This window comes from Elephas maximus, chromosome 2 (genome assembly GCF_024166365.1).
Source record: "Elephas maximus indicus isolate mEleMax1 chromosome 2, mEleMax1 primary haplotype, whole genome shotgun sequence".
Taxonomy (NCBI): Eukaryota; Metazoa; Chordata; class Mammalia; order Proboscidea; family Elephantidae; genus Elephas; species Elephas maximus.
In genome coordinates this window covers 178774808-178846896 of record NC_064820.1, presented here as the reverse complement: position 1 = coordinate 178846896, position 72089 = coordinate 178774808, and the positions used below count along the sequence as shown (strand labels likewise).

General features: G+C 37.2%; 1 protein-coding gene and 1 long non-coding RNA gene across 2 annotated transcripts; one reads left to right on the top strand and one right to left on the bottom strand.

Annotated features, from left to right (window-relative positions):
• Window positions 1-22074: 22074 nt before the first annotated feature.
• On the bottom strand, window positions 22075-38364 carry GABRA6 (gamma-aminobutyric acid type A receptor subunit alpha6). The gene is made up of 9 exons (XM_049874269.1): window positions 38327-38364; window positions 38037-38155; window positions 37010-37077; window positions 34834-35054; window positions 34667-34749; window positions 34211-34354; window positions 33649-33801; window positions 31904-32163; window positions 22075-22350 (listed from the first exon to the last, which is right to left on the bottom strand). The coding sequence occupies exons 1-9, from the start codon at window positions 38362-38364 to the stop codon at window positions 22075-22077; spliced, it is 1362 nt and encodes a 453-aa protein (XP_049730226.1).
• Window positions 38365-45665: 7301 nt separating this feature from the next.
• On the top strand, window positions 45666-55502 carry LOC126070249 (uncharacterized). Its single transcript, XR_007516177.1, has 3 exons — window positions 45666-45735; window positions 49185-49292; window positions 55360-55502. It is a non-coding gene; the product is annotated as an uncharacterized LOC126070249 (long non-coding RNA).
• Window positions 55503-72089: the final 16587 nt, after the last annotated feature.

Sequence of the window (72089 nt, the reverse complement as noted above, 5' to 3'; positions counted from 1 at the left end):
TGTAAAACATTTCAGCATTTCCTTCAGTACTTGTTGTAATTTTAGGATTTTCTCCAATCTCACAGTACATAATCTCAAAACTATATAAAAAATCCAAAAGTAGGAAAAACCTTTTTAGAAGTTTTTTTCCCTCCCCAATTTTCCACAGTTGCTCAAGAAAAGATTTGAACAACAGCTTTAGATCTGCATCATGGTGCTATATATGGAGTTTGATAAAAAATTATTATCTTTCTTAAAGTTTATAGAAGGCACAGAGAAATTAGCAACCTTATAAATTTAGCCGTGGAGAAATAGTCATAGAAGTTTTTTAAAATACAGAGAACCAAAGGAATAATCCACCACCACGACTGCTGTCGAGTCGATTCTGACTCATAGCAACCCTATAGGACAGAATAGAACTGCCCCATAAAGTTTCCAAGGAGTGCCTGGTGGATTGGAACTGCCGACCTCTTGATTAGCAGCCATAGTGCTTAACCACTACGCCACCAGGGTTTCCAAAGGAATAATATGTGCTCCCTTTTCCTTCTTCAAAGAGATTTTGAAAAATTTTGCATTATTTGTGAGCTCAGAAAAATACTTTCTCTCTTAGGTTGGGTTTTCTAAAGGAGCAAAACCAGTGAAGCGTATATACATAAATACATACAGGGAAAAAATTATTTCAAGGAAATGGCTCACACAGTTATGGTGGCTGTCAAGTCCCAAATCTGTGGGTCAGGTGCCAGACTGGAGGCTTCTCCTTACATGTTTGCAGGGGCTCACGAACCCAAATCAGCAGGTGACAGCAGGCTACTAACTCACGGGGCTGCAAGAGCTGGTGAATCCCAAAATCTGCAGGTCAGATGGCAGGCTGCTGGCTCAGGTCCCAAGAACTGGAGGTCATAGGATGATGAGTCAGATGCAAGATCGAGAAAGAAAGAGAGAGAGAGAGAGAGAGCTCTTTGCCAGAATATTCATATATACTGGATTCAGGCCACACCCCCAAGGAAACTCCCCTTTCAACTGATTGTCTGCTCACATCAGATAATGAAATAGAGCATGTTTACACAATACCTGCCAAACCACTGAGAATCTTAGCATAGCCAGTTTGACACATAATCTTACCTATCACACTTGTATAAAGAGAAAACTTCATAGTCATTGCTTTTGCAGAACATTTCATTTTGTTGTCAGTAAAATGAAGATTTTTCTCCTATTCAGACAAAACCAATTTTCTGAATAGATCTTCAACCTAGACTATATTACCAACTGAATTAAAAAAAAAAAAAAAGAGTTTTGAAATACTGGTTTAAGCTAAAACCTATTTTGTCTGAACCATAGCATCTTATTTTATATATTTGCTTTTTTGTGAGTGTTGCCCAGGTTCTACATTAATTATAATATCATGAGGTAAAATGCTGTAAAACCAAAGCAAAAAATCAAACCCATTGCCATTGAGTCAATTCTGACTCATAGTGATGCTATAGGACAGAGTAAAACTGCCCAATAGGGTTTCCAAGGAGTGGCTGCCTAACTTTTGGTTAGCATTTAAGCTCTTAACCAATGCACCATGAGGACTCCCAAAAGAAAACTAGAATATATAAATACATATACACACATAAAGAAATGATTATTTTTGCCATTATAAATAATTGCAGGCAGGATAATGTATTCATTTTGCTTGTTCCATGTTCGATATATTTGGTATACACAGATGTGCATACATATATAGTGTATAGGTTTTGTGGTTATATATATATATATATAGCATGTATGTGTATGTATATGTATATGTTGTAATTTAGTGATATACATATATGTATGTTATAGTTTAGTTTCTTTGTGATATATGCACTCATACACAGAGTTCAAACTAAATAATTTAACCCATTTCCAAATATTTACAAATATGATAAAAATGATCATTTAGTAATTACTAAAAATTATCCCAGTGAGAGGCAGAGCCAACAAGGCACTATAGACAGAAGAACCACACCATCCCTCCACAGCAAAGACTCAAAAAGCTAAGTAAAACAGAGACAAACATGAATCCTGGAACCCTAAGCATCAAATGGAGAGATAAAGAACTGAACCAAGCACCAGGCACCAAATGGAATAAGAAACTGACAGAGAACAGAGAGCAAGGAGAGATACAGAATGAAGGTCCATTATCAGCTAACCTGGCATGGATTTGCCATCCTGGATTCCTCAGCCACTGAGACTGGTGGACAGGGAGTACAGGAAGGCAGCTTCACAGAGCTCCTACAGGAGACAGGACACCTGGTAACCGGCAAGACACAGTTTCCTGCCCTGCCACCTTTCTTCCCCTGCTCAGCCTCTGCGGCTTTCCAGCAGGCCGCAATCGTTTGGCTGGGGAGGTACCATCTCTGTGCCCCTTGGATTCCTCCCACCTATACCAGCTGGCTCCTTCAGTTACTTTTTTTTTTTTTTTTTTTTTTTTTGCTGCTCTTGCTTTTTTTCAACTTCTTTTGGTTTCTTCTCTCTCTCTCATCTCCTTCACTTTCTTTCTTTAGAACACCTGGCTCCATGTGCCATCTCTGCTCCTTCTTGACAGGCTGTGAATGCTGCTCACATGGGAATCACTTCCCTGGTCCTTTGCCAACACACCAGTGGGATCCCTGGGGGCATTTTTTTTTCTTTTTTCCTTTTACTTTTTGTTCATTTCTTAGTTTCTCATCTCTCTCTAGTTGCCTTCTTTCCCATCTCCTGAATACCTGGCACTGTGTGCCATCTCTGCCCCTTCTAGACGAACTGTGCAGTGTCACAAGGCTTAGGATCCACTTCCCTAGTCCCTGTCTCCAAGCAAGTAAGCTCTCTTGGGGATTCTTTTTTCTTTTTTTGATTTCTTCTCTCTCTCTCTCTACCACCCTTCCCTTCTTTTCTCCTGAACACCTGGTGACATGTGCCATCTCTGCTCCTTCTTGGAGGGCTGTGCAGCACTGCTCAGCTGGAAACTCCCTTCTGGTGGGCTCCTTGGGGAAATTTTTTTTTCTTGGCTACTTGTCTCTCTCTACCTCCCTTCCTTTTCTTCTTCCCAACCACCTGGAAGGCTTTTTTTTTTTTTTTTTTTTTTTGATGTCTTGTCTCTGTCTACATTTTTTCCACTTCTTTCTCCTGACTAGCTAGCTGCATGTGCATTTCTCTCCCCCTTTTTTTAATCCAGTTCCTTATATCTCTTTCCCTTCCTTCTTTTACTTTCACCTGCCCACTTAGTGCCACACATCACAATTTCTCCCCTACCTTCTGCTTATCTTCACTGTGCACTGAGCATCACACCCCTGAACAGCACAGAAAAGTCTACCAGAACCTGCCCTGCACTGACACCTAGCACCATCCTATAAACCCTAATCTACAAGTGACCCAATCCGGCCACTCCCCTTCTGCTGGACCTGCCCTGCTGCTCCATAGCTGAGTGGCTAGCTCTGCCCATTGAACAAGATGATGAGAGGTATTGTCCTACAGACAAACAAACAACAAAGAACTCCCAGTTCGCCTGCTCAAATATAACCAAATAAAACAAAAAAGCAGGATGAAACAAATCTACAATCCATAAATGAAGAAAATAACTATTAAGTGTTCTGAAGACAGCAGAAAATATCAAGACATATAAAGAAACAGGGGACAGAAGAGTTCCAGTAGGTGTCAAAATAAAACACCAGATGGCCTTCCAGTACAAGAAAAGTCACTGGAACTAACTAATATGGAATTCAATCTCAAATATTTGGAGACATCCAAGAGTTGAAGGAAAAAGCAGACAAAAATGAGGGAAAAAAATAGAAAAATCATGGAAAAGACCAACAAAACAATGGAACAATTTAGGAAAGTAATACCTGAACAAAATGTCAAAATAAATTCACAACTAGAATTCACACAAAAACAGCAATTAGAAATCCAAAAGATAAACAACAAGATTTCAGAAATGGAGAGTGTCATAGAAGGTCTGAGGAGCAAGTCTGAAACAATGGAAGACAGGATCAGTGAAACTGAAGACAAATCCTTGGATATCACTTTTAGGAAAATCAGAGAAAAGAATGAAGAAACCTTGAGAATTAGGTATGCTACACTCAAAAGCAAAATTTGCCAGTGCTCAGAGTTCCAGAACAGGAGAAGAAAATGAAAAATACAGAGAAGATCATTGAAGAATTATTGACAGAAAACTTCCTTAATACCATAAAATATGAAAAGCTGACCATCCAAGAAGCTCACTGAATCACATATAAGATAGACCCCAAAAGAAAATCACGAACGCATATCATAATCACACTTGCTAAAACCAAAGACACAGAAAGAATCCTGAGAGCAACACGAGAAAAATAAAAAGTTACATACAGAGGGGAAACAAAAACACTAAGCTGTGATTACTCAGCAAAAGCCATGCAGGCAACAAGGCAGTGGGATGACATATATACAAAACCTTGAAAGGAAAAAATTGCCAACTAAGAATAATATATCCTACAAAGCCCTCACTCAAATACAATGGTGAAATTAGGACATTTCCAGATAAACAGAAATTAAGAGAATATGTAAAAACTAAAGCAGACTTACAAGAATTATTATAGGGGGTCCTTTGGTTAGAGAACAGAAAACACCAGACCACAGCCTGAATATAGGACGCAAGACTGCATCAGCCAGCTACCAACCTAGGTAATGAACTCTCAAGGAATAATAAAAACTAAAAGATTTACAAACAGGACTGGAGAGGTTAATCTGTAAATGACAACAATATCAGAACAATAAAAGAGAGAATAAATGGTGTACGTATAGAACTTTCAAATGGAGAGGAAGGCAAGGTGATACCAAGTAAAAAGACTGGTTCAACCTCAGGAAGATAAGGGTAAATTTCAAGATAACCACAAAGAAAGCTAACAAATGTACTCATCAAAAAAGAGAAGAAAAACAAAAAGTCTCAGTAAACACAAAATCTACAAAAACAGAGGAAATAAAAAAAAAAACCCACAAACAAAAGGAATTCAGCACAGGAGAGTAAGAGGAGCAAAGAAAACGTCAGCACCACAAAGAAAAAAAAAGCACTGCAAATTGACAGCAATAAACTTACACTATCAATAAGTACACTGAATGTAAATGGCCTAAATGCACTCATAAAGTGACAGAATGGATTAAAAGAAAAAAAAAAAAGAATCCATTAAAATGCTGCCTACGAGAGCCACTTCTTAGAAACAAAGACAAAAATTTGTTAAAAATCAAAGGATGGAAAAAAACTACATCGAGAAACAACTACCAAAAAAAGAGCAGGAATGTCAATATTAATCTCATATAAAATAGACTTTAAAACAAAATCTACCATAAAAGACAAAGAAAGACATTATATAATGATTAAAGAACAATCCATCATGAAGACATAACCATAATAAATATCTACACACTCAATGACAGGGCTCCAACATACATAAAACAAACTAACAACACTGAAAATAGAAATTGACAGTTCCACAATAATAGTAGGAGACTTCAACACATCTCTCTTAGTAAAGGATAGAACATCCAGAAAGAAACTCAGCAAAGATACAGAAGAGCTAAAAGGCACAATCAGCCAATTTGGACTCACAGACATATATAGAACCAACAGCTGCAAATTACACATTCTTTTCCAATATACATGGACCTTTCTCCAGAATAGACCACATCTTAGGGCACAAAGCAACCCTCAACAAAATCCAAAACAAATAATACAAAATATCTTCTCTGATCACAACATCATCAAAGTAAGCATTAACAACAGGAAGAACAAGGAAAGAAAAATGAAATACATGGAAACTGAATAACACCCTGCTTAAAAAACACTGAGTAATAGAAGAAATCAAAGATGGAATCAGAAAAATTCCTAGAATGAAATGAAAGTGAAAACACATTATACCAAAACCTTTGGGATTGAGCAAAGGCAGTGCTCAGAGGCTGATTTATAGCAATAAATGCACACATCAAAAAAGATGAAAGAGATTAAATCAAAACACTAGCTACACAACTCGAACGAACAGAAAGAGAACAGCAAAAGAACCCCACAGCCACCAGAAGAAAAGGAAATAATAAAAATCAGAGCAGAAATAAATGAAATAGAGAAGAGAAAAACAACAGAAATAACCAACAAAGCCAAAAGCTGATTCTTTGAAAGGATCAACCAAATCGACAAGCCATTTGTCAAACTGGCAAAAGAATAACTGGAAAGGACACAAATAACCTAAATAACAAATGAAATGGGGGACATTACAACTGAAATAAAAAGGATCATGACAGAGTATTATGAAAAACTATACTCCAACAAATTTGAAAGCCTAGAGGAAATGGGCAAATTTCTAGAAACACACTATCTACCCAAAACCCACATATCTACCCAAACTAACACAAAATGGTATTGAAAATCTGAACAGACTTATAAAAAGAGAAGAGATTGAAAAGGTAATAAAAAAAAAACTCCCAACAAAAAAATCCCTGGCCCAGAGGACTTTACTGGAGAATTCTACCAAATATTGAGAACAGCTTACTCCAGTACTAGTGAAACTCTTTCAGAACACAGAAAAGGAAGGAATACTTGCAAATTATTCTATGAAGTCAGCATTACCCTGTCAGCAAAATCAGGCAAAGACACCACAAAAAGAAAATTACAGACCAACACCTGTCATGAATATAGATTCCAAAATTCTCAACAAAATTCTAGCCAGTGGTATTCAGCATCATAAACAACAACAACAAAAAAATACGGCACTACCAAGTAGGATCCATACAGATATGCAAGGATGGTTCAGCATTAGAAATCAACCAACTTAATCTACCACATAAAAAAAAAAAAAAGAGTGATCATCTCAATGCATGAAGAAAAGGCTTTTGACAAAGCCCAACACCCATTCCTGATAAAAACTCTCAATAAAATAGGTATAGAACAAAAATTCCTCAACATAGTAAAGGGCATCTATAGAAAACCAACAGCCAACATCATTCTTAATGGAGAAAGGCTGAAATCATTCGGCTTGAGAATAAGAACAAGACAAGGATGTTCTTTATCCCCACTTCTATTTAACATTGTGCTGGAAGTCCTTGCTAGAGCCATAAGGAAAGAAAAAGAAATAAAGGGTGTCCAAATTTGTAGTGAAGAAGTAAAGTTGTCCCTATTTCAGATGATATGATACTGTACATAGAAAACTGAAAAGACTCCATGAGAAAACAACTGAAACTAAAAGATTCAGCAAAGTAGCAGGATACAAGGTAAACATAGAAAAATTAGTTGGATTTTTATACACCAGTAAAGAAAATGATGACAAGGAAATCAAGAAAACAATACCATTTAAAATAACCCTTAAGAAAAATAAAATATTTAGGAATAAATCTAACCACGGATATAAAAGACCTATACAAAGAAAGGAAACCCTGGTGGCATAGTGGTTAAGAGCTACAGCTGCTAACCAAAAGGTTGGCAGTTCAAATCCATCAGGTGCTCCTCGGAGATCCTATTGGCCAGATCTACTCTGTCTTCTACAGTCACTATGAGTCAGAATCGACTTGACGGCAATGGCTTCAATGGGGTTTATACAAAGAAAACTAAAAAAAAAAAAAAGCTAGTACAAGAAACCAAAAGAGATATATATAAATGGAAAAACATGTAATGCTCCTGGATAGGTGGACTCAACATTGTGAAAATTCTACCCAAAAAAGCAGTCTATAAATACAATGCAAGCCTGATCCAAATACCAACAACATTCTTTGAAGAGATGGAAAAACATATCATTAACTTTATATGGAAAGGAAAGAGGCCCTGGATAAGTAAAGCATTATTGACGAAGAATAAATTAGGACTCCACTACCTGGCCTCAGAACCTACTATACAGCTATGTTAGTCAGAACAGCCTGGTACCGGTACAATAACAGATACATTGACCAATGGAATAGAATTAAGGACCCAGATGTAAATCCATCCACCTACAGTCACCTGATCTTTGACAAGGGCCCAAAGTCCATCAAATTGGGAATAGACAGTCTTTTTAACTTTTCAACAAATGATACTGACAAAACTGGATGTTCATCTGCAAAAAAAATGAAGCAGAACCCATAGCTCACACCATACACAAAAACTAATTCAAAATGGGTCAAAGATCTATATAAAACCCAAAACTATAAAGATCACAGAAGAAAATCAAAGACATAAGGGAAAAATTAGTTCAAAGGACTAATGGACCACAGCTACCACAGCCTCCACCAGACTGAGTCCAGCACAACTAGATGATTCCAGGCTACCATCACTGACTGCTCTAACAGGGATCACAATAAAAGGTCCCAGACAGAGCTGGAGAAAAATGCAGAAAATTCTAACTCACAAAAAAAGACCAGACTTACTGGCCTGACAGATACTGGAGAAACTCTGGAGTATGGACCTTGGACACTCTTTTAGCTCAATAATGAAGTCACTCCTGAGGTTCACCCTTAAGCCAAGGATTAGACCGGTCCATAAAACAAAATGAGACTAAATGGGCACACCAGCCCAGGGGCAAGGACGAGAAGGCAGGAGGGGACAGGAAAGCTGATAATAGACAACCAAGGTTGAGAAAGGAGAGTGTTGGTGTGTTGTGGGGTTGTTAACCAATGTCACAAAACAATATGTGTACTAATTGTTTAACGAGAAGCTTGCGTGTTCTGTAAACCTTCATTTAAAGTACAATAATAAGTAAAAAAGAAAACAAAAACAAAATTATCCCAATGACTGCATCTGCTGCAGCATGAAAAAAATAAATAAATTGTCCACTATTAAAAATTATTGGCAATGCATTCCAAAACTCTTTCCCAATAATCCAAAAATTGCATTGATTAAAAAAAAAAAAGGGGGGAGGGGAGAAAATAAAGAAATTAACAAGAAACTTTTAACAAACCTTTTTGGAAAAGTTGAACTATATAATTCATTTTCTTTCCCATGGTGACAAATAAATTGAATTAGGTAAATATCAGTTTATCACATGATTGCTTGAAAGAAATGTGCTGTACAGCATTATATAGATTTGCTTTCTGTATTTATTAGTTACAAATGTTTGTCCTTAAAAGTAATTTCTTTAAAATTATTTGGACTTTGTGGGAGATATTTATCTTCTGAATAACTGATTTCATAGATAAATAATTGACTTATTTAAAAAGGAAGTTGGATAGGCACAATTATTTTTTCACAAGAGCCTAGAATTTATGCTAAAATAAATTATGCCAATGAGTGGAAATCTATTTTATCCCAGGGTTCTGAGGGCCAAAGTGGGACATGTTACACAGTGTTCCACCTTGATTCTTGTTGCATATTAGGTATTCACTATACTTGTATTTTTTGTCTTTCCCATAGATGTCAAAAGAGCGTTCACGACTGAACTCAAGGATTTTCTGTTTTCCTCAAAGGACCAATAGATGCTATTAAAATTTAAGCCAAGAAAGGATACGAACTGGAGATAAATATGGTGAATTCAAGATAGTAATTTAGAGTCCTCAGGTGTTTTTCTTTTCCATAAAACTGCTCTCTGGTTGATTTTTTAGGTGCCGTTGAGTTGATTCCCCCTCAAAGCAACCCTATGCACAACAGAACAAAACACTGCCCAGTCCTGCACCATCCTCACAATTGTTGCTATGCTTGTGCCCATTGTGGTAGCCACTGTGTCAATATATCTCATTGAGGGTCTTTCTCTTTTTTGCTGACCTTCTACTTTATAAAGCATTATGTCCTTCTCCAGTGACTGATCCCTCCTGATAACATGTCCAAACATGTGAGACGTAGTCTCACCATCCTTGCTCTTAAGGAACATTCTGGTTGTAATTCTTCCGAAACAGATTTGTTCCTTCTTCTGGCAGTCCATGGTACATTGAATATTCTTTGCCAACACCACAATTTAGAGGGGTCAATTCTTTGGTCTTCCTTATGCTTTGCTCAGCTTTCGCATGCATGAGGCAATTGAAAACACCATGGCTTGAGGCAGGTGCACCTTAGTCCTCAAGGTGACATCTTTGTTTTCAATACTTTAAAGAGGTCTTCTGCAGTTGATTTGCCCAGTGCAATGCATCTTTTGATTTCTTGACTGCAGCTTCCATGAGTGTTGATTGCAGATTCAAGTAAAATGAAATCCTTGACAAACCCAATCTTGTTTTGCGTTCATCATGGTGTTTCTTATTGGTCCAGTTGTGAGGATTTTTGCTTTCTTAATGTTGAGGTGTAATCCATACTGAAGGCTGTAGTCTTTGATTTTCATCAGTAAGTGCTTCAAGTCCTCTTCACTTTCAGCAAGCAAGGTTGTGTCGTCTGCATAACAGGCTGTTAATGAGTTTTCCTCCAATCTCGATGGCCTGTTCTTCTTCATAGAGTCTAGATTCCTCATGAGCACAACTAAGTGTTCCAGAATTCCAATTCTCTGCAATGTAACCCATAATTTGTTACAGTGCAAGCAGTCGAATGCCTTAGCACTGTCAAAATGCAGGTGAACATCTTTCTGACATCAGCATCCATCCGACATCAGCAATGATGTTAGGGTCTCTCTGGTTAGGATCTAATTAATCATCATAATAACACCTCGAGGGAGTTAAGTAGCAGGTATTACTAGATGAATAAAGATATTCATTTTTGCTTTAAGATGTTCCTTCTACAGCTTGATTTTTAACACTAATTATCTCTTTACCTAGAGTATAATGATGTGTTCCAATAACACCACATGTTATTTTCACGTGATTGAAAATAGATTATCTTTTAGGTTAATTTCTTTAATTTGATGAAATTTCAATAGATTTCATTCTGTAACACAGTTGAGTGAATTCTAAGTTCTTCCTGATTTAGAATTTAATATATAAACCAAAGTCACCAGCCTTCATGAGCTTATCAGCTCTTCCATTAATTTACTATGTGTCTGTGCCCAAGTTCTTTCCTTTTAGTCGTCCTCTTTCTCATTGAATCTTCGGCAATAGGTTGATTTTTTTTTCTCATCTATTGAACACTAAAAACTGAAATCTTGTTAATATTTTAATTTCTTAAATGCATTGTATAAATTTAAAATAAGATTATTGTCATTATTGCAGGCATCAATCTTTATCTGTTGGAATGGAAAATGCCAGTGGAAATAACATCTAGTCATCTTAAACCTCAAAGCTTTTAAAATCTCTCCAATAAACATATGTGTTTTAGCAACGCATGTATCTCAATATTTCTTACTCACTGACTTTTTTTCATTGAACAGGTGAATCATAGATAAGGAGGAAATAAAGAATTAGGTACATTCTTTAGAAATATTTAGTATTTATAGAATTATGGAATGCTAGAATTGAAAACAACCTTAGTAATGATGTGGTCCTGCTCTCTCATTTTTGAGAGAATTGGGTTATGGGTTGAATTGTGCCCCCCAAAATTATATGATCAAGTCCTAACCTGTAAATGTAACTTCGTTTGAAAATAGGGTTCTTGCAGAGTTAATTAGTTAAGATGTAGTCATTAGGGTAGGCCCTAATCTCTTTATGACTGGTGTCCTTAAAAGAGAAGAGACAGATATAGAGAGAAGATGGAGGCAGAGATTGGAATTATGTTGCCACAAGGAATACTTGGGCTATCAGAAGCTGGAAAAAACAAGGAAAGATCTTCTCCTAGAGCCTTCAGAGAGAACATGGCCCTGTGGACACTCTGTTTTTGAACTTCTAGCTTCCAGAAAGGTCAGAGAATAAATTTTTGTTGTTTTAAGCCAACCACTGTGGTAATTTGTTACAGCAACTGTAAGAAACTAATACAAATACACCGAAGCTATGTAGGTGAGCAATTAACAGAAAGTATTTTGAGACAGACAGACCTGAGTATGACTACTAACTCTGCCAATCAAGAGCTCTATAGAGTTAGTCAAGTAACACAGATACTATTTATTTTTTTGATCTTATAACCAGGTTATTAATTTCTAATTCATAAAACTATTAGTCTTAAATAAGGAAATGTATTCAAAGTACTTTTTATATTGAAAAGAAAAGGAGAAGAAGAAGATAAAAAGAGTGAGACAGAGAGAGATGGAATGATGTGCTATTTCATCCTAAAATCGTCTGGGTGAATTATTGTTTCTGGACTATTAGAAAAAATCTTCTTTGATTCAGTTTTCTAATACGCTTCTCTTCCTCCTCTCATGGTCTAGGCTGTGAATAAGGCATGCATAAACATCAACCTATGGATATTTCTATTTTGCTTCCATATCTCTTAGCTTCCGTTGCAGGAGTTTCCATTTGAGAAACAAAGTGAACAAATGTGGGGATGAGCCAATTTGGCAATAATTACTCTTCTCTTCCCGTGTTATTTAAGGCCCCTAGCAGAGTATGGCACTCAGTGACTCACATCTTCTTCATTACTGCTGTATTGTGTTGTAAATATCTCTATTGGCACTTCTTCCCTGGGTTCTAATTATGTTTATGTTTTTTTCTCTTTTCACTAGACTGTGTTCCTCGAGGGCATCGGGTATATATTAGTTTTTGGTCTGTTTTGTTTTTGTTCTAGCACAGCTCCAGCACATGATAAATACTTAATATGAACGAACTAAGTTCATATTTCAGATTAATAATGTGAAACAGGTTCACATGCAATTTGTATTAAAGTAGAAGTCAATTGGTATAGAAGAGGAAGCTTAACATATATAACTTATGCTCATCCTACTTTATGAACCTGTTCATGTTCTGCATAGCAATGACTACATTGCCTCTTTCTTAAACCTAATGGACCACACTTGATATGAATATAAGTGTTTGGACAATATGTGAAGAATGAGCCACATTTTATTTGAGATTTATTATTCTACAGAAATTTTTGGTTAAATAAAATGTGATCTTCATCATTATTGCTATTCACAAAATTCAATAATTTGTTAATCACCTTACATGTACCAGGAGCTGCAGAGGGATTTCTGTATTTAAATTCTTACAATTATAGTGAAGGAGTTTTGGTATTCTTATTTTATAAATGAGTATGCTGAAGAATGGAGGTGAAATAGGATGATACTAAATTCATAGCTCTTTGTAAGCATGTATTGGTGTTTCTCTCTTTCCCTAAGTGACTATTAGATGACCTGTGAATGAATTTCAAAATGACCTGACTGTGTAGGTCTGCTTTTGCTATTGCCAGTGAGAAAAGAGCCAGCAATTGTAAAATAACTAGAAAGATGCAGTGGTATGGGTTATGCACAGCTGGTAATTGACCTACTTGGATGATCTGTGTGGTAATGGCAAGAGCACTCCATTCTCACCTATTCCATTCTACACATTGCTTCTCAATGTCTATGATAGACTTTGCAGGAAAAGAAAGCGCACGGTTCATGGAGGAGAAACTGGTTGTCAAGAGACCACCTCCACAACATGCTAACATATATAAATGCTTTCTATTGGCGTAATGCTTCTCAGTGTTCTAAGCCTTTTCTCCTAAACTGGTTCATAACATGTAAGCTTACAGATGGAAGCCACGGCACATTATGCTTCAGGGAAAAGACAGACTCAGATTCAAATTCTGCCACTGCCATTCTTTGCTGACTGTGAGCAAGCTATATGACCTTTCTCCTTGTCTGCAGAAGGGGTGGGGGTGGGGTGGAAAGGGAATATAATAATGTCTTTCTCTATAATAGATTTTATTAAAAAATAACCTGGAAATGCATCCAAACTGCTTAGTATATTGTATGACCCATAATAACCCTTTTAGATAGGCACAGCTGGTATTTTAGGTCCACTAGAGATGGCGCAGTGGTTAAGCATTTGGCCGATAACCAATACGTCAGCAGTTCGAGTTCACCAGCTGTTCCTTGGAAGCCCTATGGGGCAGTTCTACTCTGCCCTATAAGGTCACCGCGAGTTGGAATCACTGGATGGAACAAGGTAGAGATGAAAAGAATAGAACCTTGGAGTAGGAAACTCCGGTGGCATAGTAAGGTTGGTAGTTCAAATCCACCAGATGCTCCTTAAAAACTCTACAGAGTAGTTCTACTCTCTCCTATAGGATCGCTGTGAGTTGGAATTAACTTGATGGCAATTGGTTTTTTTTTTTTTTTTTTTTGGAGTAGTAAGTGGCAGTCATTCAACAAAAATTTATGGAGCATCTACAAATTATCAGGCACTTCATTTTGCACTAGGGATAAAAAGAGAAATAAATTCCAATTCATGGATTTAAAATGTCTCCAATTATCACGCAGCTAGTAAGTGATAGTTCTGAGGTAACTAGTAATAGCTAACATTTTTTTCAACACTTAAGCTGTATATCAGGTGGAGCAATGGTTAAATTCTCAGCTGCTAACCATAAGGTCAGTGATTCAAACCCACCAGCAGCTCTGCAGGAGAATAGACCTGACAATCTGCTCCCATAAAGATTACAGCCTGGAAAACCTTGTGGCACAGTTGTACTCTTTCCTACAGTGTCACTATATATCAGAATCAACTGGATGGCACACAACAATGTTCTACATACATATGCATTCTAAATATCTATTTAGTCGTTAATAGTCACAATAATCCTGTCAGCTAAATGTTGTTATTAAAACCAGTTTATAGGTGAACAAAACAAAGTTATGAGAGTTTAAGTGACTCTCCTAAGATGATATATTAAAAAAGTGTTAAATATACCAGATCACCTTCACAGCTCACGCTCTTTGCTACTATGATACATTGCCTCTTATGTGTTATTTCCACCTTAAATAATTTTAGATAAAAGAGATAACAATTTCTGGTCAAGATGTCTGGGGAATACCTATGCATACCTCTTTGTTCCGAATATTTTGAAATGGCAGGTTAAAAAAAAAAGGTAAATAGATAAGCAGCCAATTGAAAAATAAAAGATAGACCCTGATGTATCAGTAAGGGCTTAGTGATAAGTAGCTATTAAAGTCACGCTGTGGCAAGGAAATGGGACTCACAATTACTTGAATGTGTCCTTGCAGGAATTGGACCCCCTAGTACAACGGCAGAATCTATTGCACATACAATACAGCCAGAGGCAGAAGCCTGGCTCCTAACCAATGATCTGTAATTGAACTCGTTCCTCCTAAGCGTCTAATTTAGCAAACCAAACTTGCTGCTTGACTACAACCCAGCAATGAAGCAAGGTGCTCATACAAATACATGGAATTTATCTATTCAAATAGCATGAAGTTTTGCAGAAAACAAAATGGGTTCTGGATCCTGTCTCCCCATGATACTGTGCAATTTATATCACCTGCCTGAGCCTCAGTTTCCTAACCTGTACAATGTACATAAGTAAAATCCACTTCATAGAATTGTTTTAAAGAATAAATCAAATAATATAGGTAAATACTTAGAAAAAAATGCCTGATTTATGCTACATAACTAGTGTTTATTTTTATTAAGACCAAATATTTTTTATTTAACTACTTTTGGTATAAGTGTTTTAAAAGGGGCCACATACTCCTCTGACATTTTAAATAGTTTCATTTAAAACCCCTTCATAGAGTTATTATACATAATAGAAGTTTAGATTGTTACACTATTTTATAAATCATCTAATCATGCAGCCCAATTATAAAGAAGTAGAAATCGAGGCTCAAAGATGTAAGTGGCTTCCCATGAGTTTTCTGACCTACTCTAGGAATCTGTTAAAAGGCACTAATGACATCAGGTCATGAGGGCTGCCACACTTTACCTGTGTCATGGAGGCTTATGTGCCCCGATGTGCAATGAGTCTATAATTCTAAAGCTGACTTTTTTTATCAGAAGAATATATTCTCTATCACTATTTTCTGTCAGCTGTCACTTCTTTCTACTTCTGGGCTATCTAGTTCTAAGCCCCCTTATATCTTTCCACCATTTACCCACTTTGGGCTAAGAAAAAAAATTAATTTGAACTAGATTTAAAATATGAGCAAGAAGACTTTGAGTGAGAGTAGTCTTCTGGGAATAAAATACTAACCATTAAGTTCCTTTCTTTTTTAATTTATTATGAGGATCTCACAGATAAGGAGGAAAGCCTAGTGGTGTAGTGGTTAAGTCCTATGACTGCTAACCAAAAGGCCCACAGTTCGGATCCACCAGGCACTCCTTGGAAACTCTATGGGACAGTTCTACTCTGTCCTATAGGGTCGCTATGAGTTGAAATTGACTCGACAGCAACAGGTTTGTTTTTGTTTTGCAGATAAGGATAAGGGTGGGAGCTGGGGGGCATTCTGGGCTAAGTAAATAACAGGTTATTGGTTTTCTAAAAAATTACAATATCTAGAATTGCTGGTGGGACTTTAAAATGGTACAGCTGCTATGGAAAACAGTTTGGAGGTTCCTCAAAAAGTCAAACATAGAATTACCCTAAGATCTAGCAATTCTACCTATAGACATAGACCCAAAAGAATTGAAAGCAGGAATGCAAACAGACACATGTACACCAATGTTTACTCCAGCACTAGTCACAATAGCAAAAAGTTGAAATCAACCTAAACGATCATCAATATGTGGTACGTACATACCATGGAGTGTTACTCTGCCTTAAAGACAAATGAAATCCTGATAACACGCTACAACACAAACGCACCTTGAAAACATTATGCTGAGTGAAATGAGTCAGTCACCAAAGGACAAATATTGTATGACCCACTTAGATGAAATATCTAGAATAGGCAAATGTATAGAAACCAAAGATACTAGTGGTTACCAGTTTTGGGAGGGAGGGGGAAAGAGGAAGTCATTACTTAGGGAATACTGAGCTTCTGTTAAGGGTGATAGAAAACTTGGAAATAAATAGGATGATGATGGTACAACATGATGAACATATTTAATGTCACCAAATAGTACATGTAAGAAATGTTGAAAGAGCCTGACCCAAACCATGGTATTTTCGATCGCATCATATGCATATGAAAGCTGGACAATGAATAAGGAAGACTGAAGAAGAATTGGCACCTTTGAATTGTGGTGTTGGTGAAGAATATTGAATATACCATGAACTGCCAAAAGAAAGAACAAATCTGTCTTAGAAAAAGTACAACAAGAATGCTCCTTAGAGGCAAGGATGGTGAGACTGCATCTTACATACTTTGGACATGTTGTCAGGAAGGATCAGTCTCTGGAGAAGGACATCATGCTTGGCAGAGTACAGGGTCAGTGGAAAAGAGGAAGACCCTCAATGAGGTGGATTGCAACAGTGGCTGCAACAATGAGCTCAAGCATAACAACGATTGTAAGGTTGGTGCAGGACCGGGCAGTGTTTCATTCTGTCGTGCATAGGGTCGCTATGAGTCGGAACTGACTCGGCGGCACCTAACAACATAAAAAAAAAATACTTACCACCAAAAAAAAAAAACCTAGAAAAGTAAACTATACACACAAACAAGACATTTTTACATTAGCATATGGATAAATGTAAAATTTAGACATGGATAAACAATCTAATAAACCACTACCCAAAAACCAAACCCAATGCCATCGAGCCGATTCTGACTCATAGCAACCCTATAGGACAGAGTAGAACTGCCCCACAGAGTTTCCAAGGAGCGCCTGGAGGATTCGAACTGCCGACCCCTTGGTTAGTAGCTGTAGCACTTAACCACTACGCCACCAGGGTTTCCAATACCACTACCAACAATAAAAAACAATTCGAGAATAGTAACTAAATTATGAGATTTTAATGTGTTAAATTAGAACCAAAGCTAGAAGTTTACAGAGAAGGTAGTCTGTCAGCTCATTTTGCAATAATTGAGAAATAAGACAAATGATTTTAGAAAACAAAGGAATAGTCTATTTGCATATTGTCTTTCTAACTCTGTAAGGCATGTAGTCTGGAAGAATCTCCACTCAAGTGGGCATTATGTTATTGTAGTAATGCTTTCCGGTTTTTCTCCTAATATTTGCTCACATGCTCACTAAAACATACAGTCAGAAAGATGAATTTAGCCCAGGTTCCTCAGGATTTAAGACAATAGTTACAATTGATTTTTCTGGGACAGAAAGCGTTAGGCTACCAAAACCACAGGTTAAGGACATTATTAAACAATAACACATAATCAAACACCCAAGCTTTATGGGAAGTTTTTGAAAAGGTCCCCTATTCTATGGTCACTAGCACTGTGCATCACTCAAATTTTTCAACAGTGGTTAGTTGTGTGCAATAACACAATTTGTATTTCTGTGCCAACTAGGATTTGTTATATGCAAGCTCGTGATTACACATTTCATGGAATTCTTTTAGCAAAATTAATTTTATTAGTTTTATGTCAAAACCTTTTGTTGTTGTTAGTGGACATCAAGTTGATTTCAACTCATGGCATCCCCATGTGTTAAAAAGCAGGATTGCTCCATATGGTTTTCTTGGCTGTAATCTTAATGGAAGCAGATTGCCAGGACTTTTCTTCTGCTGTGCCTCTGGGTGAGTTCAAACAGCCAACATTTAGGTTAGCCATTAAAGATGCATTTAAAGGGCTTAAACTGGATGCCAGAATCTTTAGATTCCAGTCTGTTTTGTCTTTAAGTTATTGTCTCTTATTTTCAAATCTACCATTCCATACTTTACATATACCACTAGTGCTAAACTGCACAGTTTGCATTTCTCCTTTTGGGAGGGTTTCCTATTTAGTTCTGAGAATAGAAGCCGCTAGAGAAAGATGAGAAGGCAAGAGGAAAAGAGAAGAATGGGCTTTCTCATCCTCTCCTAATGTTATAAAATGAGGACTGTCACAGGAATGGCCCTCCCACCCTGACAGCAACAGTTGGTTCCAGCTTCTATATTCTTATCACATTCCCAAGACTGACTTCATCGTGCTCCCCAGGTATCTCTTTATTAAAATACCTACTGTGGTTTCTACTTTATTCAGTCTGAATTTGATTTCTCAAAGCTGTGAGAAGTGGGCTAAGTCATGTGCCCATTCAGGAAATCAGTTCCCTGTCTATTTGGGGGTAATAGATGAGATAATATAAATAATGTCTAAGGTGGTGTTTCCCAAATCGTTTGCTTGGGAATGCTAGCCCCCAAGATTTCCTCCTTGTAAAATAATACTTGAAGTCATATGAATTTGAGAACTGCTGTAATATTTATAGCAATCTTTTGGAGAGATTCATGGTGCACATAAGCATAATAACCAACCAAACCAAACTCACTATCATCAAATCGATTCCAACTCATAGCGACTCCTTGTGACAAAGTAGGACAGCCCCATAGGGTTTCCATGGCTGTGAATATTTATGGAAGCAGACTGCCACATTTTTCTCCTGTGGAGCTGCCGGTGGGTTCAAACTGCCAACCTTTTGGTTAGCAGTGGAGTGCTTTAACCACTGTTATACAAGGTCTCCTTAAGCATAATAAAGCCTCTGAGAAGTCCTATAGAAGAGACACCTGTTTCATTTTGACTCAATATCTCCCCAAATTATTTGATTCAGATAATGGTTTTATTTTCAGTTAACATTGGTTACAATCCTATAACATGTACAGATAAAAAAAATTTCTAGAAGCCTTAGCAATGCAAAATATTTGAAATTTTATGACTTTTCCCCCAAAGATCCCTTTATTGGGGTCAAATCTAGCACCTGTAAATATCTGGTGGCTTTAGTTGGTTTTATTTATCTGTTTCAGCTGTAAGCATAGACACTGACTGAGAATAATGTCTTTTGCAGGAAGATGTGGCTTGAAGGCTAAGAGGGGTAGGGAGGATGACAGGACACCAGGAAGATTATTGTTGTTAGGTGCTGTCAAGTCGATTTTGACTTATAGTGACCCATGTAACAGAGCAGAACTGCCCTATAGGGTTTTCTGGGCTGTAATCTTTGTGGGAGCAGATTGCCAGGTTATTTTCCCAAGGAACCATGGTGTAGGTTTCAACCGCCAACATTTTGGTTAGCATCCAATCACTTTACCGTTGCACCACCAGGGAAATGAAAGATGCAGTGGGAATTTTGGAGGGGATGGAAGAACAGAGAGTCACATTAGATAAGGACATGTAGACTTATGGCTAAGTGAACAAGTTATAGATTCAAACTGCCTAGGTAAGATTCTCAACTATGGGACTTAAGTGCTACTTGATCTTGAGCAAATTTATTCATCTTCTCTGTGCCTTGGTGTCCTAATCTTTAATTGGAGATGATAATACAACATACTTCATAGGCTTATGAGGAAGATTAAATATGACATAGCATGTAAGATAATTAGCACCTACTGGAATTTAGTTACTTAATATACTCCCCAAAACAGTAGCAGGCCCTGTATAGACTAACTTTAATTTAGATAGAAATGGATAGATAAGACACAAACATGCTGTTGTTGTTGTTAGCTGCCACTGAGTACGGCCCCTGGCTCATGTAACCCAATGCACAAAGGGACTAAACTCTGCCCAGTTCTGCACTCTCCCTGTGATTGGTTGGAGATCAGACCATTGTGATCCATACAGTTTTCAATGGCTGATTTTTGGAAGTACATTGCCAGGCCTTTCTTCTTCATTTATCCTAGTCTGGAAGCTCTGCTGAAACCTGTTCAGCATCATAGGAACATAAACATAAGCTGTTCAACCGGGAAAGGCCTTCAGATGGCATCTGATACAACACTCTCATTCTGTAGATAATAATAGCACCGAGCCTCGCAGAGACTAAGACATTTGGTTATGTAGCTAATTCACAGGGAAGTTGGACCAAGACCTTCGGCTCCTCACCATTAGTCTAGTGCCATTTCCATTAGTGCCAACTCTAAGTTGTTTAGCTGTAGCATTTTTGTATTTTCCTGGACAAAGGAAAGAATAGTAGTATGAAAGCATTCCTTTCAGGGTCCAGAGCTCAGGGTGATCTCCACAATATTTAGGACAATATTTAGCTCAGGGTGATCTCCACAATATGAGGGGTTTGTGTGCTTTCTCTTCTACTTGCTCTCTCCCTATAACGATTCTATGGGGAAGAAACACAGAGTAAGCATCAGGAAGAACTTCAATGGTGCACGGGAGAAGAGTTCTCACATTCATTTTTCATTGTTGACTGAGCAGGAGGAGGGTGCAGAATTGACTGTTTGAATATAAACTCAATTACTTTTTAGATAGCTGACTGAGCCTGTTTCTCCCATACCTTCAGAGTCTTCCATACACTAACAATATGATCATAGAAGTAACCACCTCATTTCTTCATAACTAAGAAAACTACCTAGAGTTATTAATAAATCCAGAGGTCCGCCTTTGCTGTAGATTTATTTAGCTTTATCCTTAGAAAGTTGGAAAATATGACAGCTATAATCCCAATCATAATACACAAATCTTCCTCTGAACCATTATATTTTTTCTACAACTTCTTGAAATTATGGTAAGCATATTATTTGAAAAGGCAATTTTAACAGAACAAAACAACACTGTATTGCAGCCAAGTAAAGCTATGTACATATGCATACATACTTCGGGATCTATGTGTATAATTCATATGTATACAAACACCATGCTTTATTGAGGTAAAAGGGACAGCAACGTTAAAAACAAATGGCTAAGCTCAATATAGGCTTTAAGTGCAATTGAAAGCCATGTGACTAGCATAAAGGCCCCCAGCACGCTGGCATTAACCTACTGATAAATATTTAGACTGTGTTTATAATTTTGATCTTTTGGAAACTAAAAAAACCCAGAAAACCAAATCCAGTGCCATCAAGTCTATTCCGGCTCTTAGCAACCCTATACAATGGAGTAGAACTGCCCCATAGAGTTTCCAAGGATCGCCTGGCAGATTCGAACTGCCAACCCTTTGGTTAGCAGCCGTAGCACTTAACCACTACGCTACCAGGGTTTAAGCCAAAATAGACATATTTTAAGGCAACCTTTGGAGGTCAGCATTTATTATTTAACTGCTGTGTGGCCAATGTTATTCACAGTGACAATTAAAAGCATTAAACAATGATGGACAAAGGTTAGTAAATTTATCTTGAATCCATCTGATCATCTTAAATTAAAAATTCTCTTTAATGAAGATTTTTGAGAAATCTTCAACTTTCAATATTGAGGGGCGTTACTGCTTTTTGATCCATATGTGCATACCCAAAGCTATTTGCTACAGACTTTCAATTTTGATTTCATGTTCAGAAAAGCATCTACATTAGTCTCAATGCTCTTTAAAAATACATATAGAGAGAGAATGAAAACTTATATAGGTTGTCCTGGGTGCAAACTATTCAACGCTGCCACTCACTTCCATAGTGTCTTTGGAAAGATAAACTATCCAGTATACAAGGTTGAATCCTGCAAATGCAACTGGGAAGAGAATTCGAGAATACTGGTCAATTTTACTGGTGCCCCCAAAGTCTGGAGAGAGTGGTGGGGGTGTAAGAGGTGTAGGTTGTAAGATGGGTACTCTAGTAAGGACTTTGCTGGACTCAGAAGACGGAACTATTGGCAAGGTAAGAGAAGTGATCCTTTTCTTCAGATGGTACTTGGAATCCGGATGCTGTGGAAGAGAGACACAAATAGTCAGCCTGGGCAAAAGGATTTTGTTGTTAGTTGCCATCAGTTGATTCTGACTCATTTCATCCCTATATGTACACAGTAGAACTTGCTCTATAGGGTTTTCAGACCTTTCAGAAACAGATCACCAGGGCTACTTTCTTAGGTACCTCCTGGTGGGTTTGAACTGCCGATCTTTTGGTTAGTAGTTGAGTACTTAATTGTTTGAGTTACCCAGAGACTGCTAGGTAAAAGGACAGTGACCACCTATCTAATCTTCCTTGTTTTGATCATTGACACATATTTGTTATTCACCTACAATGTAAGGAAAGACAATAAAAAACTCTTCATAGTATTTAGTGGTACTATTTTACCTAGGAATGGATAAAACCCAAACTCTTAAAAGAAAACAAAAATTCATTTGCTTCCATCCAACACTGTATTCTATAATTCAATAAATCAGCTATTGATGCCAAGCATGTTCCATGTCCCAGAAACTGTGCTGAACATTATACCGTTACATAGAGATGAACCAAATTGCAAAGGCATATCTGCTTCCTGGCTACACATTTTCCTGTGGAACAATGGGGGTGGACAATGGGGTGAGAGGTTCTAATTTGGCATAAGTGGGGAATTAGTTAATACAAGAAAATAACAACTCCATTAATAGATATTATTCTTCTATTCTCAACTTACATTTTCAAACACTCATTTTAGTTAGAAACAAATCAGATAAGAAATAAAATAAAAATGAGACCTTGTATGTTAAAGGCAAGTGGAAAAGCCTAACTGCCTTTAAATTGGTGAGAAGACTGCTCATCCCTTGAAATATGCCTGCCTTTTTTTTTTTTTTTTATCCCCAGAGGTTCTAGATTGCTTTCTCCTTCCCATTCAGAACTTCTCCAACGGTCACCTTAGATCTTAAGTCATTAAAATCCATTTACTAACCTCAGAGTTGTTATAGGTTATTTTCTATTGTTAGACTTTCTGTCCTACTAAAGACAACCAATTTTATTCTTGAATGGTGTGCTTAGTCCATTAATTGATAGGTGAGAAGGCTGGGAAGTGCCTTGGTCAAGGACAACAGCTAGGTAAAAAAACCCAATGACCAATTTCAGTGCTTATTTCATCCCACCATTTTCTCATTTCTATTCTAAAGTATCAGACCTAGCTCAGAGACTCTGATTAGGTTTGATTTACGTTCCTTCCAGTGTTATTGGAGTCTAGAGGTCTCCTTTTCTTGTATATATCTTGGAATAGGCCCTCTCCTTGTAGCCAGGTTGTCCTTGCTGAGTCCCTGCTTTTAACCCACTTGCTGTACATTATCCCTGAACCTGTAAAATGACCTTGTTTCCTCCCTGGCAGCAAAATCACCACTTTGCTGCCTGACAGGTATGTTACTCATATGGGCCAACTCCTGTGGCTTTAGCCACCAACCCAGCAGCAACAGGAAGAGGCAGTTGTCTCCCTGGTGCTAGTTCAGCCGCAGGACAAGAATGACCCACCCATGTAGTGGTATTGGGATTACAGGACACAACAATTCAAAGACCCTATTCTCTCTATTTTCTCATCTTGAATATTGCTGTTTTGTTTGCCATAGAAGTGACTGAGTAAATAACAATAGGCATCCTAGAGAGTTCAGGCCCGCTGTGCTTCTAGGAGACATGGAGAAATCTGTTTCTTCACCAAAAGCAACACTGAATCTGTGTCATCAAGTGAGACTTGACGTGACCATGGCAAATTTTATGCAAAGAATATATTTCTAGTTTATTTATTGGTCCAGTACTGTTGTAGGTTCTCTGGGAAATCATAGGTCTTAGAGGTAGAAAAAAGAAGAAAATAGTTACTTTTGAGTTGATTCCAACTCATGGCAATACTGTTCGTCCTAGTAGAACTGTGCTCCATAGGGTTTTAAATGGCTGTGACCTTTTGGAAGTAGACTGTCAGGTCTTTCTTCTAAGGTACCTCTGGATGGATTTGAACCACCAAACTTTTGGTTAGTGATCAAGAGCTTAAATATTTGTACCACCCAGGGACTCCTTGAAGGTAGAAGACAGTTTAAAATAACAGATAATCTAATCTGCTGATCCAGGAGAGGAAATTAATGACATGTTGTATTGAAAATATGTGATAGCTAAAGATTACCACACCCAGGTCACGAGATGGTATGTGTACAGGACCAGGACTCACAGTATATTTGTCTCAATGCATGCTGCCTCTCTGAAAGATGAAACACAGCACCATCTTCCAAGAGCTTTCTATCATGTTTCTCAGACTAATTTGAATGTCATTAAAATATTCTCCACCTGAAAGAGCAAAATGCGTCACTGTTCCATTCTTTTCAAATCCTCTCCACTGGTAAAATTTCTGAGGGTCATGATAGAATAGCCTTCAGAGCAGAAGACTTTCTTTCTAGACACAGCTTGATTTTTAATAACTTGCATTACCTGTCTGAAACACATATTTTTTTCTTTTTTAAAGAAAGGAAGACAGACATTCCTAGTTCACTAGAATTAAAAAAGTGATTGCAAAATATAATGTATTTCAAAAACGTAAGGCAGTGTTTTTGTTTTTTTTTTTTGGTTATTTGTTTGTTTTTTTTGTCTTTCTTAAATTGTCTTTCTTAGAGTTGTGGAAAAAGAAGTTCTTAGTGAATCTCTTGGCATTGTCGAATGGACTTATGATGTCCTAGAGTTAAAGGACGCCATTCAGAACCAATACCATGATGAATTTAAGCACAATGACATTAACCTGGGTGGGTTTACAATAAGATTCCACTTTCTCCATCTAGTTTCCCAAACTAGATCTATGGGAAGTTGGCCTAGGGATGAAGAGGAGAGGAGCATCAGAAAGCCCTAGACTCCATATCTACCAGTTACCTGTTAAATGACCTGGACATGTCATATATTCTCCCAAGGTTCAAGTTCCCACCTCTAAAACGATGGTGATTTTTATCTCCCTTGTAACTTTTTTTGTTTTTTTAAAGCACTTGAGAAAATGTATGTAACTATTTTTTTCCTCAACAAGTCTTAGCTATGACTTAAAAAAAAAATTGTTTTATGCACAACATACCTGTACTGCTCATCCTCCCTGCTCACATGCCTTTACTTTATATCTTCTTCACATGGAGTAACCTTCCTCTACCATTCAATCTTTAAATGCCCTTCATAACTTTTGATACTGAACTCAAGAGCCATCTGACATTACTGATTAGCCCACCCTTTGTACATGTTTCTGCCTACTTAGCCATTATAACTCTTCTAGCTGTTATCACATTTTCCCTTATAAGTATAATTAATCATTTCTGTAGTGCTTTATCTCCTTTCCTAGTATTTCTATAACCTTAATAATAGAGGACATATTATTTTCATATGTGAGTGCTCCGAAGTGGCTAGCCAGTGTTTAGAGAATAGTAGATGATCAATAAATATAGTCTGAATGAACAGATGAATAAAAATTTAAACATTTTTTCTGATTTTTCTCAAAAGTTGGAGGAGTAGGCAAAAAGAAAGGAACAAAATGTTTTATTACATTGTATTTTAACGTATTTTTATACTATGTGTACCATTTCTAAATGCTTACTTGTGATTAGCACTGCTAGGCACTTCATATGTATTATCTCATTTATTCCTTGCAAAAATCTATGAGGTAAATACCATTATTTTCATTTTAGAGATGGAGGATTGGAAGGTTAAGCAGGGAGCTTATACACGTAATAAGTGGCAAGGCCTGGATTCAACTCCTCTCAGACCCTAAAGATCATTCATTTAACAAGTTTCCACATCAGTTTTAGTGTTTGGAGCAGGGTTTCTCAACTTCAACACTATTGACATTTTGAACTGCGTAATTCTTTGTCATGTAGGCTGTTCAGTGCATTGTAGGATGTTTAACAGCATCCTTAGCCTCTACCCACTAAATGCCAGTAGCACCCTCCCCCAAGCCACGACAAACAAAAATATCTCCATATATTGCCATATGTACCTCGTAGGTGGTGATGGGGGAGAAGGACCCTGGTTGAGAGTCATTGGTTTAGAATCATAACTTGCTTACTGCCCAGTAGTAATTGGACAAATTTATAGCAAGAAGAAAATACAATATGCCGAACGAAATGCAAAAGGCCCGGCTAACCCACACTCTGGATAATCAGCTCTTGGATAATTGGGAATTGGCAGGATGAGAAAACTGGACACCAATTGAGAAGAAACACATTGAATTTCTCCAGTGAAAAGGAAGCCAATTTTGCAAGCCGTTTAAGCTACAGGTTTGTTTCAGACCCTGCTTGCTCTATTGTAAGCCCTGCAGCTTCAGCTGATGGGAAAATAGGCTTTTGTCAGAGTCCAGATGAGGGCTCAGCTTGGGGTTGTCACTGTTTTGAGTGGAACACCTGTGGTTTTGAATTTTTCCAGGGCTCCCTGCTGATGAGTGCCATCCTGCCTTGGGTATTTTTAGAGCACTACTTTGTTTTAAGTAATGCCACATTGCAAAGGTACTTTGAGTCAAACTGGACATTATGACAATCAGTTATGTGATGTAAGTATAAGACATTTGGGAAGTATTTAGGGCAATTTTGATATAGCATTTAAAAAAAAACACTGCCGTCAAGTTGATTCCAACTCATAGTGATTCTATAGGACACAGTAGAACTGCCCCATAGGGTTTCCTAGGCTGTAAATCTTTATGGAAGGAGATTGCCACAATCTTCCTCCTGCAGAGTAAGTAGTGGGTTTGAACCATCAACCTTTCAGTTTGCAGCTGAGTTCTTTAACCAATGTGCCACCGAGACTCCTCGACATAACCTTTAGTGGGTCTAATATACTAATGGGTAGGGTCACCTTTCAGTAGAATACTCTCACTCAGCCTGTATTACTCAAGGAACAAACAAAGAACCTGGTTTTAGAACCAGGGAAGCAGAAAAAAAACCAAACCCAGTGCCGTCGAGTCGATTCCCACTCATAGCGACCCTACAGGAGAGAGTAGAACTGCCCCATAGAGTTTCCAAGGAGTGCCTGGCAGATTCAAACTGCCGACCCTTTGGTTAGCAGCCATAGCACTTAACCACTATGCCACCAGGGTTTTCCAGTGAAGCAGGGGCACCAAAAATAAAGGAAAATATATATATTTTTAGAACACATGGTATTTGATATTTTTTAAAAGCATCACCTTAATCATTATGGAGGGAAATGAGAGTTCTGTTGGATTTACTTACATATACTTTTACAGTTCATAGAGCTGAGAGCAGAGATGACTCCAGAATTTCTACATAGTAGTGTATTGGCATCAATGTAGTATGATAGTAGTACTGGAAGACATGCCTAGGAATCATACTGCAATATTTGGAGGGGGTAGGATGGAAAAGTGTTCAGTGAGAATTTTACAGAAGGGATGGGGAAAGAGTTAGCCACCTACTCCCTCATCTAGTCTACCCCACTCTCCCCATAAGTCATGCAATGGCATAATCACTGAGAAGGGGCACCATTATCTTTCTGGTATCTAGAGTCTCAGAAGGTCTTAACCCTGTTTTAAACAGAAGATTTCTAGGGAGGACTCAACTCTGTTTTAAACAGAAGATTTCTAGGAAGTAATGATATAATCAAAGACATCTTGACAAAATTTGGAGCAGAGGTGTATCTTTCGGTAACCTATCCTTTCGAGCTCTCTACATAGGTGGAGGACAACATGGTAATGGCCCAGCAGACATCTTCACCTTGAAGAAGACAGAACATATGTCTTATTTCTTTCTTTATAACCATATTTCTAGCAATTGGTTTAGTGCTTCTAGCAGTGCCAAGCTCATCTTTCTGTTTTCAGCTTAGACATTACTTCCCCCAGAAGTGATGACCCCTCCAGGCTGAGTTAGATGTTCTTGCTCTGTTTTTCTACAGCCTACTATGCGTTCCCAACCACAAGCTTTATCACAACATACTGTTATGACTCACTGATTCTCCTCTATTACTACTAGACAAGAAGCTCCATGAGGGAACAGGCCCTCTTGATTTTACTCACCAATATAGCCTCACTATTTTTTTTTTTTTTTAATTTTACATAGGGCCTGGCACATAAAACCACTTAATGAGTACTTATGGTAGGAATGATTCAATGAATAAACATATGTACAATAAATGGCTACCAAATGAAGACAAGAAAGAAAAATAAAATGAATAAACAATATATAGTTATTGTCCTGAGTAATGAAATTTTGCTCCATTTTGTATGCAAGTAATTTACGAGTATCGTCACAATCCCCGTGGAGAAGAGATGCCACATTGGATGTGGGGGGAGCACATTCTTTCTTAGGAAACTAGTGTTGAGGGTGTTGACCTTTAAAATAACAAGGAAGATAGCAAACCCTCCAAAAGGAGGCTGAGGTCCAAATTTGGTCTTATGTGCAGTATAGGTAGACAACAGACACATATTGGGTTTTGAAACCATGAAGACAGGAATAACTCTCTAATGCCAAGATAGCATACCAGATTTAAAACATAAATAAAACCAAAAAACCAAACCAAACAAAAAACCAAGGAAAGACACCATATAAGCAGGAAAGGAGCTATGAACAATTTCTTAAAATCTAAAAATAAAATAAAATCTCCAATTCCAAATGCTTTAAAAACAGAGAGATAATGAGGCTATCAGTCACTTCTAAGAATATAGCTTTTAAGGAGTAATTTATTTGTTTTTTCTGGTTTGAGAACAAGGTTTTAAAAGTCCAAGTTTTCTTTGTCACCATTGCATTAAATTTCAAGGTCAAAATCAAATTGATAAAAGTATTAAACTTTTCCCCCACATCCATTCTAAGTATTTTCCTGTGGAAAGTAGTAGGCACATCAAAATATACAACTTGCAATCACATGAAATATCCAAGTACTTATTCACATTTTGACATCACCACATTAGTTTTCCATTTCAACGTTCAACTTATTCAAATAATGTTATTTCGATTACAACTGCATTTTTAAATGCCATGGTATTTTGAAAGAAAAAAAATGGCCATACAATCCTAGTAAACCATTGTGTTGTGTAAATTGCAAATATGCAGTTTACGTTTGTTCCTCTATGTTAAAAAAAAAAAAAAATGTTACCTACGGCAAATTACTAAGTTTTGGCATGAAAAAAATAAAATGTAAATGTTCCATGTAATAACCTATGCTTATTTTTGTTACCTTCAAGATTTACCTTGTTTTGGTTCTTTTTGTTTTTATTTGAGCTAGACTTTTAGAAACAAAACTCTCTTCTTCATTACCTTGAAATATTTTAAGCCAGGTTCAGAAAATAACTTTTCATAAAAATAAATAATAATAACATATAAGGAAAAAAAGAGCTTTGTGATGATTTAAATCTAATTTTTATCCAGCTTTCCCAAGGACCTGCTCATTATATGTTACTATTTTGGAGTTGTATGAGATGGTTTATATGAAGACTTGAGAATGAGAATCTTGAATTTCATCTTATTAATAAAGTATAACTTTAAAATAAAAGCCTGAGGGGATGATAACTCTATGTTATCTCTGAGGATTTGAAATCATATTTTTCTCAGCACTATATATTCCAAGAGAGTTGAAGTACAGAATTTTGTCTTTTTATTTCTGTATCTGATAAATAAGCATATTCAAAGTTATTGGAGCTACCTTTCTTCACAAATTCCTTTTGTTTTTACTGTAATTTTTCAAATGAGAAACTGGTAAACTGAATGCTGATAAATATTAATTCTTCTTTATAGGTGTATGTTAAGGAAAATAAATGGCCTTTGAACAATATGCAAATTATATATCTGTAAACATATAGATAGCTTATAATAGAAGCCATTTATTTTTATAAATGTAAAATATTTCTTAAAATATATCTCCTTAAGAGCATGGTATTCAAATAGTTTGGGCTGGGTCTTCAGGCTAGCATATTGTAGTTACAAAATGTATTATTTTGATGACCTTTTAAGCCACATATGCATTAAGAAAGCATCATTGAGTTAAGGGGAGAAGGTTAAGAGTGACCTTGCCCACATTCTAAAAATGTTTTGTCCAGGGGTGTGTTCCCTGCCATATTTCAGCTTTTGAAGAATTACTGGGGAAAGAAGGGGCTCAGCCTCCTTAATGTTCTGGATATCAAGAAATCTGTACTCAAGTCTTAATTTTGCTGTCAAGTAGTAGCTAACATTTTTATCTTGAGGCTCTATTTTTTTCATCTAAAATGATCTCATTAGCGTGGATCACTGGAGGGAAAATGTTTGTTTTTAATTAGGACTAATTCAAGAAAAGAAACCCTGGTTAAGAGCTACCCCTACTAACCGAAAGGTTGGCAATTTGAATCCACCACGCACTCTTTGGAAACCGTATGGCACAGTTCTACTCTGTCCCATAGGGTCGTTATGAGTTGGAATCTACTGGACGGCAATGGGTTTGGTTTTATTTATTTATTTATTTGGTTTAATTCAAGAAAAAAATTAAATTATGTATTTCATTTTTTTTATGGCAATAGCCTTATCACACTCCTTGGAGAAAATGTAAATTTTTAAAGTTTGTTAGTGTATCAAACAGAAAAATTCAATTAAAAAATTACCTTTTTAATTTAAACACTAAACTGCCTGGGTATTTGAAAGGTAAATCATGTATACCTTTATAATTTTTATCATAAAATTAAGCTAAGGGTTATATTCCAATGTAGGTGGGCTTCAAGTGGCTTTGAGATTTGGAAATGTTTACTAGAATCGATCATTATAAAGGAACTTCCAGTACAAAGTGTCTACATTATTCCATTTTGCAGAGCAAATTTTCCTTTTCTAAGAGCTACTGTTTGGCGTTTGTATTTAAATGGCAATTTATACTTATCAATGAGGTCTATACAGTAATCCAGTAAAAAAAAAAAAAAAAAAAAGCATGTGCAGCTTACCTGTCATGAAAATTTACTGATACATGAAATTGAAATTTGGGGTCACATTTATGGCCCTTCAATTATTAACACTAACTTTTTTTCTTAATTCAAAGACTTTTTGGTTCCAATGCTTACTATTGTAAATCTAAACTTATTTCTAACTGATTTTAAGCCTCTGAATAAAAGCTCATTAATCCACATGCATTTGATATAAGAATGTGAATATGAGACTTTTTTCCATGAATTGAATACTTCAGCTGAAGTTTATAGAAACTAATATTCATATCTTGCCCACATGAAATAGAGCAGCAAACAGATTTCTAACAAAAATTGCCCTCTTTTTTCTTTCTGACTCCAAAGCCTCATTAGAAACTTTTTTTCTTTCCCTAGTTTTTTTTTTTTTTTGGTTTTTTAGTTGGTATAAGTGAACCTGTTCAAAGGAAACATCTAAAAAGGCTAAGAAGAATTTTCTAGTCTCTTCTGGGTGCCTGGAATCTGCCAGTACTAAGGAGATTGCTAAAAGGAGCCTGCTAAACATTTACAGCAAAGATAAATGAAGCCCTCACTTTTGGGGCCAGAGTTTTGGAACTTGCGCTCAACTAAGACTACTTTTGGACTATTTAGCTGTTTGTGATTTTGGTTTGGGCTGCCTTTTCTTAAATGGTAGATAAATTAGAACAGTAAGCAATTACCAAAACAATCTTAGCTTCCAAGGGTTCCTTTGCTTTTGATATTGTCACTGGTGGTGGGGCTGCAATCTGTGCATTCCTCTTGGCCTCCTGGGTCTGAAGATTGGTGAAGTAGTTGACAGCGGCGAACTCAATCAGAGCAGAGAAGACAAAAGCAAAGCAAACAGCTATGAACCAATCCATGGCAGTTGCATACGACACTTTTGGCAAGGAGTGCCTGGCACTGATGCTCAGAGTGGTCATGGTTAAAACAGTGGTGATCCCTGAAATGAAAAAGAATAGGCAACTCAATATTATTATTTGTCATTTTATTAATAAGGTTAATAAGATTTATTAATAAGATAAAATAATTTTTGTCATCATTTTATTGTATTATAGTTTTTCACAGTTACTCTCACAGGTAGTATCATTTTTGTATCGTTCAATACCTAGTGCAGTGATTTGTACTTTGTTGTTCCTCAAAAAACATTTGTTGAATTGAATTAGTTTATTGTAATTTGAAGTTCTGAATAGTTCTTGTTTGCTGCTTGGGAAGACTAATAGCGAATTGTTGTCAATTAGGCAAAAGAAAAAAAAATGTAAATTTCTAATTAGTTTTGGTAGCTGATAATATCTTTGATCATATTTAAGTAGCCTATCTGGTCTGAACACTGACCATAAAATTAGGTGTCTCTTTTTTGTTGTTGTTGTTTGTTTATTTGTTTTAATTTCTAGGTGGCACAGTGTTTAAAGAGTTCGGCTGCTAATCGAAAGGTCGGCGGTCTGAACGCACCAGTGCAGAGAAGAATGTGGCAATCTGCTTCTGCGAAAGATTTACAGTCTTGGAAATCCTACTGGGCAATTCTATTCTGACCTGTAGAGTCACCATGAGTCAGAATTCACTTGATTGCAGTGGGTTTGTTTTTTTTTTTAGCCCGGTTTTAAGTTAAAAATTTACTCATGAGAAAATAACAATTTTATTACTCATGCACCAGTAGTTTTCCTTCTTGAATTATGACTTGGGAAATTTATGTAATTTGGACCTGTGTAATGTTGATGTTGATGGTCAATATATTTACACAGATATAGTTTACAAAAAAAAGAACTATTCTAAAAAATAAAAATTAAGGTTCAACTGAGATTTCAGTTTAATTCAGGTCTTCTCTATGAACTACTAAATTTATAATCACGAAAAACCAGAAAAAGTTGGAGTTTGTTACATTAATCAAACATTTAAAAGTTCACTGATGATATTTTGTAACAGCTCTCTTTCTTATTATTTTGTTCTGCTCCATCACAACTAGTAGTGATCCTAAACATCGTAAGTGGAACTATATGCTTAGGTTGAGCTATAGGTGATATGTAAATATTTTAGATGTACAAAACTGGCAATTTTGTATGGTTCAACCAAATAAGAGTGAGATATAGTTTATATCTTATTAACCTTTTGGTTTAGTGGATATATAAGTCAGTTTTTACCTGTCTGCTTTTTCTTTTGAAAAAGCAAGTGCAGATCAACAACTCTTAAGGAAAACACATGAAAGTCCTTGGAAACCAGCTAGAATTCCCATAGAGGCAAAATTTTTGTTGATTCACCACACCACTTGCTATAACATGAAGGTCATTTTACATGATACACGTGCCTGAATGAGGTAAGACTGTGTTGCCCTTGTGGATGGGAAAAACACAGATGTGAATATTCCCCTAAAATATACAAGCATTGAGAGGTGGTGGATGAACGCAAGGAGAGCAGAAACAGTGAGGCGTACCAAAGACAGTTCTTGCCGGGACAGACTCCTTATTAATCCAGAAAGACACCTGGGAAAGAATGACCGTCATAATGCACGGAGTATATATCTGTATCATGAAGTAGCCCATCTTTCTTTGCAAGTGGAAATAAACTGTCATTATTACGTATTCACCTGTTGAAAGACACGTATATCAGCATTATTGCTGTTGGCAGCATGCAAAAAGAATGCAACTGAAAATAAGTCATGCAGGTTTTACAATTAGCATGGGCTCGAAGAAAACAAAAAAAGGGCATATCTCAACGTATGACAAAGCCACTTGATCAGCAAATGATAGAGCAAAGGGACACAATTCATTATTTTCGGTGGGGTTCTTTGTGTCATATAAATACAACTCCTTCCAAGGTTCCGCAAACCTTTATGTGCACCTGGTTGCAAAATGAATTTTAAGCAAAGTTCCTCATCACTTCAAAACCAAGCAAAGCTGAGGATGGCCAATGCAGATGAAACAGGAATAGATAGTTTGAAAGCATGCTCTCTGTGATTTTGCAGGATTATAGTCATACATTGGTCACTTTCTTACCAGTGTTAGATTTAATTGTCTCACTAGATACTGTTTGTCCAATCAGATCATACTGGAGGAGGCTTGAAGATTCTTCTGGGACTTCTACAGAGTAAAGTGGTCCCTTTTTCCACGTATATATGATTTCACTTTTGGGGTAAGCATCTGAATTTTTTTGAAACAAATTGAACATAGCAGTGAATCTGACTAATTTTCTTTTTCTTTTTTTTTCAAAGCAAGCCTTGCTTATATAAAACAGAAGTAAAGACAAAAAATTTGCTTGAATGTTTTCCTTTAATCTGGATAACAAAAACCTGTGTCTATAAGATTCACTGACATAATTAATTAAGCATATTTCTGGGATCACACTGCATGTACCATAGTAATATCTCTTTTGCTTTCTAGTCTCTGACTACAACCAAATAATTCCATATCTTAAAAGCATTATTTGACTCTCAGAAGCTTTTTGTGACTTACAGCTGCCAAACTTGAGTGGACAAGCATGCCCATCCATAGGAAAGTTAACCAGCCTCATGGGACAGTCAGCATTGATAGTAAGCCTGGGTACATCAAAATAAATGGTTCTGAGTTAATATGCTGAGCAGATCACTTGAGCAGAGGAAACAGAACTGGGAGAACCTCACCTCATGGTATACAGAATGGTTCCGTTCTGCATGATTCTGAAGAGCTTATTAGGCGTTGTCATGTTATGAGCAATGGACTTTTTACCATTCCTGAAAAAAGTGTCAGGTGTCCAGATTTTACTGACCATCAAGTTATTCAAACTTAGAATCTCAGTTGGTCCCCCAAACTTCAACCTCTCATCAGTCCAAGTTTGGCGAAAGAAAACATCCATTGTATACTCCTAAGAGAAAAAAAATATATTCATGCAGGCTGGAGAGCTGCTTTGTTAGGAGGTTCGCTGGAAGTTCACTAGTTTTGTCTTTATACTAGTCTTTATATACCTTGTCATGAAACAATTCTTTATGACAATAACTTCCAAAGAAATCTATGATTTCAGTTAATTATTACTTTTCTCATACTTGGAAAGTTGGTGATACTATTATATAACACTGAATTGTTCAAGTTGTCCTCCTGACCTTGACCTTTCTCAACATTCTCACTCTATTTGTCCTGTCATCTATCTATTCAGTCATGGACCTATCTCTCTCTCCTTTTAATCTAGAAGAAAAATACATAAAAAAAAATTTATAATCTAGGCTTTGCACTGGCCTTCCCCCATTAGTTAGTCTAACAATTTCCCTTGGTATTTGGATTGCTTTCAATGGGATCTTTGTGCATCCCTGTATCCTTCAGTAAAGTTTCAAGAATAGATAAACTTTCCTTAATAAGCACACTATGGTGGCATATCATGATTATTTTATATTATTCTCAGAGCATATAAACGCAAATGTTACTATGATTACTATAAATTGAGCACCATTTAAATACGTGTAATCAAAATTATGAGTTTTGATTTGTGGCTTTCGTGAAATAACATTAAAAATCTTAAGATTTCTAACAGCCACTTCAAAAGTCAATTATAAATAACAACTTGTAATTATAACAAAACATGGCCAATAATGGCTTTGCCTATTTTATTTTCCTTTATGAGACCTATTACTGCAAGTAATAATTATATTTTAGTAATCTAATTTGACATAAAATAATCTAGGCTATAATATAGCTTTATTGTACAAAAACATGCTTTAAAAAGAGACACAAGAATACAACAAAATTCCAAGTATACCCAGAATAATAATACAGTAGAAAATGCTTAGTGGTTGTTTATACTTGGGTTGAGTCGGTTCATAAATGAAAAACATAATGTTAAAAAAAAAAAAATCTAGCATTCTGGATAACACTGATTCTCCTTTCTCCTCAAATTTTAAGACATTTTCTCTTTAATAAAGCTCTTTGTCTCTTTTGCTCCCCCTCCAATCTTTGTTTTATTCCCTTCCTTCTTCCCTCCTTCCCTTTCTCCCTTATCCCTTCTTTTTTTCCTTCTTTATTCTTTATTCTCTTCTTTTATTGTCAAATCAAAAAGCAGAAGACTTCGATAACTCTTTATCCAGAATTACATTCCCCTAATAAAATTTAATGATACGAGTCTTTAGAGATAGTTAAGTTTATTTAATGTTAGTGCTTGTATTTTAGTTTTAGGGGAAAACGCTACCTGAGATCTGTGAAAGAATATCATGATACACTTTGTTCTAGAAGACTAGCTCAGGTTTGTATTGCCATTTACTATAAATACCATCTTAGGAATCCTATAGCCATCTGCACCTGGAACAGAGCCTCAAGAACACCTACTGGTTCATGTGCAATGTGACAGGTAGAATGCATCAGCCTTTCCAAAAGCCCTTTACCGTTTTAATAATATATGCTGATACTGATAATCATGTACTATAAGAGACAGGGATGTTTTACATTTTATGGATGTCTTCAATATACTCTTATATGACATAGAATCTTTGCAGCTTTTTTTTTTCTCCTGTATCAACAAATTTGCTAGGACTTCACCAAAAAGAGGAAAACGTTTTCTCTGTAGCAAAGAATTCAGTGCACGATACATGGACAAAAAAGAGAATATAATCTTAAAAAGTCCCTCAGATTAATGAATCCAGGCCAAGTCCTTAGTGAGATGTGAAAGAGCTTAAGCCAGTAACCTACTCTAATGGCAGTGCCCTCCCAGTATGAGCACACATACTGCATCATGAATCTGAGCAGAACTTGGTGCCATTGTCCATTATTATTAGTTCTATGACCCAGCCCTCCTCTCTTAGGTACAAATCCCCGCATCCCTTCAAGCTCACTCACCATCTCCACATCTGACACTGGCCCAAAACTGGTCACATAAATGTCTGTTTTGACTTCGGTGACAGCACCTGAAAATAGTCCCGAGGGAGAAATTATCACCAATAGTGTTAAGGGAACAGAACTTACAACTCCACTGCAGAGCTCCTTCTCAGAGCCAGAATCCACAACTCTTCCTAATGCAATCACAACTCTTCATAATGTGCCTTTCAACTCTGAAAACTCTTATCAGTTGCCTGATTTTGAATGCATTCTGATCAAATTGAGGAAATATTAGGGAGTAGAAGAAAATGGGAGCGCTGGCGGCCCAGTGGTGAAGAACTTGGCTGCTAACCAAAAGGTCTGCAGTTTGACTCCACCAGACACTCCTTGGAAACCCAATGAAGTAGTTCTACTTTGTCTTAGAGAGTCACTGTGAGTCTGGTCATCTGGATGGCAACAGTTTTCTTTTTTTTTAAGAAGAAAACTAAGTAACCCTGGTGGCACAGTGGTTAAATCCTCAGCTGTTAACCGAAAGGCTTGTGGTTCAAACCCACCAGCTGCGCTTTGGGAGAAAGATGTAGCATTCTTTTTCTGCAAAAGATTTACAGCCTGGAAACCCTATGGGGCGGTTCTACTCTGCTCCATACAGTCTCTAGGAGTCAGAATTGACTGCACGACAATGTTTTAAAAATGGTAATATAGCTAATATATATTGATGGCTTAAATGGGCCACTTGCTAAAGTGTTTTACAAGGAGAATCTCATTCAACACTCACGCAATTCTATGAGGCAAGCACTGTTCATACACCCACACTACATTTGGGGAAACTGAGGCTTAGAAAGTTCAAATAACTTGCATAACGTCACTAATAGTGTAAGAGGCAGAGACTGGATGGGAACACTCATGGCCTCACTCCAGCACCCCTGCACTTTATCATTCTGCTAAACTAACTCCTTTATGATGCCTTGGGGTCTTGGGAGTATCTTGGGAGGGCAGTATAGAACAGGAGAGTTCAGGGGTTTGGTCTAGCAAGGATGTGGGCTCTCACCACCAAATCCCGGTCGCAGTCTATTATCGTAGCCTTCAAGCAGATTGTCCAGGATCCGGCTGATGTTCTGTGAGTATAGGTTTCCTTCTTCTTTGAGATTCCCCAGAGTGGTATCTAGCCTATGAATAGAAGGTCAATGGTACTCACTCTGACATTAGAGGAGATATGTGATACAGTCCACCCTAGTCCTCCCCATCACAAATACATGACTCACCACCCCTGGAATCTTCCGTGATTTGATCTGGCCTTTTTTTTTTTAACAGAAAAAAGCAGAAAATAATCTTACTCACCATAGAATAAAGTAGAGCCAGGGCAGAGGCGATGCCATCTTACCAAAACCAAAATGCCCCGTTCACCCTCCTCCTGGTATGCTCTTCCCTCCTACTACCTCCTCTTTGCCAATCAACGAGAGCAATCTTCCGAACCCCTCATATCCCTTTTCCTTGCTTGCTTCCAGTCAGTAATCCAATTGATAAGGAAGTTGTCAGAAAAACTTTGAGGTGGTTCTGTTGCTGTCCTCGTCCTTGTGGTCGTTTTTTCATATGGAACACGGTGGTCTGAATTCAGTCTTAGGTGACGTCCTGACTGACACTCAGTCTCCTCTGATTGACTTAGTTGGGAAATGAGAGTCTGAAGGGACAGTCCATGGTCGGAGAACAGTGACAATAATCAAATAAGGCGTTAGGCGAGATTAGAAGGAAGAAATCCACTGCTAGTTTTGGCATGGAATTAGCAGGGCCCTGTGAGGAAATCTGGAAAGCAGTGGCATCTTGCTGATTGAGATTATGTTCCAATGGGCTCAGCGTTTATTATTTCTATGGTTCACAGAAGGATTCCTGCACAGCTCTCACTGCTTGAAAAGCTTGACAATATGGGGACACTCATGGATTCTCTTTCTGATTGTCATCAGCTTTTTTGGCAGTAGCCCCACCCTGACTCTGTATTTAAAAAATTACCCATCACTATTCATTTACAAACACTTAAAACACACTAGAACTACTCCTTACCATCTTTTTGTTGGGTTAGCATTTTTTTAAGTATGTGTAACTTTTTTCTTTACTCATTTTTCATTTCAATGGTGTGCCACCACAAGGTAAGACATAAATGGAATCCTACTACTATCTTTAGGAATCTGGCTAGCTTAATAAGTGCTGCCTGTAGGAGACAAAGAACATTTTAGATGCAAATGATGATGTTGCTGACTTTATCTTATGAGGCTTGCCACAGGGAAAAAACTAATGTCTGAATCCAAGAAATCACATTCTCTACCCAGTTCTGGTAGCAGGATGTTGTACTAAAAGAAGTCACTTTAAATTTTAACTTTAAATTAAAATTAATAATAATAAGCATTATGACTTTTTTTTGTTTTAATCAGTGGCAAAAGAGCAAGAAAGAAAAGCCTCACATCACATGTTCCTATCAATTTCACTCACCAGCCACCCAGTTCACACTCTCTACCTTTTGAAACATTGATTCTACAAAGACCATGATAACTACCACAGACATATAGCACAGATTTAAAAGCGATTTCTGGATAAGCAGCATAAGTTGTTTGAGGAATATTTCAAGAATGATTGATGTAATTGGTGTCACTGGATTGCATACTTGAAAAATGTCAAATTGGCAAATGTTTGTAATTATGTTTTTTCAACAATACTAAAGATGCCTACAAAAAAAAAAAAACAGAATTTAATTATAGTCAAGAAGAAATAATGTAAAACAGGAAAAGTAGAAGGATTGCTAAAAACAAAAAACCAAACCCAGTGCCGTCGAGTCGATTCCGACTCATAGCGACCCCCATAGGACAAGGGTAGAACTGCCCCATAGAGTTTCCAAGCAGCGCCTGGAGGATTTGAACTGCCAACCATTTGGTTAGCAGCTGTAGCACTTAACCACCACACCACCAGGGTTTCCAAAGGATTGCTATGTGATATTTATTGACGTTCATGGTTACATGGAATTTTCTAGCTACCCATAAAAAACTTAAATTCCCTCTAGTCTCCTTGGCAAGTGATATTCAGAATTTATTTTGTCATGTCATTTTACTTAGGTTAAGTTGAAATCTGAGCCCCAGTCCTAGCTGTAACCCTTAAACCATACAAAACCATTTCTCATAGAAAGACCCCATGGCAGTCATTTGAATAAAGACATCTACACATGCCCTCTGTAATTTAGGCTAAAAAAAAAAACATTGCCATTGAGTCGATTCAGACTCATAGCACCCCAATACACAGAATAGAACTGCCCCATATAGTTTCCAAGGAGCGGTTAGTGGATTTGAACTGCCAACATTTGGTTAGCAGCTGTAGCTCTTAACTACTACACCACCAAGGTTTCCACTCTTAAAACCTTTTGCTGATCACTATAGAACCTGCTTTCCATGCCTCTTCTTATTCTTTTTATGTTCCTTTGAACATATTTCAACTGGTTACCATACATAAATCAACTCATATGGATTGCACTGTTTTTTAAAACTGGTAAATATGCAATATATGTAATGCTGTTAACACATTATTTATTTATCTATAGCTTTTTATTTTTAATTTAAGCATAACCCACTAACCCACTGCCGTCAAGTCCATTCCGACTCATAGCGACCCTATAGGACAAAGTAGAATTACCCTATAGTTTCCAAGGAGCGCCTGGCAGATTTGAACTGCCGAGCTCTTGGTTAGCAGCTGTAGTGCTTAACCACTACACCACCAGGGTTTCCAATTTAAGCATAGAACCCTATATTTATACTTGTTACCTTGTTAGATTCTACCCGTTTGTAGCTTTTTTTCCCCTATCAATATGTTTACCATCCAGCTCTGATTTGTGTTATTGGTAAGAAGACTTTGTGATGTTTTTAGAACTGAATTTTTTTAACATGTTAATATATATATATATTCTATATATATAAAATAGGTGTAGTTTTGTTATTAATTTATTTGTTCCACAAAGAAACTGTAATAATTAAGTTGCATGTGTCCTTAAAGAGAAGATTAGCATACCTGATTCTATTTTCTGGTTGGTTTTAATTAGGAGTCAATTAGTGAAGGAGAAGGAAGGAAGACCTTTTTTACCCTCAATAGGAGAAAAATCCTAGAACTGGAAGGGATAACAAACTATGTAACTGAAACAGGCTGCTCAGCCATATCTTGAACAGTACCTGAGCCAATTTTTTTTTTCCTTCTTCTTTCTCTTCTTTCCCTCCCCTAGCCCACCCCTGCCTCCAAGTAAGGTCCTGATGTTAGCTCCCCAAATGGTTAAGTGTTAACCAATGTTTCCTTTAGGACTGTGGAAAACAAGTGATACTGATCTAAGCCTGTCAAATAAGAGGAAGGATGGCACCAGCTACCCCCTGAGCTGATGGGATAATGGCAGGAAAAGATCAACATGTTTGAGATACAACCACCAAAACCAAACAGAAGAAAGAGAGTGCACATTCCACAAGTCCCTAAAACTTATGGCCCCTTTTCCCTTAAAAACCCGAACCCATGGGTAGTCTGGTGAGACAGATGACTTTAGGAGGAGATCATTCCCCTCCGTCTCCAATGGTATATCTAATACAGCTCTTGCTACCCACCTCACCCCTGTCTCAAGAATTGGCTATTTGCGGCAGGCGGCTCTAACTCGCGAAATTGCGTAACAATTTGGTGGCCCATAAAAAAAAAAAAAAAAAAGTGGCCTCGCTGCGGGGCCCGGGCCCGATCGACAGTTCTCCTACCAAGCGGCCGCTGGGGACTCTGTTTGTCCCCGAGGCTGTCCCCGACCCGGGCTTCCCTGCGGCGTCACCGGTCCCCAACCGCGCCAAAGAGGTGTGTGAAGGCAAGACCTAACCAGGATCCTGAGGCGAGTCGGCGACCCTCTCCCTGTTGCGCTCAGGGCCGGGCGGGAAGGGCGGATCAGCTCGGCTTCCGGAACTGGACCCGGGCCCTTCGTTTCTAAGGCGAGTGGCACCTTGGATGACTGTCTCCGTGAGTAGGATCGCAAGGAGGGACTCTTGGTGACTCTAGAGCTGGGCAGGCATATGTGTGTGTATCGGCGGTGGGTTTTTGTGTTTGGATGGTTGTCTGTCTCTGGTTGGTGCACCCTGGTTTTGGGGAGTGGGTATAGACATCTCTATTGGTTTAGATGGGGTGATTGAAGCCCCTCCACCTGGCATTGGGGATAAGAGGTATCTGGAGGATTGAAGTGGAGATTGAGACATTCCTAGTAATGTGTTAGACCTCACTAAGATTATCCTCGTTCCCCTTTTCCCTTCTGGATTGTCTGGTCCGAGAGTTCTGTTTATCTATTCATCTTATGGGTGAATCTTATGTGTGACGGGGGCTGTCTGGGAGGTTGAGGCTGCCAAGATCACCTCTGTAACCTGGCTGGCTGTCTGAGAGGTTGAGACTGCAAGATTATCTCCGTCGCCTCTGTCTGTGTCATACGTGTAATTTATGTGTGATGCATAGAAAGTGACTGGTGAAAAAATGTATATTCAGAGTGAATTAAGACATACTTACAGAGACTCCCAAAGATTTGTTGATTGGGCTAAAAAAAAAAAAAAAAGGAGAGATGCATGCGGAGATCAGATTTTCAGTCTAGACTGGGATTTGAATCACAATACAGAGAACAATCAGAGCAGAGTGTTAAGATTTTAAAAAGAGGTTCTCTCCCAGAGCTCAGAAGACTCTTGGTTGCAGTGTGTGAGACAAATAAATTTCTGTTAGACTAAAAGAAAAAACTGGTGGTATCAACTACCCATAAAAATAGAAAACCAGGTTCTTGAGAATAGTTAGACTCAATGAAAAATCAAGAAAACATACTAAGAGATTCACCCCTAGGATGCATCCTTAAATATTAGAAATTCTGAAATTCTTTTCTTACGATTGAAAAAAAAAAGAAAAGGCTTCAAAAACTGAAAGAAGTATAGGGTTAAAAATCTCTTGGCTAATAGAACTGACCTGCCAAGTTTACTCTAACTGAAATAAAGAGAAAAAAATTATTATCTTTTGCATTTCAAAATGCCTAGGTGCACTTAAACTTATATAAATGAATTGAGATGACTACCTCCAGCCCCCAGTCTCCCTAACTAAAAATTGATAGATTCATTTCCAAAATTGCTAAAGAACTTTGGTACTTACTGGGCAAATAGCCTTTCAAAATGCCTAGATCAATTTAAACATGAGTCAGAATGAATCAGAAACGACCTAATCTTGTCTTCTACCTAGAGTTAAAAGGCAGGTAGGGCCAGGCAAGATCAGGCCTTCTCAGCCCCCAGTCCTAGTCTCCAGGATCCTATAGCTCCGGAGAACCTTTTAAAAGATTCCTTTCAACTAGGTAAAAACTCTTTTAAGACAAAAGATAAAAAAATTGCTGTTTTACTGTAGTTATCAGAAACTGGGCGGATCCCGATTAAAAAAAAAAAAAAAGATACTGTGTAAACAAGTCCTCTCTGTTGTAAGAGAACTTTAAGAAGCCAAAAAGAAAAATACATATGTGTACATTTAGGTCTGCTAATGAGTGATTTCATTTTTCCCAGTTAAGGTGATGTACTATAAGAGATAAAAAAAATACAACAAAAAAACATTTAAGAGGTTTATTGAAAAAAAAATTTTACTTAATAATGGTCAAAAGTTTTATCTGTTTGACTGAAGTTAATGGTTTAATTTATGAGATTTTTAAGCACTTTAATGTTAAATAGCATATAAAACAAAGAATTAGGTTTATCACTGTTAAAATAACAAAACTTTCTTTGGTTACTCAGTTAAAGAGTTAATCTCTTCTTTGTGTATTCTACTTCAAAGACGAAAAGGTTCAGTCTGTCATTACAATAAGATTCCTGAGTTAGAAACCAAACAATATGGCCTTAAAAAAAAAAAAAATTTAAGGTTTTTACTTTAAGATTTTTGGTTAAATAAAATATTGTTTCTTAGTAACTTATGATAAACTCCTGACAAGTTGGGAAGACACAAAATTTTAGAACGTGTTGTTAAAATCATGAGAAGTGCCTGATTCCTTCTCTTTGTGTTAAAATTTATAGGTTGGTATTTCCTCTCGTGTTTTTGCTTAATATTAGGCAACAAATGATTGCTAACTTGGTTAAAACTTTATTTTTTTGAATCTAGCAACATCAAAACCAATAGATTGAATGAAGAATTACTCTTCAGGTATTTAGAGACTTGATAATCTTAGAACGTTCTTGGGCTATCCCGAGTATATGGCATTATGTCACAAGATTATTATGCGTTACATTGGAAGTTCTTTAAAAATATGGTTAATGTTATTATTGCAAATATTTTTATCTAAAGTTTTTTTTTTTTTGTAACTGATTTTATTTGGCCTTTATGTTATGCTTGTAATTAATTTCTATCGGGTCTTTCACTATAAGGAATTATGTTTATAAATTAATCATGACCATGTTAAGTTTTGTCATCTACAGATAAGTTTTTACTTTACTGATTTTCTGAAAACATTTGACCAGAATATCTCAACTAAAAAAGATGGACTATATTGGACTTATGAAAAAGACTGTGACTGGACTCAATCAAGATTTCTAGAACCTCTGTGTAGAAGCTGATGGCTTTACAGACTGCAGTGGATCCAGGATCACTTGCAACAGAAGTTAACTACGTAAGACTGAGTAAACAAAACAATACTATGGGTTTTAGGTGAGAATATTGCTGATGTTTTAAGGTCTTTCTTTCTGGAAATAATAACTTAAGGTCCTATTTTCTAGATATAAGAAACCATTTTCCTCTTTTCTCCTAAATTATCTAACTGATGGGTTTAGTTATTTTAAAATTTGAATTAGAAGTTCCTGTTGGTAAACTTAAAAAAGTTGTAAATATCATAACCAGAAAAGTGTCTGAAATTTGAGCTATGATTGGTTCTACAGATTAGAATAGTATTAGACTTTCTATTAGTTCTCTCAAGGAATATTTTGTGCCTTAATAAATGTTGCTATATTTATATTAATACACAGTCATAAGTTTTACAGAATATGGTTGCTGCAGAGGCACAGAGAAAACAGTTACTGATGCTACTTATACATAAACAAACACCTCATGAGATTTGTTTCCTTAGTTGGAAGACCTTAGGGTCATGGTTTCATTGATTATTTCAGAAAATTGGTCTAGTATGTTTCTATTCTACCTCCTGATTTGCTGTATGGTGCCTGAGATCTTAAAAACCAGATAGTGCCCAATTACCATTTATTGAACATTTTTGATCAGAGATTCTATAACGAGATCATGATCCAAAGGAGGAAGCCATGAGAGAGTGTATATAATTCTCCTGAAATCCAAATTTCTGACTTTCATAGAGGTTGGGACAACCTACATAGGCCATCGCCTTTGGGTGTCCTTCTGAACCTCGAGCCTTGAGAAGAAAACTGATTCCTGAAGCCACTTTGAGTCAAACAACTGTCCAGATAAACTAACAAGACCATTTTGCTCCGGGCATTGTGCTTTTTTTATAAAGAATTCAGTCTATTTTGAAAAACTGATTTCAAAGATCAGTAAATAGAGTTATATTTAGGGTAAATCAGTAATCTGTTTAATCAGTGTTCAAGACAATATTGTGTAAAATACCCTGCTAATGCTTTTAATCAAACTGTTATCTTCCTGCTATACAGAAAATTATGTAACTTAAAGAAATCAGGTTCTCAGAGGAGATCTACCTCATGGCTCAGACTCCATTTTGTCTTAGACTCCACCTTTGCTTCTGGGTAAGTGACCCATGACTATTAACAGGTAAACCAAGGAAAGGCAGGTTGCCCTCAGGAAAAACACTTAGTATGTTTTAGACAGATTAACCGGAGGCCTCCAACAGGGGAAGCCCATTTTGTACTACTTGCTAATCATGTATTCTTTAATAGAAACTTGTTTTTCTATACCTTCTGTTTTCTTTAGACAAACTTTGAGTGCCCTTATAGATATATTTTTTTGGTGTGGTGGATCCAACTATACTAATTTAAATGATTCCTTTCTAACTAATAGTGAATTTACATGGATAATCTAGTTTGGATTCCTGGTGAATGTTTGGCAATACACTTTGAGAACTTTAAAATTATCTTTAGGTATTCATAGTAAATACTGGAAAGGTAATGTTAATTTGTTATCCTTTGTAAAATGAGAGAAGAAAACCCATTGGTCCAACACTCAGGGGATGGTTGGTAATGTTAATTCCTACTTACGGCATATTTGAATTAGAGGAATCTTTAAGAAATTTATCAATCACTATGGGACAAACGACAGACAAATTTGCTCGTGGGATGGAAACACAGCAGTGATCAAGGTGACATGAAATAACAAAATAGCCTTAAATTTTATTTATTGGTTCAAGAAAGTGTAATATGTGCTGTAGCAAATACCTCTTGTTACATTTAGATAAATAACACAAGAGAAGAACAAGATATACAAATAGAATTGGACAACAAGTTACTTGGTTACACACAGTAACACCCTTACAAACACAAGATTTATTTATGCTACTACAAGTAATATTCTTAGTCTACATCCTGATAGTATTAGGCATAATAAAACTTAACCTTCTATTGTCTTACATACCTAAAGACAAAAGAAGGCTTTGGGTTAAAATGTTGATGTTCATTGAGTTTGCTCATTTTAACAATACGATTGATGAGAACATCGCTTTTAAAATCCTGGTGAAGAACCAGATGGTATCCGGTGGAAAGCCAGCACCGTGACTTTAAAGAACCTGCCGTGGTCGCCATCTAGGAACTTGACCAAGTTCAGGTATTGATTATTAAATGTGGCATCTCCAATCTCCAATCAAAAAGAAGGAATGATTTAAGAAATAATATTAAAGTCATTACTCCCTGTCCTTGAGCATAGAGAATGTGACCCAGCTGGAGCTGGGCTTACAAGAACTCACAGGGATGCATCAACTGGGCCCTGAGGTATTAAAAAAAAAAAAAATTGGAGAGGTATACAGACAATAAATAGGATAATCTCAGAAAATGTCTTTTAGAGAACCTTTCACATAAGCCAGAACACAAAAGACTTTCCACTCTTACCTTTTTCTATTACCATCTAATAAATAGAAGTTCGTTAGATCAGTGAAGACCCTCCTGACTGTCATTACTGAAACCTGTACCAATGATCGTTAAGAATGATGATTCAAGATACAAAATCACAGTTTCCAGTTTGTGAAAAAGTAAAGCTTTCGATAGTTTTGCTCATTTTATACCCTTCAATATTCTTAAGACTTGAAAAGACACGACTCCAGCAACACGCTTGTCTGCTTCCCACTTTTGCCTTTTTAAAAAATATGAATCAGTAAAAAGACTTAAGTGGCTATTCAAGAGACAAAACAAACAAAGGTAAATAAGTATCATAAAAATAAGTAATATAAAAGTATTAAGAATTGTTTTCGCTCTAGCCCTTTTACTAATTTCTATTTTAATCTTTGCTTGTGTTGTTCCTCTCTCCAGATAAGCTCATGTGTCTAGGTGTATGCCTTAATGAGTTGGTGCCTTCTCCCCGGAAGGGTAGAGTCATTTCAAGTGATTCAAAAGTTCCAGCTCCAAATGACGGTTGCTCAGAAATTTCAACCCATCCCCCATCAAGAAGAGAGGCAACAGCCTAATAAACGGCCACTGTAGATACAAGAGAGATACAGTGGTTTAACGCAGACAACACAAGAGTTCCACTTCTCTAACCCTTAGGCCTCTATGCCCCCATCCAGCAGGAAGCAGCTAGAGAGACACGGTGCCCTGTTTCCCAAGATTGAGAAACCTGCAACAAAAAGGGGGGATTGAAACAGGCTGCTCAGCCACATCTTAAACAGTACCTGAGCCAATTTTTTTTTCCTTATTCTTTCTTCTTTCTCACCTTTCCCTCCCCTAGCCCATCCCTGCCTCCAAGTAAGATCCTGATGTTAGCTCCCCAAATGGTTAAGTGTTAACCAATGTTTCCTCTAAGACTGTGGAAAACAAGTGATATTGATCTAAGCCTGTCAAATAAGAGGAAGGATGGCACCAGCTACCCCCTGAGCTGATGGGATAATGGCAGGAAAAGATCAACATGTTTGAGATACAACCACCAAAACCAAACAGAAGAAAGAGAGCGCACATTCCACAAGTCCCTAAAACTTATGGTCCCTTTTCCCTTAAAAATCCGAATTCATCCGTAGTCTGGTGAGACAGACAACTTTAGGAAGAGATCATTCCCCTCTGTCTCCATATACCGGTATATCTAATACAGCTCTTGCTACCCACCTCACCCCTGTCTCAAGAATTGGCTATTTGCGACAGGTGGCTCTAACTTATCCCATGCCTGTCCACTTCACAGGTGATTCCTCACAATATGTCTGCTATTTTTGGATCACCTTAGATAACAACTTGCTTGTTTTGTTTTTTAACTCCACCAGGAAGTCTGGAAATATTATCTTCCCCAAATAATACTTCTAATGACATACTAGACTTAGAATCACAATGTGAGGAAAATCTTATGTCCCATCTTTGTCCTGTCCTTTAATTTCTTGAACCACCACTAACACAAGATCCTGTGTACAAAATGGCTTACCAAAGACTAAGGGATAACTAAAGGAAAGTATACCACAGAAGGAGTAAACTTAACACCAGATGCTAAATGATACTTCTATGATACAAAGGAGATGGTAGATAGAGAAATAGATAATATATAATGTGAAGAATATAATATATATCACACACATACATAGACATGCATAAACAAAATCTTCATGGGAACGTACAAAATTGCTTCTTGGCAGCATGGAAAAAAAGGGGATCATCCCCTGTGCTTAGATTTACAGTCTAATGCTTTACCCAGCCATTTTACCTATGTTCATCAATCGTTGACTATTTTCACCTAATCACAAAGACATTGGAACACTATATCTACTATTCGGCGCCTGAGCTGGAATAGTAGGAACTGCCCTCAGTATTTTTATTCGAGCTGAACTAGGTCAACCAGGCACCCTCCTAGGAGACGATCAAATTTGTAACATCATTGTCACTGCACATGCTTTCGTGACAATTTTCTTTATGGTTATACCAATTATAATTGGAGGCTTCGGAAACTGATTAGTACCTCTTATAGTTGGAGCACCTGATAGCGGTCCCTCGAATAAATAATATCAGCTTCTGACTTTTACCCCCATCTTTTCTGCTTCTCTTGGCCTCCTCTGTAGTAGAAGCTGGTGCCGGCACCCACTGAATGGTCTACCCACCTCTAGCAGGAAACCTGGCTCATGCGGGAGCTTCCGTAGACTTAACAATCTTCTCACTTCACCTTGCAGGTATATCTTCTACTTTAGGAGCAATTAACTTTATTACTACAATTATTAATATGAAACCCCCAGCCATATCCCAGTATCAAACACCTCTGTTTGTATGATCCATCCTAGTAACAGCTGTTCTTCTATCCCTTGCAGTCTTAGTAGCAAGCATTATTGTACTGTTAACTGACTGTAACTTTAATACTACCTTTTTTGATCCAGCAGGAGGAGGGGATCCGATCCTATACCAACATCTATTTTGATTTTTTAGACACCCTGTTGTTTATATCCTTATTCTGCCAGGCTTCAGCATGATTTCGCATATTGTCCTGTATTATTCAGGAAAAAAAGAACCATTCAGTTATATGTGAATAGTATGAGCCATAGTATCAATCGGTTTCTTAGGCTTCATTGTATGAACCCACCATATATTCACTATTGGCATGGTGTCGACACTCAAGTGTACTTCACGTCAGCTACCATAATTATTGCTATCCAAACCGGCCTAAAAGTCTTTAGCTGACTAGCCACTCTCCATGGTAGCAACATAAATGATTGCCGGCCATAGTAGAAGCACTAGGGTTTATTTTCCTATTCACAGTGGGAGGCTTAACGGGCATCGTACTCACCAACTCCTCACTAGATATCGTTTTACACTATATCTATTATGCCGTGGCCCGTTTCCACTATGTACTATCCATAGGTGCAGTGTTCGCTATTATAGGAGGGTTTGTTCACTGATTCCCTCTATTCTCAGGATATACATTAAATAATACGTGAGCTAAAATTCATTTTCTAATTTGTAGGTGTAAACCTAACATTCTTCCCTCCACATTTCCTTGGACTATCAGACATACCACATCGATACTCCGATTATCCCGATGCTTACACTTCACGAAACACTGTCTCCTCTATAGGATCATTCATTTCTCTAAGAGCAGAAATCTCAATAGTCTTTATAATCTGAGAAGCTTTTGCCTCTAAACGAGAAGTATCAACAGTAGAACTCAAAATAACTAATGTAGAGTGACTCAATGGCTATCCACCCCCATACCACACATTTGGAGAGCCAGCATACTTAAAAGCTAAAATAATTGTTCGCAATTTGGGAGAGGGGGCAAAATTTTCCCAGGGAAAATTTGAAATTCAGCAATATTCAAAGACATTTTTGGTTGTCACAAAAGAGGGAGGGAGGATGTTGTCAGGGATGCTGTTAAATATCACATAAAGCACAAGGCAGCCTCCACAACAAGGAATTAGCTGTCAGTAGTGCCAAGGTGGAGCCCTGGTGGCACAGGGGTTAAGAGTTCAGCTGCTAACCAAAAGGCCAGCAGTTCGAATCCACTAGCTGCTCCTTGGAAACCATATGGGGCAGTTCTACTGTGTCCTATAGGGTCACTGTGAGTCACAATTGACTCGACAGCAACAGATTTTTTTTTTTTTTTTTTTTTGGTTTTAGCACTGAGGTAGAGAAACTTTGCTGAAGAATAACACTACAGAGACTTCACCCAAATGATTCTGGATGGGGTGCTTTGGCCTCCCATGTTCAACCACTCCAAAGTGTACCCACCAATGTGTTATACTCAGAAGTCTTCATTTGCACTTTATAATTTATTAACAATAATTATTCATCCAACCAAACAAACATACCTATATACCTGAGACAAAAAATAAGTTCTAAGAAGTAAAAAAAAATCAGTTTAAATTCACATTAAGAAAGGAAATATGATTCACTAAATAAGTGACAGTGTATTAAGTTGTTATCCAGAACAGCTTCAACTTATTTTTTCAGTTTCTAGATAATTAATACAAGCCATGCCAAAAAGGACACCCACTACCATGTCTACTGGTGACAAGCTTTTGTTGTACACAAATTAATCAGGAGAAAGAAATTATAGTTCTTTCTTTACTTTGGGCCAAGTTAGGTTCTTAGGTAGAATGTCTTATCTTCACTGATTTCTGTAAGCAGAAATGAATATTATCATGTGAAAGCTGAACAATGAATAAGGAAGACCAAAGAGATGATACATTTGAATTGTGGTGTTGGTGAAGAATATTGAGTATACCATAGACTACCAAAAGAATGAACAAATCTGTCTTGGAAGAAGTATAGTCAGAATGCTCCTTAGAAGCAAGGATGGGGAGACTACATCTCACATACTTTGGACTTGTTATCAGAAGGGGTCAGTGTCCCTGGAGAAGAACATCATGCTTAGTAAAGTCTAGAGTCAGCAAAAAAGAGGAAGACCCTCAATAAGATGGATTGACACAGTGGCTGCAACAATGGGCTCAAACATAACAATGATTGTAAAGATGGTGCAGAACTGGGCAGTGTTTTGTTCTGTTATACATAGGGTTGCTATGAGTCAGAACTGACTTGACGATATCTAACAACAAAAACAACATAATTTATAATTTTCCCTGTGTAGACCAAACTCCAGGGAGGTGTTGGCAATGGTAGAGCTGGGTAAGTGGAGTTTCAGTTGTATAAATGTGACCTAGAGCTTTCACTGACTAGCTGTGTGATCTTGGGCAAGCCACTTAACCTTAACTTTGATGTTTATGACATTTCTAAGTCTAGATTTTCTGGTCTTTATTCAGACAATTGAACTCTAGTGGAAAAGGAAAAGGAATCATGGAATCTAACAGAAACTAGAGTACTGAGCGAGTATCCTTGGGAAAGAAGATAAATTTTTGGTCTAAATTATACGAAAGAATGGACAATAAGCATAAATACTTCTTATAATAATATGAATGTTCCATAAAGGTATCAAATTTTACAGTTTATAAAGTTATCTTACAAGCATATTGTTTTTCTCAACCAGTGAAGTTAGTTGTTATGGTATTATCTCCATTTCACAAACAAGGTAACTGTGACTCAGGACAGTGAAATTTAGAAGAAGCTAATGGATTATAGTGTTCCCCTTTTCACTAAGAAAACTATGAAAGGCAGAGATCTTTTAGCTCTGTCTCTACTCATGATTCCATTCTCCATTGTTTTGAAATCAATCATACATCTCTTTTCATCGTTATGATCTCACTGGAGTGTTTATTACTGGTTATATGGGCCTTTCTTGTACTTAAAATATTAAAACATACTATTTAATTATCATTAAAGTTCATAAGTCCATGTTGTTAGAATCTGCAAATCTTTCTCCATTAATTTGGAGATATATGTATATATGCTTTGATTTTGTTCCTAAGTTGGTTTTCTAGAAGAGCTTTGATTCCTTCTCTCTCTCTTTTTAATACTATCTCTATCAACCTTTCTCTTTCTGTCCAGAGCACTACAATTCTATTTCTTTAATGACTGAGAACTGGGATTTATGTCTTTGCTTTTTGTGTTCCCCCCTTTCTAGGAATCTTCCCAGTATTTTTTTCCCCCTTAGTAGGGTACACTTTTATCAGTTGTTACCTCTTAATTCCCTCAATCATCACTCTGCTTTTAATAAATCACATTCAGATTATTGCCATTTTCTCCTTGTGGGTCATTTCATCTTAAGTATCTCTCTACTTCTCATTCTGCATATCTCTGGCATTTTCTTTTTAATGTTTATTTAGCTAATATTTTTTGACTGAGTACTATGAGGTAGATACCATTCAAGAAGTTGGGGATATGGGGATAATGGAGACATCATTTTACCTTTGCAAATTTCCCAAGAAAAAATGGGAAGGAATAATTAAATAAACTATAATTTTTTTCTTGTAGGATTTTCTCCCAGTCTTATTCCCACAATAAAACCTGACAATGGCTTTCTATTTTCTATTGCATAAAATCTAGACTACTCTGAAAAAATGTGAGCCCATCCATCATACCCATCATAATCAGAACCCATCATAATCTGGACCCATCGTACCCATTAAATATTAGTACCTCAATTTTAGCCCAGTGCTTTAGGAAAACTTAAAATTGTTCTTGATTATTTTGACACTCAGTCTTTTCTCATGTTTCTTTGATCTTCATTTATTTTTTCTTCAACTCACCCTTTAATCTTTTCTATCAATCTTTTTTAAAATCCTTCTTATATAAAGTGTTTTTTCCTTCAATTACCACGGTCTGTTGCCGTGGCTCAAGGATGTGTTGGGCATCTGCTATATTCACATACTCTGCTGTCAGGTGAGATTATAAGACTCATTCAACAAATGTTCACTCATTAGAGGCAGTAGTATTTAGCAGAGAAGGGCACAGGCTCTGGTTTCAAATTCTGCCTCAACACATACTAGCTGTGTGTGATCTTGGACAGGTTCCCTAACTGAGCACAGTCTCCTTTTCCTTATCTTAATAAAGAAAGAAAAACCATAGAACTTTGTCACAGGTTTTTAGTGAAAGTTAAAGTGCTCATACAGGTAAAGCTTAGAAAAGTACATGGCAAATAATAAGTGCTACAAAAGTGTTTGCAGTTAAAATGTTAGGACTATTGCTATTTAAAATCACAATGGGCAATGAAAGTCTTATGATGAGTGCTATACATAGAAAAAAAAGATATTACACTCTCTTTCATCAAAGACATTAATTTTTGTTGGGAAAATAGGAATTGTTAAAAAATTTGAAAAATTATTTAATTCCAATTCTAATAAGGGGTACAAAGGAAAAAGAGAAAATAATATGGGAGAGGGACCCTGAGAGAGTTTGAGTTCTCAGGAAAGCCTTCCCTAAAAAGTGAAATAAGCCTTCAAAGATAAATAGAATAGCAGGGAAGAAGTTATTAGATTATAGGTAGAAAGGAACACATCTACAAAAGTCCTGATGGAATATGGAGAAAAACACATTCAAGACAACAACAAAAAGACTTTTGTGATGGAGCACACAGTGCAAGGAGAAGTATAGTGAGTGATTAGATCAGAGAGCAAGAAGGGGATAGACCATGCAGGAACTCTCACGTCTGGTAAAGAGCATCCTAAGCATTTCAAACTCAGATGTGATCAGGTTTGTGTGTTCGAAAATTCAGTCCACCTGTAGTATTCTACTCTGCCCTATAGGGTCACTATGAGTCAGAGTCAAATCGATGGTAAGGGGTAATAGGTAGTGCGCAGAAAAAAATGCTGTTGTTTGCCAACGAGTCAGCCCCTGACTCATGGAGAATCCAGGTACAATGGGATCAGACCCCATCGTGTGTTGCGATCCAAAGGATGTTCATTGGGTGATATTCAGAAGTAGGCTGCCAAGCCCCTTTCTAGTCTGTTGCATCATAGCAACATACAAGCTTCCACTGACAGATGGGGGGTGGCTGCATATGAGATGCATTGACTGGGAATCAAACTCAGTTTTCTCGCATGCAAGGCAAGAATTCTATTACTGAATTACCACTATCCCCACAGAACAAATTAGAGCCAACAATAACATTCTCTGGGGGAAAGTAAAACTATTTGTAGTAGATCTCTTTTTTTTTTTTTTTTTAGGAGTTGCCATGTCATTTATTGAAATGAAACAAAACAGGGAAAACACATTTTTTAGTAAGTACAGTTTGTTAAAATATACGAGGCAAGGGAAAGTAAAAATAATTGAAGAGGATCACTGTAGGAAAAATTCTCAGGTCTGGGACCTGAAGACCTCTGAGAAGGGCAGCTGGAGAACTTCATGTTCTGAGGGGAAGGAGACCCCCCACGCCCCCATCCCCATTCCCATTCCTATCCTCACCCCCGCCCCCATCTCCCTTTTCCCCTCTCACCCGTTTTGTCCCACCAGAAACTACCAGGATGCCCTCAATAAAATGTTGAAGTTCAATTGTCACACTCTCTCCAAATACAAAAAGCAATTACAATTCAACATAACACAGATACTTGTGTGCAAAGTTATGGGGAACGGAGACATTGTACAAAAAGTTAGGTTAAAGGTGATTTTGTGGTTGGTTGTGTGTGTATTTTGTTTTGTTTCAAGGGTGTGGCTCTTCCTCAGTCACCTGAACTCAGCAAAGACATGGTTATCTTGATGAAATCGCAACAGCTGACCCATAGTAAAAACTGAAAAATTCTATAAAACGGAGAAAAAAAAGCATAATTACAAAAATGTCACTGCTTCCTCCCTCTGCATTTTGCTTTTCTAAACTCACTTTTTGTTAAGTTTTTGATTTTTTTTTTTTTAATCCAGAAAAGCAGACAGTAAAACTACTCCTGGAAGAATTTACAACACACTGCATGAGTGTCTGTGAAGCAGAGGGACTGGAAGGGCTGGAAGACTGGATGGGAGTGGTCCCCTCCCTTAGTCACTGGATTCTTACTGTATAACCAAGAAGCGGGACAAACTTTGGGGGATGAGAGAGTGAGAAGAGTTACAGATGACACTAGGTTTCTGACTCGGCCAGTGAGATGGAAGGAGGATCCATTCATCAAGGTAAAATATACAAGAGAGGAACCAAACATGGAGACAGTGGGAAGTGGGAGAGGCAAGAGAAAGTGGAATATGTGAAGAAACTGTAAGGCATCATTGAAAATCTAGATTAAACAATTTAGAGGCATGCAGATCTGGAGCTCAGAAGAAATATACATTTGAGACCTATTAGCACATAGATGGTAAGTAAAATCAAGAAATTGGATGTGCCTGGCTGGGGAAAGTCTAGAATGTGAAGGGAAGAGCTTTGTGGACTGATCCTTCAGGAATCTTAACAACTGAAGCTTGGATAGAGGAAGATGTGGGAAAAACAAAGACCAAAAAGGAATAGGCAGAAGAGCAGGAGGATAATTAAGACACTATACTGTCAGAAAAGTGGAGAAAAGAGAAAGCATAAAGATGAAGGCAGAGGTCACAAGTCAAATGCTGTTGAATGATTAAGTAAAATGTAGATCTCTACACATAAAGCCCCTGCCCTTAGACAACTTGCTGTCTATTCTAAACCATTTAAGGTCTATAATCTTGCTACTCAAAGTATGATCAATAGGCTAGAAACATCAACATTACCTGGAGATTCTTTGAAGTGCAGAAGGTACCATCCCAGACATGATAACAAGGTTTCCTGGTGATTTGTATAACCATTAACTTTTCAGAATACTGACCTACACCATGCAATCCAGAATATAATAATATTTCAAAAGCTCCATGACTACATCATAAATTCTGTGGGGAAAAAATATGTTTTTGTACCTAAATCTCTATCTATCTATCTGTCTGTCTGTCTGTCTGTCTGTCTAAACACAGGGGCCGACTGCAGAACAGACCATCAATTGCTCCTGTGCAAGTTCAAGTTGAATTTGAAGAAAATTAAAACAAGTTCATGGGAGCCAAAATAAGACCTTGAGTATATTCCACCTGAATTTGGAGACCATCTCAAGAATAGATTTGACACATTGAACACTAATGACCGAAGGCCAGAGGAGTTGGGGGAAAACATCATACATGAAGAAATCAGGGGGTCACTAAAGAGATAGGAAAGAAAGAAAGGACCAAAAATGGATGACAAAAGAGACTCTGAAACTTGCTCTTGAATAGAGTAGCTAAAGCAAATGGAAGAAATGATGAAGTAAAAGAACTGAACAGAAGATTTCAAAGGCAGCTCAAGAAGACATAGTCAAATATCATAATCAAATGTGCAAAGACCTGGAGTTACTACTCTAAAAGGGAAGAACACATTCAAGCTGAAAGAACTGAAGAAATAATTCAAACCTCAAGTTGCAATTTTGAAAGATTCTAAGGGCAAAATATTGAATGATGCAAATGCATCAAGAGCAGATGAAAGGAATACATAGAGCTACTGTACCAAAAAGAATTGGTTGACACTCAACCATTTCAGAAGATAGCATATGATCAAGAACCAATGGTACTGAAGAAAGAAGTCCAAGCTGCACTGAAGGTACTGGTGGAAAACAAGGTTCCAGATGTTGACGGAATACCAACTGAGATATTTCAACAAACGACTGCAGTGCTGGAGGTGCTCATTCATATATGCCAACAAATGTGAAAGACAGCTACCTGGCTAATCTACTGGAAGAGATCCATATTTATGCCCATTCCAAAGAAAGGTGATCCGACAGAATCCAGAAATTATCAAACAATATCATTAATATCCCAAGCAAGTAAAATTATGCTAAATATCTTTCAAAAGCAGTTGCAGCAGATTGAAAGGGAACTGCCAGCTCAAGCTGAATTCAGAAGAGGACATGGAATGAAGGATATCATTACTGATGTCAGATGGACCTTGGTTGAAAGCTGAGAATACCAGAAAGATGTTTACCTGTATTTTATTTTTTGTGCAAAGGCATTCAACTGTGTGGTTCATAACAAATTATGGACAACATTGTGAAAAATGGGAATTCCAGAACATTTAATTGTGCTCGTGTGGAACCTGTACATACACCAAGAGGCAGCTGTCCGAACATAGCAAGGGGATACTGCATGGTTTAAAATCAGGAAAGGTGATTGTCAGGATTGTATCCTTTCACCATACTTATTCTATTCAAATTTGCATGCTGAGCAAATAATCTGAGAAGCTGGACTATATGAAGAAGAATGTGACATCAGGCTTGGTGGAAGACTCATTAATAATCTTCAATATGCAGATGACACAACCTTGCTTGTTGACAACAAACTGGACTTGAAGCACTTAACTGATGAAGATTGAAGACCATAGCCTTCAGCTAGATTACACCTCAACATAAAGAAAACAAAAATACTCACAACTGGACCAATAAACAATATCATGATAAGTGTAGAAAAGATTGACATTGTCGAGATTTCGTTTTACTTGGATCCACAGTCATAGCCGGTGGAATTGCATTGGGCAAATCTGATGCAAAAGACCTCTTTGAAGTGTTAAAAAGCAAACATGTCACTTTGAAAACTAAAGTGCACCTGACCCAACCCATGATATTTTCAATCACCTCATATGCATGAGAAAGCTGGGCAATGAATAAGGAAGCCCGAAGAAGAGTTGATGCCTTTGAATTGCGGTATTGGCGAATAATATTGAATACACCATGGACTACCAGAAGAACGAACACATCTGTCTTGAAAGAAATACAGCTGGAGTGCTCATTGGAAGCAAGGATGGTGAGGCTTTGTGTCATATACTTTGGACATGTTATCAGGAAGGACCAGTCTCTGGAAAAAGACATCATGGTTGGTAAAGTAGAGGCTCAGAGAAAATGAGGAAGGTCCTAGATGAGATGGATTGACACAATGGCTGCAACAAGGGGTTCAAATATAACAGCAAGTAGAATTGACTTGACAGCACTGGGTTTGTTTTTGTGTGTGTGTGTGTGTGTGTGTGAGCATAGTGCAGGACCAGGCAGTATCTCGTTCTGTGTACATAGGATCACTATGAGTCGGAACCTACTCCATGGCATCTAACAACACCAACAGTTATCTATCTATCAGTCAATCTATCTGTCATTTATCTATCTATATTTTATATTCTACTCAATTGTATAATTTTCTAAATTGTACATCTTGTTCATCTTTGGGTGACCAAATTTTTGAAGTGTATATAGTCATATTCCTGAATTAAAGGTAAACTCTCTAAATGGCAGGAACTGATTAAATTAATGCTTACTCTTTTCCCCAAAATTAGTACTGTGTAGCTTAAAGAGATATGTCAGTAAATGTTTGTTGGATGAATAAGCAAGGTTAATAAGGTACTGATTACACAAATTAGAACCAAACATTTGAATTGGATGATTTCTTAAAAATAAAATTATTCTTAACTTGTTTTGAGTCTTGGATCCATCTGAGAACTTAATAAAAAACAGAAGTGCATCAGTAAGTGGATAAAGTAATCACTTAAAAATGTTTCCATATAGTGCTACATTGCTCATGGATATGCCACCACAGTGTTCATGTTTGTGAAGGCTCTGAATTTAAAAACATTGATATCAATTAATAAAAATTAATCTATAAATGTAAATCAAGTAATCTTTGCATTGACTACAGGCACAAATCTCACCAATTTTATGCTTCACATTTTGTACTCTGGCATTTATTAATCCTAAAATAAATTTTAGCTTTAAAATAGCCCCCAAATAATCCAAAGCCAGGTTGGAGACAGCTTTTAACACAATCTCTTCCTAAGTGAAAAGTCAACTTAAAAGATCCTTTTGAGATGTTTGTCACAGGTAAAATTATTGGTTAATATCATTAACATGTAAGAATTGGAGCCCTGATGGCACAGTGATTAACAGTGTGGCTGCTAACCAAGAGGTCGGCAGTTTAAATGCACCAGCTTCTCCTTGGAAACCCTATGGGGCAGTTCTGCTCTGTCCCATAGGGTCGCTATGAATTAGAATCAATTTGATGGTAACAGGTTTGCTTGTTTTTTTATATAAGAATTGAGGCTCCATAAATACATAACTATTTGTATCATGTAGTAACAGGGTGTATAAATAAATTACATGTACAATATCTCATTTGGATCCCCTTCACCAAATGAGTTAAGCATCCTAAAGTTGTATCACAGACTTGAAGGCATAATTTCAGGTTGTGATGATACAGTATGATACTTGAATGAACATACGCCCCACTGGAGAGCAAACTTAGACAAAGTAGAATCTGAGCCTACTCCCTAGGCCTTCTGGAAAGAGCTGTGCTAGTTGGCAGATACTTAATGAACTTGCTGCTTACATTTCAAGTAAGGCCGAGAGAGATGTGCAAAGCTATTATAGAGTAGGGGTGCTCACAGGTCTTTAGATTCATAGTCAAATGATCTTTAGGCCAGCTCCAAAAGCCAATATGCTGGTCTCTTGTTTCCACTAAATTCATTTTGGCTGATATTGATTTCAGTAATCATTTGATGATAAGAGGGAATTAATCTGAACTTCAAAAGACCAGAAGTTCTTGCTCTGTCAAGTAATAAATATAACCAAGAATTTTACTCTTTCAGTATAAGTTTTCTTATCTGCGTGAGGGGCTTAAAAAAAAAAAAAAAAATCCCAATATTTCCATAACTACTTTCAATCTTGTAACAGAGGGTTTGAAATATTTTCCCTGTCTGCCATAGAGATAGTTATGGACATCAAGTCAGTTTACATATAATAAATGCAGTTTAAGTCTGTGTGAACAGATTTTAATACATAATAATAATAACTACGAATTACTGAAAATTTGTAATGTGCCAAGAATTATGTTAAGAACTATACCTACTACAACTTATTCTCTGCTACCATAAACATCTATGAGTTGCCTATGTTGTTGTTGTTAGCCACCTTCGAGTCAATTCCAACTCATGAGACCTTATTATGTGCAACAGAACAAAACGTTGCTTGGTCCTCACAATCATCAGCATACACAAATCTGTCGTTGCAGTCGTTGTGCCAATCCACCTCATCAAGAGTCTCTCATGCCATCATTGGCCCTCTACGTCGCTAAACATGATGTCCACTTCTTGCAATTGATTCCGCCTGTTGATATGTCCAAAGCAAGCTAGTCAGACATTGTTCTCTTGTGAAGTGTAAGGCTTTTATTGGCTGATTTTCAGAAGGAAATCACCAGGCCTTCCTTGATTTTCTTAGTCTGAAATCTCTACTGAAACCTGTCTGCCATGGGTGACCCTTCTGGTATTTGAAATACTAGTGGCATATCTTCCAACATTATAGCAGCATTCAAGCTACCACACAGTGTGGAATACGTTTGAGTTCTACTTAACATAATTTCTGACTCTCATATTTCTCCAAAGATGTAATGGACTACCATAGGAGGAAATTATTTTCCTGTTAACAAAACTATTCAGGTATAGCTTGGAACATCAACAGTAGGGATGCATTTTTCAGAAGGTGGAAGCAATATGAGCCTAAGAACTATTAGCAGGAGACTGAGGCTACTTAAGGGCATTCTAAGTATAAGCTGCTTGATAGAATCCCTGAGTGAATATTTGGACTTAAAAACTCTATTACGGGATTTCTTTAGTGTGGTATGAGGGGGACTTAATGAGGGTCCTAGTGGTTAAATGTACTTTACAGGAGAAAAAGGGAGATGTCCTACTAAGTTTCACAAAAGGAGGAAGCAGAAGTGGTGGATTATATAAAATAGTTAATATTTATAGAATACATTATTGTTTGTTGTTAGTTGTGGAGTCAGCTCCAACTCATGGTGACAATTGAATGCTTACTACATGCCAGTTATATACAGTGATATAATCTATAATCTGTATAACTGCCTTGTAAAAGAGGAAAATGAGACTAACAAAAAAGTGTGTAACTAGTCCAAAGTCCCAGAGCTGGTTAGTACCTCTAACTCCAATAAATACTCTCACATACTGTGTTTTATATATGGTGGACATGACTCCTTTTTATGAAGTTGGGGTGCTCTAACTCTCTAGAACTTTTTTTTTTTAATATTGTTGTTAAGGGATACACAACCTTTCTGTGGACATTGTAGAAAATCCCCATGCAATCCCTTTTGGGGAATCCAGTGCAATAAGGATAAAATTGCTCTGGGAAACAAATGACAATAAAGGGACATTGTTCTGGACAGCATCCTTAAATTCTTCTGAATTGGTTAAGAATAGGATGCTGAAGACATTATATGGCTCTGTGTCACCACCAAAAAGTATAGAGGGCCTTTTAACTTCAAAACACAAATACCGTGGAATCAAAAAACCATTTCTAAAAGAATACTCCCCCACATGTTTGTTTGTTGTACTGTGGGGGCATGTGAGTTGCTGTGATGCTGGGAGCTATGCCACTGGTATTCAAATACCAGGAAGGTCACCTATGGCGGACAGGTTTCAGCTGAACTCCCAGACTAGGAAGAAGGACAAGGCCAGGGGTCAACTGAGGATGTGTACATCAATTACTCATATGCAAGTTCAAATTGAAACTAAAGAAAATTAGAATAATCCCACGAGAGCCAAAGTACGACCTTGAGCATATCTCACGTGAGTTTAGAGACCATCTCAAGAATAGACTTGACACTTTGAACAGTAATGACCAAAGACCAGATGAGTTGTGGAATGACATCAAGGACATCATACTTGAAGAAAGCAAGAGGTCAGTAAAAGACAGGAGAGAAAGAAAAGACCTAAATGGATGTCAGAAGAGACTCTGGAACTTGATCTTGAATGTCGAGTCGTGAAAGCAAAAGGAAAAAATGACGAAGTAAAAGAGCTGAACAGGAGATTTCAAAGGGCAGCTCGAGAAGACAAAGTAAGTATTACGATGACATATGCAGAGACCTGGAGGTAGAAAACGCAAAGGGAAAAACACACTCAGCATTTCCCAAGCTGAAAGAACTGAAGAAAAAATTCAAGCCTCTAGATGCAATACTGAAGGATTCTACAGGGAAAATATTAAACCACACAGGAAGCATCAAAAGAACATGGAAGGAATACACAGAGTCACTGTACAAATATTGGTCAACGTTCAAACATTTCAGGAGATAACTTATGATCAGGAACTGATGGTACTGAAGGAAGAAGTCCAAGCTGCACTGAAGACATTGGTGAAAACAAGTCTCCATGAATTGACAGAATACCAATGGAGATGTTTTGACAAACAGATGCAGACCTGGAAGTGCTCACTTGTCTATGTCAAAAAATTTGGAAGACAGCTATGCGACCAGCTGACTGGAAGAGGTTTATATTTAAACCTATTCCCAAGAAAGGTGAACCAGCCAAATGTGGGAATTATCGAGCGATATCATTAATATCACAGGCAAGCAAAATTTTGCTGAAGGTCATTCAAAAGCAGCTGCAGCAGTATACTGATAGGGAACTTCCAGAAATCCATGCTGGATTCAGAAGAAGATGAGGAATCAGAGATATCATTGCTGATGTCAGATGGATCCTGGCTGAAAGCAGAGAATACCAGAAGGATGTCGACCTGTGTTTTACTGACTATGCTAAGGCATTCCACAGTGTAGATGATAACAAATTATGAATAATATTGTGAAGAATGGAAATTCCAGAACACTTAGTTGTGCTCATGAGGAATCTGTACATGGATCAAGAGGCAGTTGTTCGAATAGAACAAGGGGAATACTGCACGGTTTAAAGTTGGGAAAGGTGTGCATCAGGTGTATCCTTCCACCATACCTATTCAATCTGTATGCTGAGCAAATAAACCAAGAAGCTGGACTATATGAAGAAGAACAGGGCATCAGGATTGGAGGAAAACTCACTAACGACTTGCAATATGCAGATGACACAACCTTGCTTGCTGAAACTGTAGAGGACTTAAAGCACTTACTGATGAAGATCAAAGACCATAGCCTTCAGCATGGATTACACCTCAACATAAAGAAAACAAAAATCCTCAGAACTGGACCAATAAGCAACATCAGGATAAACAGAGAGAAGATTGAGGTTGTCAAGGATTTCATTTTACTTGGATCCACAATCAACACCCAAGGAAGCAGCAATCAAGAAATCAAAAGATGCATTGCATTGGGCAAATTAAATTAAAGTTAATGAATTAAAACATGGGAAAGGGAGACTAGGTCTAACAGAGGGAAATTTATAGGCTCTTTATTGAAGGATTTGAGAAAACATGCATGGATGTTGATATCAGACCATGATTGGGTTGTCTAAATAATTCATAACAGTACTCTCTCTCTGATAATTGCCCCTTTCCTTTCTCAGGATTGGGCCTTATTTTTCATGTTTGTGCTGTTTGATCCTGTGTCAACCCTCTATTGTTTATACCACTTTTGAACAAAGTAACCTGGGTATACTAGCAAGTTAATTAAGCAAATTATTTATCATCTTTTGCCATCATTTTCATTACTTGTAAATGGAATAATAGGGTCATTTTGAGGATTAAATGAAAAATGCATTAAAATTTTTAACATGGGCCTTTGCTCATAGTGAGCAAAAAATGAAAATGAGCCTCATCACCACCATAATCACCATAATCATTGTTGTCATCATCCTTTTTGGCCAAATCAAATCCTTTCTCTCCAGCATTTAGATATGAGATAGAGAACTTAGAGTTCTATCTATGTCATTTACTAAGCCTGCCAGTGTAGGGGAAAGACATGATGGGCCAAGTCCATACAGCAGTAGAGACAGATCAGTGGAGTAAGAGAAGCAGAAATGCATCAGCCCTACAGAAAGAAGCAGAAACAAGAGTCAATTCAATCCAAAAATCTGAAAGAGTGGTTGCCTAGATTTCTGACAGTCTCCCTGGTTTCCTTCCTTCATAATCGAGATATTTTTTCTGCCTTGGGTTCCCCAAGAAAGTACTTTATCCTTATTACTAATTCCTCTTTTTTTTTGCTCAAGGTGGATTGAGTTTCTGTCACTGACTTCTAAAAAGAGCCTTAATTCAAAAGACCGTATCCCAAACTTCAAGGCAAAATTTCAGGTTTTGATGATACAGTGTGACACTTGGAGGGACATATGACTCACTGGAGAGCAAACCCAGACAAAAGTGGAATCTGAGCCTACTTTCTGGGCCTTCTGGAAAGGATCATGCTAATTGACAACTACTTAAATTTGCTGCTTAATGAGTCTCTCACACCTCCGTGGAGTAGAATAAACACTTTAGTAAACTGAATGAATTCTTTAAGGCTACTAGGGGAGCACAGTCTTTTGGCATTGCTATCCATCCCCCAGAATCTGTTAGCTTATTTATCAGGTTCTTGGAACGCAAGCAAGAGAAGACAGAATTTTGGGTTCAAGCCCAGTGAACAGCTCTGGGAAAATGCTATAGAAGTGTAAGCAGAATGGAAGTCTATTAACATGGATTCTGTTGGACTTGGATGTAAATTCTAAGCCTACAGAGAGGTAAATGGAGATTCTCAAAGCAAGTGATAAAAATAAAAAATTGAAAGTGCCATGGAAATGTCAGAGGTCTTCATGGGAATAAGTGTGTTATTTATGTTGTTATATTAAATTATTTAATGTTTCTTATATGAGAATCACCATTCATATATGACTGACTCAAAGTGAGACAAAATAAAATAAATGATGAGGGGATTCTTAGAGAAGAGGCTAAGAGATGTTTGATCTGCAGATTGGAGCTTATGACTTATCCATGGCTGATTATATTTCAACAACAATAAAAGTTGTAAAAATTCTCTCTAAGAAACCTTGACCATCAAAGAAACAAAGGAATTTTGTTTACATAGATTTTTAACAGGTTTTGGAGGGAGCATGCTGGAAGTGGGAACCCTGGTGGTATAGCGGCTAAGTGCTACTGCTGCTAACCAAAAGTTTGGCAATTTGAATCTACCAGATGCTCCTTGGAAACTCTGTGGGGCAGTTCTACTCTGTCCTATAGAGTCATTATGAGTCGGAATGAACTCAAGCATCAATATTTTGTTTTTTTAATACTAGAAGTAGGGTGTCAGATACAGTCAAAATTATAACTATGTAGACCTGTTATGAGCTTATTATTGTTGTTGCTGTTCTTTTTGTCAGAATGGCAATACATCGGTAAAGAATATGTTCATATGTAAAGACAGAAAACTCAATGTACAGGGGCTTAAACAAAATGGTTTATTTTTCTCACAGTGGAAAAAAGTATGGAGGTATGCAGCTCCTGGCTTTAACAGCTAAATGATACTAGAGCTGACATCACTGCATTTCATTTTGCCTTTCCTGAAGGTTGCAAGATGGTTTCCTCAGTTTCAACCATCATTCTCTGCATTCGACACAGGAAGTAAAGAATTGAGTCATATGGTGTTCTCTAGATACAAAGGTAAAGGAGTCCCTGGGTGGCAAAAACAGCTGAGCATTGAACTATTAGCAGAAACGTCGGCAGTTTGAGTGTACGCAGTGGTGCCTTGGAAAACTGGCCTGGCAGTCTACTTCCAGAAGTCTTAATCTTGAAAACCTTATGGAGCATTTCATGGAGTCATCATGAGTTGGAGTCAACTCAAGAACAACCAACAACAACAACCTATAAAAGGGGTTAAGAAAATTGTACAATATTCCTTATTACCCCATCTTGCTTTATCAGTTAGTAAATAAGCATATACAGATAAATGTTCAGATGAATCCTACAAAACTTTTTAATTTTATTACTCACTATTCTGACCTGAAGCCCTGGTGGTGCAGTGGTTAAGAGCTAGATTACTAGGTGGACAGTTCAAATCCATCAGTCTCTCCTTGAAAACCTTACAGGGCAGTTCTGCTCTGTCCTATAGTGTCGCTATGAGTCAAAATTGACTCATAGGCAATGGGTTTGGTTTGGTTTATCCCAACCTAGACAATTTAACAGATTTCAACAGTAAAGGATATTTACATTAAGTTTTATTACCCTTTATAATAGAGATGGCCAAGGGAGGTGAGAATTGAGAAATCGTACAGTATTTATCTTTTTATGATTGACTTATTTCATTTAACATAATGTCTTCAAGGTTCATCCATGTTTTATGTATGTATCAAGATTTCATTTCTCCGTATGAACGACCAGGCAAGAAACCAAATGACATATTTTTGCAGCAGTTTTATCCAATACAATACCTCATTTGATTTCTTTTTTTATTTTTTCCTCATATGTCTGTTAGCCACTTGAATATTTTCTTTGGTGAAGTGTCTGTTCATTTCCTTTGTCCATTTTTAAATTGGATTATTTGTCTTTTTTGTTGTAGAAGTGGTGGATTTTCCTGTGGATTTTAGAGATTAGACCTTTGGGGATTTATCATAGCCAAAAAATTTTTTTCCCTGGCTGTAGGTTCTCAGGAAACCCTGGTAGTATAGTGGTTAAGTGCTACGGCTGCTAACCAAAAGGCCAGCAGTTAGAATCCATCAGGCGCTCCTTGGAAACTCTATGGGGCAGTTCTACTCTGTTCTATAGGGTCGCTATGAGTCAGAATCGACTCCACAGCACTGGGTCTGTTAGGTTCTCATTTTACTCTTTTGATGAAGTCTTTTGATGAGCATAAGTGTTTAATTTTTAGATGATCCCAGTTATCTAGCTTATCTTCTGGAGTTTGTTAGTTATGGTTTGTATCCTGTTAATGCCATTTATTAGGGCCTCTAGCATTAATCCTATTTTTTTCTATAACCTTTATAGTTTTTAGTTTTATATTTAGGTCTTTGATTTATTTTGAATTAGTTTTTGTGTTCAGTGTGAGGTATGGGTCCTGTTCCACTGTTTTGCAGATGAACAACCAGTTTTGGCAGCAACATTTGTGAGAAAGACTGACTTTTCCCCATTTGATGGACTTTGGGCCCTTGTCAAAGATCAGGTAACCGTTGGTGAATGGATTTGAGTCTGGGTTCTCAATTCTGTTCTATTGGTCAATGTGTCTGTTGTGCCAGCACCAGGCTGCTTTGACTCCTGTAGCTGTATAGTGGGTTCTGAGGTGAGATAGTGGTGAGTCCTCCTACTTTATTCTTCTTCTTCAATAGTGCTTTACTTACCCAGGGCCTTTTCACTTTCCATATAAAGCTAATGATTAGTTTTTCCATCTCTTTAAAGAACTCTGTTGGTATTTGAATCAGGATTTCCTTGTATTTGTAGATTGCTTTGGGTAGAATTGTCACTTTCACAATGTTGAGCCTACCTATCCATGAGCATGGTATGTTTTTATATTTATGTAGATCATGTCATTTGATTTCTTGACTGCTGCTTCCGTGAGCACTGATTGTGGATCAAAGTAAAATGAAATCCTTGACAACGTCAATGGTTTCTCCATTTATCATGATGTTGCTTACTGGCCCAGTTTTGAGGAGTTTTGTTTTCTTTATGTTGAGGGGAAACCCTGGTGGTGTAGTGGTTAAGAGCCACGGCTGCTAACCAAGAGGTTGGCCGTTTGGATCTACCAGGTGCTCCTTGGAAACTCTATAGGGCAGCTCTATTCTGTCCTATAGGGTTGCTATAGCAGGAATCGATTCGACTGCAGCGGGTTTATGTTGAAGAGTAATCCATACTGAAGGTTGTACTCTTTGATCTTCACCAGTAAGTTCTTCAAGTCCTCTTCACTTTCAGCAAGCTAGGCTGTGTAATCTGTATATTGTAGGTTGTTAATTAGTTTTCCTGCAATCGTGATGCTGTGTTCTTCTTCATATAGTCCAGCTTCTCAGATTACTTGCTTAGCATACAGATTGAATAAGCATGGTGAAAGGATAAAACCCTGATGTTCACTTTTCCTCATTTTCAACCGTGCAGTATACCCTTATTCTGTCTGAATGACAACTTTTTGGTCTATGTACAGTTTCCTTGTGAGCACAATTAAGTGTTCTGGAATTCTTCACAAAGTTATCCATAATTTGTTATGATCCACACAGTCAAATAACTTTGCATAATCAATTAAATACAAATAAACGTCTTTCTGGTATTCTCTGCTTTCAGCAAGATCCATCTGACATGAGCAATGATATCCATCATTCCATGTCCTCTTCAGAATACAGCTTGAATTTCTGGCAGTTCCCTGTTGACGCACTGATGCAACTATTTTGAATTATCTTAGCAAAATTTTAATTCTTTGTGATATTAATGGTGTTGTTCAATAATTTCTGCATTCTGATGGATCACCCTTCTTTGGAATGGGCACAAATATGGACCTTTCCAGGCTTTTGGCCAAGTAGCTGTCTTCCAAATTTCTTGGCATAGATAAGTGAGCTCCTCCAGCACGGCATCATAATGAAGAAAGCAAAAGGTCAATAAAAAGACAGGAAAGAAAGAAAAGACCAAATGGGAGGTCAGAAGAGGCACTGAAGCTTGCTCTCGAATGTAGAGCAGCTAAAGCAAATGGAAAAAATGATGATGTAAAATAGCTGAACAGAAGATTTCAAAAGGTGGCTCGAGAAGACAAAGAGTTATAATGAAATGTGCAAAGACCTGGAGTTAGAAAACCAAAAGGGAAGAACATGCTTGTCACTTCTCATGCTGAAAGAATTGAGGAAACAATGCAAGCCTTGTGTTGCAATATTTGAGAATTCTACGGGCAAAATATTGAATGATGCAGGAACATCAAAAGAAGATGGAGGGAATACAGAGGGTCAAAGTGCCAAAAAGAATTGGCTGATGTTCAGCCATTTCCGGAGGTAGCATATGATCAAGAACCAATGGTACAGAAGGAAGAAGTCCAAGCTGTGTTGGTGAAAAGCAAGGCTGCAGCAATTAATGGAGTACCAGTTAAGGTATTTCAACAAAAGGAGGCGGCAATGGATAAGAGTTCCAATTCAATTTCCTACGTCCTCACCAACATTTTGTTATTTTCTTTCTATTTTTTTTAATCTTAGCCACCCTAGTTGGAATCAAGTGGTTTCTTATTGTGTTTTTAATTTGCATCTCTCTGAAGGTTAATGACCTTGAGCATCTTTTCATGTGCCTCTTTACCATATGAATATCCTCTTTGGTGAGGTATCTATTCAGGTCCTTTGACCATTTTTCAATTGGGTTGTTAGTCTTTTTCTTGTTAAGTTGTAGAAGTAATTTAGATATTCTGAATATTAGACCCTTGTCTGTTATATGAAACAAAGAAGCCATTGCTGTTGAGTCAATGCCGATTCATAGTAACTCTATAGGACAGAGTAGAACAGTCCCATAGGGTTTCCAAGGAGTGGCTGGTGGATTCGAACTGCCAATCTTTTGGTTAGCAGCAGAGCTCTTAACCATTGCACCACCAGGGCTCCATAGTTCCCCAAAATTTTCTCCCTTTCTGTAAGCTGTCTCTTTACTTTTTTAACAAAGTCCTTTGATGTACAGAAGTTTTTAATTTTGATGAGCTCCTATTTATCTATTTTGTCTTTTGCTGCCTGTGCCTTTGCTGTCATGTCTAAGAATCCATTTTTGAGAACTAGGTCTTCAAGCAGGTCCTTGATGTTTTCATTATGGTTTTATGTCATACATTTAGGTCTTGGATTCATTTTGAGTTAGTTATTGTAATCATGTAAGGTATGCATCTCTCTTCATTTTTGTGCACATGGAAATCCAGTTGTCCCAGCACCATTTATTAAAGAGATTACCCACCGATTTGATAGATTTAGCACTCTTTTTGAAGATTAGTTGATCATAGATGTTCACACTTAACTCTGGACTCTCAGTTCTATTCTCTTGGTCTGTACACCTGTTCTAATACCATGACTAGAATGTTATGATCACTGTAGCATTGTAATATGTTATAAAATCAGTAAGTGAGAGCCTTCCTACTCTGCTATGCTTTGTCAAGTTTTCTTTGGCTATTTGGGACCATTTGCGGTTCCATATTAATTTGATGATTGATTTTCCACTTCTGTAAAGAAGGTTGTTGGAATTTTGAGGGGGGGTTGCTTTATGTTTAAAAATTATTTTAGGTAGTATTCACATCTTGACAATATTGACTCTTCCAATATACCACTTTATCAGCATTATATGAGCATTCTTATTTCCTTTATACTACAACTTGATAGTATCAACTGTATTCATTTTTTCTAATCTGATAGGATTGACGCAGTATTTTATCATTGTAGTTTACAAGCCCTAACTAGAGATGTTGAGCTTTTTTTGTTTTCTGTTAATATTTATTGGCCATTTGGATTCCTAAGTGTGTGTGTTACCTATTTACAGCCTTTATCCATTTTTCCATTTCTCTATTTAGTTGTTCAATTTTTTTTAATATTAACTCAAAAGTTATATGTATGTATGTGTGTATATACATACATGAAATACTAATACTTTGCTTTTACACATTCAGCAAATGCCTTATCCTGGTACATGCAATTTATTTGCTTATATGTACACTGTTGTTTCTTTTTCTCTAGCTGCTGAGAATTTTGTCATCCTTCTTCAGAATTTCTCAACTAAGAGAGATTGTCACTAAACATAAATCTTTATTGGGGCAGGCAACAATTGAATGACAAGAAGTACAAATATCCAGTCTCTTTTCTGGAACTTGAGACAAATTTGTACTGTCATTCCAACTTCAGAGCTCCCATAGGGTTGCCTGAGGCCATTGCTGAGATTGTAACAACTTCATCTTAAAACTAATCCCTTCTTTCCCACATGTGAAAACCCCAAGAGCACTCCCTAGTAAAGCACCTGCATTCTTCCTGTCTCAGAATCTGCTTTCCAGGGAATGTGACCTATGATTCAATGCAGATTTGATCCAAAATTTGCCATTTTAAGTTAAGAACTTGACTGTTTACCAAAAGGCCAGCAGTTCAAATCTACCAGCTACTCCTTAGAAACCCTAAGAGGCAGCTCTACTCTATCCTACAGGGTCACTGTAAGTTGGAATCAACTGGAAGGCCACAGGTTTGGTTTTTAATACACACATGTATATGTTTATGCATATGTATATATATATACATATATATATATATATAAAAACCCTGATAGCACAGTGGTTAAGTGCCACTGCTGCTAACCAAAAGGTTGGCAGTTTGAATCCACCAGGCACTCCTTGGAAACTCTACGGGGCAGTTCTACTCTGTCCTATAGGGTAGCTATGAGTCAGAATCAACTAGACAGCAAAGGGTATATATATACACACACACATACATATATACTTGTGTATATATACATACGTACACACGTATATATGCATATATATATGTTGTTGTTACACACGTATATATGCATATATATATGTTGTTGTTAGGTGCCTTTGAGTTGCCGTTTATGTTGTTGAAAAGAGGTATCTGCAGTGAAGCAGTTGTTGGTCTTGCAAAATTCTATCGTGACACTATTTTCCAGCTACTAATCCTTCTTTTGTTTCCAACTTTCACATTCTAATCACCAGTAATTATTGATGCATCTTGATTGTGTGTTTGATCAATTTCAGATTGTAGATGTTTGTAAAAATTTTCAGTTTCTTCATATCTCGCCTCAGCAGCTGGTGCGTAAATTTGAATAATAGTCATATTAATTGGGCATCTTTGTATGTCTATGGATATTATCCTATCACTGACAGCTTTACACTTCAGGATAGATCTTAAAATGTTCTTTGTGACAATGAATGCGATGCTATTCCTCTTCATTTTGTCATTCGTGGCATAAATCCGATGACACTGAGCCGATTCTGAC

What these genes read in the sequence shown, in the direction of transcription:
- GABRA6 (XM_049874269.1), bottom strand. Translation starts at nt 38,364, where the DNA reads ATGGCATCGCCTCTGCCCTGGCTCTACTTTATTCTATG. An exon ending in TCCACTCAAGTTTGGCAGCT is followed by an intron (nt 34,355 to 34,666) that starts GTAAGTCACAAA and finishes AAAAAAATTCAG; the next exon opens with ATGCTTACCCCAAAAGTGAA. An exon ending in TGGAAGCTAAGATTGTTTTG is followed by an intron (nt 22,351 to 31,903) that starts GTAATTGCTTAC and finishes TCTCTTCCACAG; the next exon opens with CATCCGGATTCCAAGTACCA.